This window comes from Thunnus maccoyii, chromosome 20 (assembly GCF_910596095.1).
Source record: "Thunnus maccoyii chromosome 20, fThuMac1.1, whole genome shotgun sequence".
Classification (NCBI taxonomy): domain Eukaryota; kingdom Metazoa; phylum Chordata; class Actinopteri; order Scombriformes; family Scombridae; genus Thunnus; species Thunnus maccoyii.
Window position 1 is genome coordinate 1,279,951 of NC_056552.1, and position 71,694 is coordinate 1,351,644.

The following is a 71,694-nucleotide window of genomic DNA, read 5'->3' on the forward strand; positions in this document are numbered from 1 at the left end:
GCCCTTCTCTGTCATGTCTCACTCTGACATTCAGGAGAAACACATTTATCTTCAGCTAACATGCAAATATTTCCGTCTGTTCACACGTCATTACAGCAAGAATGCACCGATCTAAGTTCACATCATATTGCATAATTTAATTAGACTTTGGATAAAAATAAATTCCCTTTTTAACATAAAGTGCTGTGATATAAATACTTATGCATGTTTGCACATCAGTCCATGTTTTTTCTTTTCAAGAACATCTTCACATACAGTATGTTAATAATTTGCACATTGCATTTCTGTACCACACATTTCCACTTTATACATACATTTCTACGGTGGCCTCTGAGGACAAAACACATTCAAAAGCATTCAAATGTTAAGAAAAATTCTACAAACTTGAACAAACATAAAGAGAAATGCAGCAAATACTCGTCCCACCCTTTGTCCAACAAGGCTCCTGTACCTTTGTCACTCTGAGGTCAAAGAGCGCATCACTCCCCCCAGTGGTCAGGAGCACGTCCTGTTTATCGAGTCTTTTTGCAGGTGTTTTTTCTGCTTTTTGTGGCTAAACATGGACAAAGTTACAAAACTTGAGCTGAATGTATGTAGAAATGCTGCCTGCAAGTCGAAAGTCAGGGCTTCAACCTGCTCTGAATGGTTCGTTTGCAACTTTTTTCTACCTTGCTGATGAGCTGACGTCGACTCATTGCTCATGCTCATATACAGCCATCCGTTCTGAAGCCTTGGTTGCTAAGGCTGTTGCTAAGGTTGTTGCTAAGGTGGTTGTTAAGGTGTTTCCATGTGTTGTTGTAGAACAGGGTGGGTTCATCGGGAGGCGGGCCTTAAAGAGACAGGAGCTAAAACGGCCTGAACAGAGGCTGAACTGAGGGGCTGCATAAAGGACCGGTAGAGGATGAATAAGGAGTTTTTAACTGTAAATCATGCAAAGATATTCCAGTAGAGCCCAAGAATTTAAATATAGAGCTGGAAATGTGCAGAATATGTGTCCTTTAAGGTCTGTGTTTAGCTTTTGTATGTGTTTTGGTTTTTGTTGCATTCCTCTTGCGTGTTTCTCGTGTTTCCTCTTGATAAACTTGGTGTGTTTTCCCCTTTGTTCAGTTTTTTTTTCACACAGAGAAAAATCCAAGCAAACTAAAAAGCATCACTAAAGCCAGATGAGAACGTTCTCTTCTCTCATTGGTCAGATGTGTCTGGGGGAGGAGGTGCTACTTTATCAGTCCAGATCAGACCTCGATTCATCCTGTGACTAAAACTCAAACTTGCAGGTCAGATGGAGGTCGGATCACGTTCCCACCACAAACAGACTGAGACCACTTCCTCTAAAGGGTCTCTGCGATCTGTCCAATCAAATCCAACTGAGGAGGAAAACCAACCAGAATCCCATTAAGCCAGACTAAACTACACAGGTCTGAAACACGCTTAATCTTTGTGTTTTCACTTTTGTAGCATCTTTTGATTTGAAGCACATTTCTCTTAATGTTTGTGCTTTTGTATGTCCAGTATTTTGTCCTTAGGGGCCACCGTATGTTTCATTCTCAATCCTCAGACGCCACGCTGCAGTTTTTGGTCTGTTTGTAGAATTAAAGTTCAGCTAGTTTTCCATTCGAAACACTGCAGAGTCCAAACATGCGGGGAGCCGTTGATAAAGCTCTGGGCTTTGTCCTCCACGACCACAGCGACAGATTAAAGTGCTTTCAGTTTCACACATACACACACACACATACACACACACTGAGTCCCATAGAAAAACATGTGTTGGTCCGCTGAATCAAACACGTGTCCAAGAGTGAAAGAAAACATGTTCAGATTTAACTCTGGAGTTTAACCCTTAAAAACACCCTCGTCCCTCCAGACTGGAATAATAAATGCATTTGTACAAAAAATAATTCAGACCCGAAGATGCAGGAAGATAAATACACACTGCAGGACGCTGGTTACAGACGGTTCAGAGGGGAGTCTGGTCTCTTTTTTAAGACTCATAAAACTCTGCAGGAGTATTTACAGTTTTCTACAAATGTTCACTTCAGAGATGGAGACAGTTTCTCTGAGGAGGCCAGTGTTCACAGAAACATTAAAAACAGGCTGGAGGAGATTTTGTGAGGAATCTGGTTCCTCTCACATGGTTTTGGTGACTTCCTGTTTGCTGAGGAGGACTTCCAGCAGGCGGAGTTTGGCCTTGAGCTGCTTGTATTCCTGGTATTCCTCCTTCATGGGAGTTCGATCCTCTTTTTGGCAGATTCTGTTGGGAAATAAGAACATCTCAGTGTAAATCAACAAACTAGAAGTTCAGAAAAACTGTAATGTCACTTTATAACTCAGAGTGCAGCAGAGTGAAAACTGTGACAAAAAATATTGATTTACCTTTTTTCACAACGAAAACAAGTCAAACAAAAACTATGACATTTTTCATTTTTGAATAAAAACTAATGTGAAAGACGGACAAATGAATTAATTACAGTTTAGCAGCTGCAGCGTCTGTGAAATCACTCACTGTCGCTCCTGGCTGTGTGGACACAAATGTTAACTCTGATAAAGATTAAAGATAAAGACCTTTCTGTTATGACTGTTTGTCTTTATTCTTGAAATTACCTTTTTTTCTCTCGAAAAATTATCTAGTCATAAAATATTGCAACTCTTTCCCTGAAAAAATACATCTTTATCCTCAAAAATTACAACTCTCTTCTCTAAACATTACGACTGTTTTCCGGTAATATTATGTCTTCTCAGTGATGCTCAGTTTCTTCCTCAGGTCTGTCTCTCACCTTCCAGTCTGACGGAAAAACTCATCCTCAAACTCTCTCAGAGCTTTACGTCGCGTCTTCTTCTCTGCTCTTGTCTCCCGCAGACACTCCAGCAGCTGAGACCTGGTTTGATAGAGTAGAGCGGCGATGTTGAGGTTAAAACAAAGTATTTTTCCAGTACAGTGGTGATTGAGGTTTAGGTTAAAGACCATTAGAACCTGGATGCTTCGTGCAGGTTGGCCGTAGTGAGAGCAGGCTGTTGACGGACGGCCTTCACCTCATCTAGCGGGGACACGAAGGCGGGGTCGCTGTCCCGGTCGCTGTCCTCCTCACCGGCGGTGGGCCGGGTCACTCTGCGAGGAGGTGGAACGGGACGTTCGTCGACTGTCATCAAGTTCATCGGGTCTTCATCAGAACCGTCCTCTTCTTCCTGTGAGACAAAATCAGCCATGACATGTGAGAAACAACCTCTTTTCTTTCATCTTCAGCAGCGGTGCAGATAAAAATGAAAAGTTTGTCCAGACGGTGGCGCTACAGGAAAGGTTGTTTTAGAAAACATGGGGTTTTATCTTCAGAGCTTGAAGTGCTTAAGTTTGGTTTCAGAAAAATGTGGGGAAGCAAGAGGTCTGGGATTCTTCAAGACAAAACGTGAATGTTATTTATTTACAGATATTTATATTAATGTGACAATTAGTCTTTGTGCCTTCATAACAGAAGAATTAATAATGCTCCTAAAAACAAATACAAATAAAATAAATTAAGCAAAAGCCTTCAGCCTGAAATGTAGTTTAAATCAACAGTGTTGGGTCTCACTAGCTGACCACATGTTTCAAGACTAGGAAACAGCAGGAATCCTCAAGAAACTCCACCCATGGATCCAGGTTATCAAAACTAGAGATTTTCCTCTTTCTCCTCCAGCTCCTTGCTCTTTTTCACCTCCAGCTGCTATCTTTGCTGATAGCCAAACTTGAAGCCAGGACCCAACAAAATGGTGCCCCGTGTGAGGCAGAGTATTGTTGGCAATCATTCATAATTGTGCAACATTAATTTCAGCATAATTTTGGCCAGTACCAAAATTTTGGAATCTAAAACCTTTAGACTATCCAAAAGCCTTTATATTCAAAACAACTAGTCTTCCACAGGAGTAGATATCCAGCTGTACTTACAAACAAGTGAAGTGTTGTGAGATTTGATTTTTTCAAATCAATTTTAGCTAAAGCAATTGGTAACCCAAATCTTATTCTAGTTATTGATAACTAGCACTTTAAGCACTTTTAGTGTTAAACTAAGACATTGCTGTTGCTGTTAGCCACTCAGGTTGAACCTACTCTGTAGGAAGTGTAAGAATTTTGGTTCAGCATTCGAATACCACATATTCAATACAATCTAGTGAAGCTGTCAGAATTGGCTGTTAATTCAAGTGCTCCCCTTGTTATTAAAACACAGTGTGCCACTGGCCCTGCGACACATAGAGAGCTTGTACCTGGCTATTACTGCCATGCATTCCAGCCCAAGTAAGATATAGAGATAGAGCCACAGCCCTGTGAAACTTAGACGTTATCCTCTAGCTGTTACTGCCATGCATTCCAGCCTGAGTCAACTTTAAGAAACAATCCTCTGACTGTTACTCAGTTAGTGCATGTTAAAATCTGTTGTGCCCACTAGAGCCACTAGACAGTGCCGTAGCTACCCCTCTTAGCCACCCCATTGTTTGATTAGGGTAGTGTACTGCCAAAACTACACTACAAAGTGTCTGCCACGCAACACCATAGCCAACCACATTGTTTTGTTGTACTAGTCAACTGTTAATCTAACCCTCCGTTCCAGAGACAACAATGGAGAACCCCTGTGTAGAGCATTTATTTCTTCCCTAGCACAGACCCTAGAACCTGGCTACCCAGAATTCATCAGCAGGTTGAATTTCAGTGAGTGCAGGAAAGAGATGGACTCACTACTCAAGGACAGGTATGATGCACAGACCGCATCCAAAGACCCATTGTTATGCTTGCTTCTGACCTTCCACAGACAAACCAGCCTCGCCTGTCAGAGCAAACCAGCCCTAGAAAAGGAGATAGATTCCCTTAGAGCGCAAAATGCTTGCCTCCTCCATGAGGCTCAGACGGCCAATAAGAAAGCCATGCGCTATTTAGAAGACCTGCACTCAGCAGAGTTAGATCTCTGCTCACACAAGGAGGAATTGTTAAGGCTTAGGTCAGAACGTCCTGCCCCACTACAGTCATTCAGCCAATGTGATTCCGGTTATTCCAATTCACACTCCTCCCATAATGAAAGGTTAACTCCCTCTCCACTCAGAAGATTGGAACAATTCCCAACTGACCCTAAGTTCTTGGGAATGAAGTCAGCTTCTCAACCTCCACTGAGAGACAGAGCTAACCGCTACCTGACTTCCCATCTCTCTAAAACAGAAAATGAAGAGACATGTAGTTTATCTTTGATAATCATTACTTATTGCTGATAGCCAAACTTGTAGCCAAGGCCCAACAACAGGAATCAGTCATTGTCTCAGGAACACTTTGATTAATGTTCAAATGTCTTTTTATTTAAATATTTGTTAAACATTATTGAAATTTAAACATTCACATTATTGTCTGCAGAGCTTTCTGTCAGGCGTCACCAATCAGAGGCTTAGGGCAACCTCCATTTGGCCTGAGAGGCAAAACCCAGGGCAAAAAAGTCCAACAAGGACTCACCATTGTCTGTGTATGTGTGTGTGTGTGTGTGTGTGTGTGTCTCACTATGGTAGTGATAGTCGGGCTGGCACACAGTAAACGTTTGATCAGCTGGTATCTGTCGTACAGCGGCTTCACCAGGTTCTTCTCCTGTTTGGTGCCCTGAGATACAAACGGACAGAAACACAGGAGACAGTCATTTAGCTGTGGAGTTACCATGGCAACATCTCGGTGTCCATTAAGAACTGAAAAAGCACCCTGAACACCACAAGAAACACCTAGCAACACCCTAGCAACCATATGTGTTCATTTTCGATCGCTGTAATAATGATAGTAGTAAAAGCTTAAACTATAATAAAAAACATTCTTTTGTTTAAATCTGGATGTTTATGTGTAAGTAAACATTACATTCATATGTTAATAACTAGTTTGTGTTTAATTATATTACAAGCATTTTTACACAGATTTAAGGACTCTGCTGTGTTTTATATATCGTAGTAACTCTTTTTCTATATTACAGTGTGGGAGGACTAAAGATAATAATCATGATAATAAATTTCACCATCATTTAAAGCCAGAATGAATCGGATCTTGAGGCCAGTATTATTATTAATATTTGAGCATTTAAAAAATTGGATACTGTTATATACTTTTCCTCACACAACCCACAGCATAAATACATATTTATTTATCAGATTCCCCTTAATTTGTTTGTTTTTTAACAGTTGTGGGGAGTAAATGCACTAAGCAGGATGATGTAAGACTGTTTCTTTCATTTATCAGCTGATATTATTCATGAGGTTTTACAAATACAAATCTGTCTTTTGTTGTATTTTTGAAGGATAATATTACCAGCTAACACTCCTAAATAAAAAGAAACATTTAAAACCATTTTGTATCTTATGACATCTTTACCTAAATTTATCCAGTGGTGGAAAGTAACTAAGTACATTTACTCAAATATTGTACTTAAGTACAGTTTTGAGGTACTTGTACTTGTACTTACTTGAGTATTTCCAAGTGATGCTACTTCCACTCAATATTGTTCTTTCTACTCAACTACATTTATTTGACAGTTTTAGTTACTTTTCATGTGAACATTTTACATGAAATAATACAACAAATTGTTAAAGATTAAATCAGTAGTACTCAGTAGTAGGCGTGTAATCCCTGTGTGTAGTTGTGGCTACTTGTCATGTTACAGATGTTTGAGTTGTTGAGCAAATAAATAATTGTTTGATGCCCAAAGACATAAAACTTTCCAATATTTCAAAAAGAGCAAAGATTAGAAAAAAGACTGAAAAATGAAGCAAAATTTGTGGCAGAACTTTGTTTTTTCTTCTTTCCTTTACTCGACTGATATCACAGAACTTTTACTTTAAGCACATTTTGCTGCTAATACTTATGTACCTTCATGCAGGATTTTTACTTGTAATGGAGTATTTTTACATTGTGGTTTTGGTACTTTTACTTAAGTAAAGGATTTGAATACTTCTTCCACCACTGTATTAAGCAATAAATTCTGTCTCTTCCTGTTATGTGGTCACTAGGTGGCGCTGTGTCTTCATTCACACGATGAAGTCTGCGGTAAAAACAGTCGGACTCACCGGTCGGCCATGCAGACTCTCAAAGTAGAGCAAACATTTCTGTAGAGTGATCTTCTCCATCACCATCTGAGCCTGAGTCATCTCCTGCACACACACACACACACACACACACACACACACACACACACACACACACACACACACACACACACACAGCCTCAGTGATGATGTAATAATAATGCTGACAACTGTTTTGTTAAATGACCACCAGAGGGCGCCATGTGCACTCAGAGAACTGAAGAGAGAAAGCAAATCAATATTTATTTGACCTCAAAGTTATCAATGATCAGATTTATTCTTTTCCAGGACTCTGTGGTTTACCAGGAAGTTATGTAAGATCAGAATTTGTTGTTTTCTGTGGAGATTTCTCCAGTTTTCTCATTCTGTGTTACCCTGATCAATAATGTAAAGAGTTCAGATTATTTTTGTGGCTGATAAAAATAATCAGTTACTATTTGTTGATTGATTTGTTGATTTACTTTACACTTAAATTAGATTTCTTTTTAGCAAAGGATGACGGCTTTGTGTTATTTTTATATTCTAAATCATGTATTATGCTGAACGTATTGCAGCTTCTGCACCATTTGTGTTAGAAACATAATATGATAGTATAGTATAGTAACAGGAAGTGCAAGATCCTCTCATTAATTCTGCAAACAGTAAAATTTGATTAAACTGTACTATGTGTACTAAGAGGTTTACAGATTATTTGTTTTATGCAGAACTGCAACTAACGATCTTCATCATCAATTAATCTGTCAATTATTTTCTCCATTGATCGATTAGTTGTTTGGTCCATAAAATGATGAAACATGTTGATCAGTGTTTCTCAAAGTCTAAGATGACGTCATCACATGTTTTGTTTTGTCCACAACACAAAGATATTCAGTTTACTGTCATAGAGACGAAAGAAACCAGAAAATATTCATATTTAAGAAGCTGGAATCAAAGAATTTTGTCTTTTTTTCTTTAAAAATTAAACAAAACGATGAATTGATTTTCAAAATAGTTGCAGATTAATTTTCTTTCGATCAACTAATCAATTAATTGACTAATCATTGCAGCTCTAGTTTTATAAATCATAGGATTTAAACTGTTTTCTTGTAGTTAAAGATTTAAATGTTTGACTTGTTTTTTTGTAAAGAACAATGATTGTTATTGTTACTTTTGTTCATGTTTTACTTGGTCTCATCCTTATAAAAGCAGCTTTTCTTAAACAGAGTTGTACATCACTGGTTACCATGACTACAGAGCAGCAGCAGCGTCACTTCTATACACACACCGACCTTCATGTTGTCGGGCAGACCCAGAGCTTGTCTCTTCTCTCTCAGTCGTCTGAACAGAGACTCCACCGTTTCCTCCAGCGAAGCTTTGTGCTCTGATGCCGCCTGCTGGCCGGAGGCCAACCTGCAGGAAACATTTACACTGACTGATGCACCTGATGTGTGCAGACATTTGATTTGTAAAGCTCAGCGGAAAAAAGGAGAATAAGATAACCACAAAAATGTTTGGATAAATAAATCACAAATTGTTGGAAGACTGATTCATATCGATGTCGTTGATGCAGGATCTGTTTCATTCTCACGTTTCAATACAAACATGTTATAACAGTTTATTTAATACTTCTTTGTGCTGTTTACATCATAAAACCTGTTTTCATTTTTGGATACATAACTGAAAACAATGAATAATACCTAACTAAATGCACCTTTTTTATTTTCCAAACTTTGGTTTGTTCAAGAAAGTTTTATCGATTAAAAACAAAGTGTCTGTTTCATCAGATGACTGAAAAACACGGCTGAATGCTTTCTGTGGCAGTGAAGAAGAAGCAGACTGCTAACAAGTAAACACAGATGTAAACTATGCAGGTTTCAAAATGTTTTAAAAAACTGTTGCAAATGTTTTATGAGGAATTAAATGTATTCGTCACGTTTATTAGACCTCGAGGATGCAGTTTCAGTGCAAAACACTGAACAACCTTATCTCATCTTCCTTTGACCTGACTTTAATGTATAAAGATCATTCTTCTTCTTCCGGATGTAATGTGATGTGACGTATTGTGAGTGATCTGTAGCAGACGTGTCGGTGTTACCTGCAGATCTCTGAGTTCTCCGGACCGTCCGGCTCCTTCGACTCAAACAGCGACTGTCTGAGTCTGAGCTCTGCAGAGGAGACACACCAACACATAAACCTGCAAACATCTACCAAGGCTGCAAAATCCTTCAAATTGTTTATGTCTTTTAACTTCCTTGCAGCAGTTTGCCAACATGATCTTAAAAAGCAATTACAGAAATGAGACAATAAACTAACAGAAAACAACAACCTAGAAAAGGGCAGGTTAAAAAAGGAGGGAAAAAGATAAAATAAAAAAGTCTAGAGAGAAATACAGTCTGCTAAATATTATTATTTATTTTCTTTAAAATATTTCACATCCAGGATCCAGAACTGTTGGTATTTTGTTCATCTAGAACCTACATTTCTTCTGTTGACGGTTTAATAACTGGCTTTGTTGAGGTGACAGTCAGTGTTTTGGGTTTCACATATTGACTTGTAGACAGTAACATCAGTGTGATGGTTTTATTTTTTACCTTTGAGCTGTTTGCGAGCTTTGGCCAGTTCATTCATCACTCTGACCATCTCTGGGTTTGAGTATTTATCGTTGTGTGACGGCTGAGACACAAAGAGACAAACACAACATGATACCATCATCATCATCATCTGCACACAATAATCAAAAGAACTGAACAAAAGTTATATAAACCAATTTTTCAATCAGAAAAGATGGTTTAAACACCATTAACAATATTTAACTCGTTTGAGATTAATTTAAGATTGTGTGTAAAATGTTTCCAGGTAAAACTTTATGATACTTTGAGGGATTTATATTCCGATTCTGAGATTGAATTACTGTGTAAATTAATAGGTTTTAACACATTAAAGAATATTAAGGTATTATCTGTGGGTTTATGTGCTTTTGGGAGATAAAAACCCCTTAAAATCTGCCAAGTAACATTTAATATACCACTTAATTAATACATTTTGAAAATATATATATATATATATATATATTTATGAGTTTTCTGGATGAAGACTGAGACTCAGCTCAGGGCAAATGAACTGGCCACTTGTTGCCTTTCCTGGACTTGAATGCGTCTCAGTTTGGTTTTGGTCTGAACCTTCTTTGGACTGAAGTTCTGCTCGCGGCTGTTTTTACCTTGTAGTTCATGTCCTGCTCGAACTGATCCTCAAACCTGCGGACTTTCTTCTTCAGGGTCTGAATCTGTCTGGTGAGGAACGAGACGGAGGATGGACACTCGTCCTCTGATCCCTCCGTCCTGTCCCGACCCCGAGACCTAGACGCAGACAGGAAGACAGACGATGTTCAGACTCACTCCATGTTCAACATTAAACTTTTGTAACTGAGAGAAAAAAACATGTGATGTTCTCTGTAAGGACATTCTGACATGAATCACTTCTTTGTATTTCAGCTTCAAAAAAACAGCTTTTGTTGTTTTTACTAAGAAAGACAAAGAAAATTTAAAACTCCACTGAATGGAAGTGGAGCGGAAATAACTTAAAGTGCCACCAACTGACTCCCATCCAAAAAGCCTCAACTTCTCTCTAGAAATATGAAATCAATCATTGTTTTCAACGAGTCATTCTGGTCTCTAAATTCAAGCTCTCTAATAAAAGTCCTGGTGGTCAATTTGGAAATTATTGCAAAGTTAATAAGATTTGAAGACGTTATATTACAGGTCCTTCATGTTTATACCTGTAATTTGCAGGTATTTAAGGGTTTATTTTTAGGACATTTTACTGAAACAGTGGTGCAATTTAAAAATTACAAATTATAAAACAAACATTACAAACAGAAGAAGGTGAAGTTGGATTAGTTATTAAGTGTTTAGTGTGTTCACATATTAGCAATTATCAGGTTGTTTCTTAAAAACTCTGTAATGAGCACAATCTAATCTACCAGATTATACAACCATTTCAAAGAAATACAGTTACACAGCAGCTATTTTTAGGAACCGATCAAAAAACCTAATATGTTAATATATATCGTTTGACACATAAAACTACACACTAAAAACTGAGTATTAACTATCAGTTAAAGAATTGTTAAGAGTCACAAGTATGAACCCAAATATAATGAGTGGGAATTTACCAACTAAATCAACTTAACACCTTTTTCTCCTTTTTTGTTAAAATTTGTGCCAAATTGCACCATCCTCTTTGTAAAACGTCCTAAAATGAACCGTTAAATACCTGCAAATTTCTCACAAAATATCCTGGAAGTTAGTATAAAATGAAGACACCTGTAAAATAAAGTGTTACCATAAATGTTAATTGTGAGTGGATTTACAATAGAAGCACAAGTCTGACTGCTGTTAGTCTGTCTTTGAATACTGTCTGACGCCCACTGGTTCCTATAGGGCATAAATCTTTAAAAACATCTCACAAATATAAATTTTCATTTTTAAACTAAACCTGTAAGCAGTTATAACAGGGTCCAAACACCCAACACAACCCTGAACCAAAGGCTCACTGATCTGGCTGCAGCATTTGTAGTTTTGGGACATTTTTATATAAATCAGTCAGTTTAAATAATTACTGTATGTAAAGTTTAGTTGGGAGTCGATTTTAAAGCTCCAAGCTCATTGGTTTCTACTGAAGAGCTCTAAAAACAGCTCACATATATATATTATATATAGTGTAGTATAGGTTCAGTCATTTCAGCTGATCACTAGTTTTTAACAAACAAACAGCGGAAGTGGTTCATTTGCTGGGGACTATTTTTATCGGCAGATTAAACATTTGGTGTTAGTGAGTTGGGATGTGCAGAGATCCCAGTATCTGTATTTGTATCTGTATTTGTGTTCGAATAAAAGTGGAAAGAGGCTTAAAAATCCTGTTTTTGTTTTTATGACACTTTTAATTTTAGAAAATTATTACGATTACTGAGCTAAAACTTTACTCATCGCCTCATTGCAGCCAGACCTATCTATTTGTACACCCATAACACAGAGACAGCATACCGTGGGAGGAACTTCAAAGGTGATTCTTGCGTTACACTTTTCATTTATTGCCTATTTTTTACAACCTAACTTTGTGGAAAGTAGAAGGGGAACAACAGTTCATGGAGACTTTGCTTGTGTCAGTAGCTCAACTTTATCTCTGGGGAATACCCCCAACAAATAATTTTTAAAATATTTGTATGAAACAAATATTCGTATAAAACCCACTGTTTGTGCTTTGCCGAATAATGTATATGTATTCAGGCACACCCCTACTAGTGAGTATTTCTGGCTGCAGGACGGTGTGTGTGTGCTCATGAAATGAGATTTATCAATAACAATACTTGTTAGTAGATGAATTCATTGTTGGTTTTTCATGAGATTTTTTGACAAGAAGAGAGGTATAGAACATCACCAGAGTTCTACTTCAAAAAACATAAAAACAAACATTAGATAAAGAAAAAGAGACAGAGACAGGAAGTAGATCATTTCTTTCCTTCAGTAAACATTAAAGACAGTGGAGAGGAAGCAGGAAGACAATAAACTGGGTCACAAACACATTTTAACCATCAGCTTCAGGCTGTGGGCCAGAAAACAGAAGACAAGATGATGAAGGATGGATTATATAAGATGTATTAATGCAGCAGACAGATAGAGGTCAAACAGAGACGGTTTCATCTTCAGAGCTGCACTCTGACAGGATTTAACAAACTGTTTTTAAAAATACTTTAATTTTACCCAGAAATCATGTAACAGGATGTTTGTGGAGCTGATTTACTTTGGTGGAGGCGGAGAAGAGATTCAACCAGACTTCACACCATACAGACACCAGAGCTGACCTGAGTCAAGCAGGGTGATCACCAGGTTTCCCTTTAAATCCTTTTCACTGATTATAAAATTATATGGGACTATATGGAGATTTACTTCATGTGAACTGTGTGTTCTCTCTCCCGTCTGACTCACATTCACAACAAAGTGCAAACAACAAACTGCTGCAGGGACACAAAACACAAGTGTCACACAATCTGATCCTGAGGCTGCTGACAAGACAGGAGACTGTTCAGTGTTGCCATGGCGACGAGCGAATCTGATGTCATTCATCTGAAAGTCCGGAGTCAAGACCGACAAGATGTACGATAATTATCATATTTGTACGATAATTTTGCCTACTGCATGATGTACGATCAATAATTCCAAAGTTTCCATAATGTACGATAATTAGATCATTTTGTGACACTCAGTATTATTAAAACTCACATCTACAGCGGAGAGGAAAGACACAACAAATTGGACAGTAGCCCAGATGTCCAGAGCAACGTCTAAACATCACACTGTCTACATAGCTTCTAACATGCATGTTTTTTACATTAGTAATTTAGAGATGTTTTCATATTGGTGAATCTTCACAGTGGGACCTTATAGTGTGTCTGTGAATGTAGCAGGTGTTGCAGCAGCAGACTGTTCTCTGATATTACACATTTACACCTATTTGTTCTCTTGGTTATGACTCACGTACGATAATTTTCCCTCAAAATATGATAATTTTAAGCCTCTGTTGGGATATTTTAACATTTTCCATCTGGCAATGCTGTTAATGACCAACTAGTTCTGAGTCAAGACCAACTGGTCCCAAGTCTAGACCCACTTTAAGACTAACAAGCCCTAATTTAAGTTCCAAGACAAGGTCATAGAGTCAAGATCAACAAGTATTAAGTCAAGACAGTTGAGTCTTAAGTTTTGTCGTAAGTGAAAGCCAACAAATTCATGGTCTAGTTCCAATTCAGGGGTCCTGAGTTCAAAGTCTAGGCCCAACAAGACCATTAAACAGGTCGACAGACAGTTGAACAGACATGTTAACAGACAGGTGGACTCACAGTATGTACTGCTGGCTGCATGGCGGTGATGGCGCGGTATCGGGGTCGGTGTTGAATCTCAGGCTGTGGCTGAGGCTGGAGCAGCGGGGGGAGGGCAGAGGGCTGGGACCGCCCGCCAGTAGCTGGAGAAGAGCTCCCTCTCCTCCTGCTCCTCCCTCTCCTCCACCCTCCCCCCCGGGGCTGCTCCTCTGGGGGGAGTAAGGGGAGTGGTGAGGGCTGGGGGACAGCGGTCCATCGGGGGTCAGGGGCTGCTGGCCGGGGTGGATGGCGGTTAAAGGCTGGTGTCTGGGAGACTGTGGAGGTCTGGTCAACACTGTCAGCAGCTCTGCAAACACAAGTTATTTTCCATTAAATAAAATAAATATACCATAATTATTTTAATTAAAGTATAAAATGCACATGATAACAAGCGGATGGAAACATTTCAACATGAAGTCACAGACATGTTTGAATGTTAATTTTAGCTTGACAAACAGCTGATCTGGGATTTTCCAGTGCTTTCAACCACGTGTTATGGCCTTCCTTGGCAGATGGAGTATCTCAGTCGTCATGGAGATTGTTTAGTTGCAATCACATGAGCTAAATTTGGACATTTGGGTCACATGATAAGAGGTGGTTATGTATGGTGGGACATCTTAACCACTGTTCAGTGATAACTGAGGAAGGTCATGGGATGTGGTTGAAAGTTTTGGAAACAACAAGTAAGTTGGACCTTTTTATGAGAACTTTCTTATTAAGCTAATCCAGTTCTCGATCATTATAGCAGAAATGTGACATGTAATGCAAACAGAGAAAGTGCAATTATGTGAAGTATAAATTGTTTAAACAGTCTGAATCTCTGCGTCGAGCTGCTGTTGAAACCGAGTCTTCGAAAGCAGACGTCAGTTTGTTTTTCTGTTCTCACAAACAGCTCAGAGCTTATGAGTCAGCGAGGACAGGAAGCAGCAAGGCTCAAAACTGTCAATGAATCATGCAAAGTGATGAAACTGATGAAAACTGATGCAACTATTTCACACAAATAGTCCTTATCAACGTCTCTGCTTTAAAGATGTCCCCTCATTTGGGGTTTTGATGATAATTGAAAAAAAATCTCCCAAAAGTGTTCAACCAGGATCCCTAAAATCTCCTTAATGGCCACTAGAAGTCCCCTAGAACATCCTCAGTAACTTCTATAACATCTTAATAGACCTCCAAAACCTGCTAGAACCTCATTAGGGACCACTAGAACCAAAAGAAAGACCCCTAGAACATCCTCAGTGACTACTCCAACGTCTTAATAGACCCCCAGAACCTACTAAAACCTTCTAAAAAAAAACATTTATCACCACATTAGGAACCACTAAAACCACCAGAATGTCCCCTATAACTTTCTCAGTGAACACTTCAACATCTTAATAGACCCCAAGAACCTTCTAGCATCTCTTAAAGTATCACCAGAAACTACTCAATGGCCGCTAGAACCATCAAAAGGACATTTAGAACCTCCTCAAAGATCAGTAGAACCCCCTAAAATACAACTAGAACACGACCAATGACCAATACAACATCTTAATACAGCTGACAGAACTTCCTCAATGGCCACCAGAACTACCTACAGGTCCACTAAAACCTCCTCAATGACATCTAGAATCACTTAAATTATCACTACAACCTTCACTATAACCTCTAACACCACCTAAAGAACCACTACAACCACCAGAAAGACCCCTAGGACATTCTCAGTGACTACTCCAACATCTAGACTCCCAAAACCTGCTGATGGTCCGATAGAACGTCCTAAAGGTCCACTACAGTGACCTGAAGAACCTCTAGAACCTTCACAGCAACCTCTAGATCCACCTTAAGGAACTATAACAAAAGACATTCCCATCAGCTCAGCTGATACCTGCTAAACATTAGCATGTTAGCATGCTAATGTTAGCATTTAGCTTCAGTCTCACAGAGCTGTTAGCATGACTGCAGACTCTCAGTCTCAGTGATTATTACAATTGTTGTTGATCATTTCATTTCTAAAGAATATATAAAAAAGTTAATTATTTGACAAATTAAAAATTTGTAGCATTGTTATTTCAAATACTGTCAGTTTTTTGGTCGAAGCTCTGAGAAGACGTAAAATCCAATATGAGACCTGCGTGAAGAAATCTAAAATCTGAGGATGCATCAACAGAGAAGCAGCCGAGTGTAACTCAGTGTGTCTCACTTGTTTTACCTCTGCACTCGTGCTATAAATAACAACACGCACGGGGAAACAACAAGGTGGCGTGCCATCACGCTCACACTGCATGGCGGGTGGCGTGCTGTGCACAGTAAACAGACTCTACAGACACACTGATGCCATACGGCCCACAGCACATATACTTACTGTGTGGGTTAATAAGACCTCAAACAGCAAACTGTTGGGATCTGAATAAAGAAAGTGAACCAGCAGCTGCATCTCACATAACATGACTCCTCTGTTTCTGAATGAAATGTGTAAAGAATTATATTGCAAATACTGAAATACAGTAAATTTCCTTCAGAGTTGGAACTTTAAAGTACAACATAGTTTGTATCGTCACACTCAGGCTCACATGATCGATTGATCACTTGGCACTAAATGATATGATAGAATGAAACATGAGGCTTTAATGGAGATTTAAAACTGGACTGAATTCCATTGGAAAGTTAAGTTTTGTAAATTATTTTATTATTATTTTATTTTAATGTCACTCAAACTAACTATAGCTCGTTTTTGGGCGACTGACATTACGACCTGTTGTGTCGACAGTCTCAAATGTGTTCAGGTATCAAGTCATTTGATACGTACTTCTTCGTAACCATGGAAAAGTATTTACACAACCAGCATGTGACCACAACGTCTGCAATCGTTGGATCCTATCAGACCAGACTACAATAGGGGTTGATCCTTGTAGGCTATTAGCAGCCAATGATATTGAGGGTTTACTATACGTGTTAATGCACACGCCAGGTGAGGATTAGATTTGACCAGCAGTGACACACAGACAGGTATAGACAGACAGACAGACAGACAGGTGTATCTACCTGGTGGGCTGTTCTCATCGGCAGGGATGCTGTGGCAGAGAGCCAGCGTCTTCCCCTCCCTCCCTCCGAGCTCAGCCGGGCTGCAGGGGCTCTTCTGTTCCTTACTGCCCAGGGCAGGGGGGCTCTCCTCCGGGGACGGACCCAGTGAGGGACCCCCCTCCACCTCCAGCGCCTGGAGCTTCAGCAGGGAACTCTGCAGGCAGAAGCAGAACATGCCAAACAGGCTGATCCAGAGATTAACCAGGTCCCAGGAGGAGGTTACAGACTTCTAACACAGAAGACTGTCCAGTTACTGAAGCAGTGAGCTGCTGTTATGGATCAAGGATGCCAGATATTAGCCAGGTCCCAGCCTCTGAAACACCCCATGTGGAAGAAATAGCTGGTTTGTTAGGAAGACATAGGATGGATATTTCAGGGAGTAGTCTGCTCTCACAATCCAAACGAAGAGTCAAACAGTCTCCTGTTCAAGCATTAGCCTGGCACCATCCACTGACACCAGCCATGATGTCGCCTTCTTTTCCAGCTATTCCAAAAATTAGTCAGTTATTTTTCTCAATCCCTCGGCAATCCAGGAATTAGCCAGCTCCAGTGTGTTGTACCTGTGCTTTTCTAGAAATATTAATTCTCCCTTCTCATGTTTTTAGTCCAGGAATTAGCCTGCTCCTGTATGACTGAGTGAAAGGAGAGCAGGAGGGTTTCCTCTCGTCCTGCACACTCTGCGATGATGATGATGATGATGATGCACACTGCTCCCCTCCACCCCCCTTGTTGGATTACTCATCCTCTGGCTCTGAGGAGGAGGAGGAGGAGGAGGAGGAGGAGGAGGAGAGAGGGGGGTGATGGGAGAGAGACATGTGGGGAACATGAGGACGCCTCTCTCTCTCTTTCTCATCGTGAGGTTTTTCCCGCATCAGTGGGGGAGGGGCCTGTTGCTGACATCACTGTACGTGTGTGTGTGTGTGTGTGTGTGTGTGTGTGTGTGTGTGTGTATGGTTACATCTCATTCATAAAAACGGGAGCAGCAGGAGGAGGAGGAGGAGGAGGAGAGAGGAGGACGAGGAGGAGGAGGAGGGAGAAGGAGAAGAAAGAGGGAGGAGGAGGAGCAGCTACATGCTTCTCCTCACACACCCTCAGGCAGGTTAACCCCTTCACATCCTTTCAGGTTTCCGTGTGTGTCGGTGTGACATGAGTTTCGGGTTGAGGTCATGTTCCTCCTCCAAACTGGGAAGTCATCTTTTCTTACTGGCAGTTTATTTATTTATTGATGGAGCTGAAGTTTGTGACGTCATGTGGCTACTACAGAGTACTACACACTAACTATAACAGATACAGTTTTTAATTATTTTACAATAATAATAATATTCAACACTCTGATGTGACTGATAGACAGAAGTCTGGAAAACTCAAAGAACTGAATGAAATATTATAAATAAAATAAGAAAACATCTCTAACAGCTGGCTAACATCTAGCAGTGTGCCACTATTCGGCAAAGCACAAATAGTGGGTTTTTTTTACAAACATTTATTTTGTACAAATTTAAAAAAAAAAAAAAAATGTTTTCAAGAAGAAAAAATCATGTAAAATAGCAGCACGCAGGTCGGTTACATCGCTATCTCAGTGTCTCTCCTCTGCTCCGCTGTTACGTCTATCAGCAGGTGTTGACGAGACCTTCCGGTATCCTAAAATTAAAAGCATAATAAAAACAAAAACTGGATTTTTACACCTATTTCCACCTTTATTCAAATACAAATACAAATATAAATATAAATAATTTTGCTGCCTCAACAAATATAGATACAAATACAGATACTGGGTTCACTGCACATCCCCTCTGACATCCCAAAGATCTAGCTAACATCTCTAACAGCTAGATAAAAACTGACAGCATTTGATGAAATGCTCTGTATTGTCAGACTTGGTTGTGCCCAGCCCATCCTCTCACATCTTCTCAAGAAGCAGCAGTAACTGCCGGGCAAACACCAAATACAATATTTGGTCAGTTATTTGGGGTCTTTGGATGAATTCAGTATGAAAATAATCTTAACGCAACACAGTACAGTACAACCTGCCACTGGTCATGTTTATGAAATATGTCTGATATCAAGATTAAAACAGTGTTAACCTTAAAATCTCAGAACAGAAGTGGATGTTTTGGGATTAAATTCCTGAGTCATATTTAAAATCTTGTCAGTTTATTTTGTTGTGTATTTATTCACTGCATAAAACAAATAAACAATTCTTTTCTTTTTTTTCTCCCGTGTTCGTCTTCAAATCGGCAACTGGAATAGAAATTAAACCAAAACACAACTTGTTTTTCGCTTGTCTGTCTAAAAAAATGTTATTTCAGAAGCTAAAAGTTTAATTGTGTTTCCTCTGTCCTGTTTATAACTACAACTGTTAGTTTTGTCTGCTGGTATTTACTGACAGCAGCCTCTCTAAACTTTACAGTAAATCTTTAAGATGATGGCGCTCAGGATTTATCAGGAAGAACCTGGACTGTGTGTGAAACCTTTCGATGTGTAGAAGAGCACAGAACATCAATTAACATCAGATCCTGTCGGTGAGTCAGAGATTTAAATAATCAATGAAGTTACGCTGCCGAGACACAGTTCTCTCAGTGGGGAGACACACTTATCGTTTCTGCTGCGGATGATCCATCCATCCATCCATCCATCCATCCATCCAACCATCCATCCATTCATCCATCCATCCATCCATCCATCCATCCATCCAACCATCCATCCATTCATCTAACCATCCATCCATCCATCCATCCATCCATCCATCCATCCATCCATCCATCCAACCATCCATCCATCCATCCATCCATCCAACCATCCATCCATCCATCCATCCATCCAACCATCCATCCATCCATCCATCCATCCATCCATCCAACCATCCATCTAACCATCCATCCATCCATCCATCCATCCATCCATCCATCCATCCATCCATCCATCTAACCATCCATCCATCTAACCATCCATCCATCCATCCATCCATCCATCCATCCATCCATCCATCCATCTAACCATCCATCCATCTAACCATCCATCCATCCATCTAACCATCCATCCATCCATCCATCCATCCATCTAACCATCCATCTAACCATCCATCCATCCATCCATCCATCCATCCATCTAACCATCCATCCATCCATCCATCCATCTAACCATCCATCCATCTAACCATCCATCCATCCATCTAACCATCCATCCATCCATCCATCCATCCATCTAACCATCCATCTAACCATCCATCCATCCATCCATCCATCCATCCATCCATCCAACCATCCAACCATCCATGCATCCATCCATCCATCCATCCATCCATCCATCCATCCATCCATCCATCTAACCATCCATCCATCTAACCATCCATCCATCCATCTAACCATCCATCCATCCATCCATCCATCCATCCATCTAACCATCCATCTAACCATCCATCCATCCATCCATCCATCCATCCATCCATCCAACCATCCATCCATCCATCCATCCAACCATCCATCCATCCATCCAACCATCCATCCATCCATCCATCCATCCATCCATCCATCCATCCATACACTGACTATTATCACTGCAGGTCGGTGTCTGGCAGCGGTTTGGGATGTGGCTCCTCGTTTATCTTCCTACAACGACATAGAAATTCCGAATCAGTTTGGATCTTTAGATAAATTCATCATACTTAATTATCAAGCAGGACTTTCATTTAATATAACCTGTACGTTTATGGTTAGTTTGCATTGTCCTCTATTCTTTCTGGGTAGGTGACGTATTTTTTTTCATGGTCTGAATGTTTGCCGAAAAGTAAACACATTAAGTGTTAAAATCTCTGTATATAAAACCGAGCCTGATGTTTCGGGGCTGTATTATGATCATTTTAATCAGATTCAAATCCTTTATGTTTATTTTTGCTGTATATTAGACTGTACTGGTTGGGCTTTAGGCTCACCAGACTCCCATTAAAATTAAGTCAAATTAATAGTTAATTAATAGTTTCTGTAATGGCCGACAAGCTAAACAGAAAAAAACTGCACTTTAATCAGCTTATTGTAGCTTATTGTGTGCTGTATGTAACAAGAATTTCTCAGTGTACCATGTAGATTTAATAACAGGCCGTCATATGTTGACGAGGTTTCCGTATCTAAGGAAAGATAAATAAACTTTTACTATTTGAAAAGTTTTAACACGTTTGGTATAAAAATCTCCACATATGAAACAGAACAGGTTGTTTTGGTCGCTAAATTCTTGCTATAAAAATATCTCATTACATGAATGACATCTATAAAGTTATCAAAGATGCTTTTAGTGAGAATCATACCTGTCCTTCCTTGTACAGGTGAACACTGACACCTGGTGGCCTGTTTCATGAAATACACGTTAATTTTAAATAGCAGAAGGATTCACTTCCGGCTGCAAACAACAGCTCACACAACGTTTACATGACGTTCAGACAGAAGCAAGAATGTGTTTTCTGTTATTTCATAATTTTGCATATTATATATCTGCACATATCTGAACTCTGAAAGTACAGTCTACTGTTATAGTTTTATAAAATTATATGTTTACTAGAATCAAAATTATTGCAGTTTAATCTGCTCATAAATGTGGATAAAGTTCATTTCAACACCTTTATAAAACTGAATAGACTTAAAATCAGGAAAATATCACATTTACTGCCTTGCACATTAAAAACTACAGTTCATGTACAAAAAGACACTCACATGTGTAATGAATTTAAGGTAAAGCAACGCGTGTGCAGGAGAGACAGGAAGGTCAACACTGACACAAAGACCTGCCAACAACAGAGTTACATTCAAACACCACAGAAACAAAGAGACAGAAACTGTAGAACAAGACGTGAGCCGATAAACAGCTTTATTCCTTTTTTATTTTATTTTTAGCAGGAAATAACAGCAGAGCATGTAGAACATTACCAGCCGTGGGCCTGACTCAGTTTAATAACAATATAAAACAATACAGCCAGGTAATAAAAGATAACAAGTTAGATAAAGAATATTCTTCATATATGGGCTGAAACAAACCTATTTTTAAGATTGTCAGTAAAAGAACAGGCTGCAGCTTTTACCAAAATAACAAGAGTAAACTAATATTACATGTATACAGACAAGTTACACAGAATTCAGAGGGAACAATGAGGTTGATTATTGAGACTCTCATAATACCTCTGTACTTTTATTGTAGTAGGATTTTACATGCAGGACTTCTACTTGTAATGGAGTATTTTTACTGAAGTAAAGGATCAGAATAGTTCTTCCACCTCTGCTATTATTATATATACTCTATATGCTCAGTGATGCTTTCATGTGCATATAATAGTTTAGTACTGTAGCTGGTTGAGTTGGTGCTAATATTAACTTCTTTTATCACAAATGTTTCACAGCAAGTCATAAAATGAAGACATTACAACATTTTTATCTTTACAGTTTGTCTTCCAGCCTGAAAACATCTCAGTGTTTGTGGTTGCGGCTTTCTGCTGTTTGATAGCAGCAGAGTCTGTTTCTTTTACTGCCAACATGACAGAAGAAGAAGAAGATCAGTTTTAATTGGACAGTAGAGAATCAAGTCAATGAGATAAGAACAGCTGATAAAATGTCAAGCCCCAATGTGTCCCACCATAGAAGAAGTAAGAGTCGATTTAAACCTGTTAATGAAGGAAAAAGGAAAAAATACAGTCAAAAATGAAGTCAGTAAATACATCGAAGGAAATTATACAGAATATGTGAAGTATACAGATGCATCTAAAACATTGGGCAATAGAGTACACTGTAAAAAAAAAAAAATTGTAAAAAAAATGGTAAAAAGTCTGGCTGGCTGCAAAAGTTGCCAAACACTTACTGTCAAATAACAGTAAAAAATCTTTGGTTATTCTACAGAGATTTATTTTAAAAATACAGATATTTACTTTGGACATTGTCTACATTTTTACAGTCCAACCATTATAAAATAAAAAGAAAATCTCATATCTATAAAACATTGCTAGAATGTTAAACAAGTGTATAAATCTGCACAAAAAATGAAAAAGATTGCAGAAATACCTTAAAATGACCTAATTTAAATGAAGACTCTTGTTTTCATACAGTGATCTTTGGTAAATTCATAGGATTATCCAATCCATCCACAAGAACTCCCCATCAAAGTACAGATTTCTGGATGTAAAACACACAAAAATTACGTAAAATTAGTTCATAGAAATATGAACGTATATTCAGACTATACAATATATATCTAAAAAACACAGCAGTAGAGTCGACAAAAGAATCATTAAGTTTCATTCAGCGTATTCTGCTCATTCATCATTCACCACAGTTGGATCACTCATTCAGTATACAGCAGGTTTAAATGTTTAGTGTGTTCATGATGGAAAAGGGACAAAATTGATTTTTGATTTATTTTTGTGAGTGCTATTGATGGATAATATTCTCCCACAATGCAATGCACAAAACAAACTGAGGGAGCTACAAAAAATATCCCTCTGAAGAAGAGTATCAGATGGATATATTGGATAGTTGCTTGTAATTACTGTCAAATACTGTTTATATACAGTAAATCTCATACATTAATTGGAAAAGTCTGTAGATCTATTGGGTAGTTGCTTGTAATTACTTTCAGATAATGTTTATATAAGGTAATGATTATTAAAATTATGTTTTTGTAAGCCATTTTCGCATGATCCTATTTTTTTGTACAGTATCAAACCAATATTTTTACCATGAATCTACTGTAAATAGATGAGATAATCACATACAATTAAAGCCTAAAGCTCTCAAGATACCATTAATGGGTGTTAAAGGAGGATAATTTGAATATAATTTTACATAATTTTTTTGTGTTTTACATCCATAAATTTGTGCTTTGATGGGGCAGTCTTAAGGATAAATTGGATAATTCTATGAATTTACAAAAGAATACTGTATAAAACAATCCATTATATAAATTAGGTAATTTTAAGGTATTTCTGCAATGGTTTTCATTCTTTGTGCACATTTATACATTTATTTAGCATTCTAGCAATATTTTATATTTTCTATTATATTAAGAAGACGTTATTTACAGAACTCATCGCGGAACATGTGAAACTATACAAACTGTAATTCATTTTCTCCATCACACTGGGTTTAAGGATGTAGTTGTAGAGATGACCTGTGGAGGGCAACAGTCCGCCTCGGCTGCGTCTAGTCTGCTGCAAATATCAGCAGAAGAAGAAGAAGTTGTGTTTATTTCTCGCTGCTAGCTTGACTTCCTGCTGCAGCTGAAGAGGAATTTGGGGTTTTTTGGGAGAATTTGTGGACTCGGTTTCAAACTGACGCGTGATTTCCTGTTTTCACGGATCGACTCGGGAGTAAATACGGTAAAAAACAATAAACAGAACACCTCTGTCATGGCTTGTTTGGGCTCGTTTTGGTAAAAAAAAAAAAAAAAGTGCAGGAAATAAAGCCGAAACTGTGTCTATGGCTCATAATAACTGAGCGACAGTTTGAGTTTTATCTAGAAATTTCCTGCTGCAGGATTCATTTAAAGCGTTTGCTTCTCATTTACAGCTTTATATGAAGCTTTTTCGGTGACACATTATGAGAAGGACTCATATACTTAAACAATGCTTCATTAAAGCCTGAGTCATGATGATTTCCTGCATGAATTAATGCGGAATGTGTCATGAATTCCTGTTGTTCACCATTAACAAACGATAAAGTCACTGTGACTTTTATGTGATTAGTTAACACACATAGGTGAACGGAAACAGTGACTTCATACATTAATTGATATGCGACCTAAGTGGCTGAATTTCAGTGATAATAAAGGACATTTTATAACCATTTGATCAGCTTCTATAAAGCTGCTTTTCTCTCTCTTATAAGCTGGTAGTCAGATTCAAACAGTCTTTATGTCCTGTTTGCGTGAGATAGATGAACCTGACGAACCGATAGATGAACCGTTACTGATATATGAAGTAACGGAAATTTTAACTTCCGTAACTTTCCTTAACTGATGATCTGTTGTGTAAACTGATCACATAAAGTCACAGTGACTACATGACACATCATGCAGGAAGTCATCCTGACTCAGGCTTTAGTGAAGTATTATTTAAGTATGTTTTTACCTGATTATAAAGTGTGACTGCTTGTTCTGCCTCTGGCGTCTTTAAAGCTTTAAAGACATTCCTGGTCCAGGTCAGCAGGTCACGTGAGGTCACGGCTCAGTTTTCTGTCTGTGTGTGTGTGTGTGTGTGTTTCCGGGTTTAGGAGCGCTGGTCCAGTTTAATGTCAGTGATCTTCAAACTGTTTCAGATCTGAAGCTCAGTAAAAGACAGCGGAGACAGATTCATGGTGACGTTTATAAAGAGAGATTTCATCTATAATGTGGAATAATGTTAAAACTCCTCAGCATCGGCATCCTGAACTGCTAGTCATGCAGTGACTTTGCATCTTTTGTGGAACATCATGAGTCAAAAAATGTGAAAAATTTCCCCCAAATATCAGTATGATCACAAGTTAAACTTTTCCTGATCGTTTCTTAAGTCTGACTCACAAGTATTTATTTATTGATGTATTTAGTCATCCTTAACATTCATCTGTGAGTTAACTTTCATATTAGACCAGAAACAACTAATGATTAAATTCATCATTGATTCATTTTTTTATGTACAGACGTCATTGACTGATGGAAATCTCTTCTATCAGCAACAACCAACAAACCCAAAATTGCTTGAATGAGTTAAATGTTTAGTTGATTATCAAAAATTTTTGCTCACTAATCTATTTGATTGATTAGCTCATTATTGGATACGAGGACTTTTACTGTCATCGCACTGCAGTTACATTTATACAGTATGACGACATGAAAGAAGTATTTCAGTGTAAGAATTCAAAATATAAGGTTTAAAAATGATCAAATAAATAGGGTGCAAGGTGGAGGTCAGTAGTAGTTCATCCTCTGTACAGGTGTGTGATCGTCCTGGTGGACGGGGGGGGGGGGGTCACGTCCCCCCAATATTAATAATTGACACAACATCAGATTCCTTCAGAAGCTGAATCTGTTAGATGTGTATCATTCACAGAAAACCTGCTGCGTCTCGTTCATGTTCAGTGAACAGTGAACACAGCAGCTGTGAGCGCGGTGCCAAAGCTTTGGCTCCATCCTGTAGGTCCCTGTAGGGCCGCCGCTGCATATTTCTGCTCCTCAAAGCTGCTGTTTTAATGTAACAGAGTGGAAGTTAACGTGGAGCGACAGGGAGAGAAATACGCTGCTGTGGATGTTTTACAGGCAGTAAAGTTAGTTTGTTGTATTTTGCTTCTTTTATTTCTCTGATATTTCACATCTGTAACATAATCGACTGAACCAGGATACAGATGTTAATGTGACTCATGCAGGTCTGAGACGTGTCGTTCAGGTGAATGTATCCAGAAATACATCTGATCTGTCTGACTGACTGTCTGTCTGTGTGTGTGTGTGTCTGTCTGACTGTCTGTGTGTGTGTGTGTCTGACTGTCTGTGTGTGTGTGTGTGTGTGTGTGTGTCTGTCTGACTGTCTGTGTGTGTGTGTGTGTCTGACTGTCTGTGTGTGTGTGTGTGTGTGTGTGTGTGTGTGTGTGTGTGTGTCTGCAGGCTGGATGGCTGCCTGCTGGTGGTTGTTGATCCTCTTCACTTCCTCCTCGGCTCACAATGACTTCTTCACCTCCATCGGTCAGTAAATCCAGTTTTCACTTCTCCTTCTGTTGATTCACACGTTCATTCACTCTGCTGAGTCAACATGTCAGACTGAAGTTTCACAAACATGAGAGATTAAAGGGTCACTTCCCATAAATTAGAAAAAGCTGCTCTATTCACCTTCATTCAGACGTCTAATTATAGAAAAGTAACGATGGATTTGGATATTTCAGATATGGAGACGTGTTATTAATGAAAACCTCTGGACATAAAGTCAAAGAATTACAACATTTATGTTTACATTTTTAGTTTATAATATTATTGATATATACAACATGATGACATGTCTGCAGAGCCTTTTATTCAACTCGTCCTGGGAAAAAAACATTATATACACACATAATGATTTAAACGAAGTCAATTTAAAACGAGCAAAAACACCCAGAGGTCAAAGGGTCAAATAAGAAAATAATCTTGAAAGTAACCAATAATAAAACTAATCATTAGTAGCAGCATTAGAGGAGAGAATGATTATTGTAATTTGGGTGAACTGAACCTTTAATGAGTCTTTTGAAGTCAACAGCTCAGTGTGTGTGTGTGTGTGTGCGTGTGTGTGTGTGCGTGTGTGTGTGTGTCTCCAGGTCACATGACTGACCTGCTGTTCACAGAGAAGGACCTGGTCTCCTCCCTGAAGGACTACATCCGAGCAGAGGAGCGCAAACTGGAGCAGATCAAAAAGTACGAAACCAGTCAGACGTCATACAACAGGACCAGTAAAAGACCAGTAAAAGAAGCTTCAAACCAGTGAAGAAATATTCAAATGATTCACGTCGTCACAGGAGAAACGTTTATTCAGTTTATTCTGACTTCAGGATGTTTTACTATTAGATGCAAATAAAATCAACGACCTCAAACCCTCACACCGCAACAAACCCATGTGGCGTAGGTTGCTATGGCAACAGGCACACGTGTCACACAGTGTAAAGGTTAAAAAATGTGGAGGGAAAAATACGCAGCTATCCCAGTGAGGTTCAGCTGCAGCAGAACTCAACCAGAAGCAGATGGATGATCTTTCTTGTGTGTGTGTGTGTGTGTGTGTGTGTGTGTGTGTGTGTGCGCGTGTGTGTGTGTGTGTGTGTGTGCGTGTGTGTGTGTCCAGGTGGGCTGATAAACTGGACGTCCTCTCGGCGGCTGCCACTCAGGACCCGGAGGGTTTCCTGGGACACCCGGTGAACGCCTTCAAACTGATGAAGAGACTCAACACAGAGTGGGGGGAGCTGGAGAGCCTGGTGCTCACCGACATGTCTGATGGTACACACACACACGCACACACACGCGTACGCGCACACACACACACACACACAGTTTGATTACGATATTTATAAAAATGACAGATTGAGTAGGACGAAGGCTGAAGGTGAGGAAGACTCAGAGATCCTCCTCCTCCTCCTTGGAGTCGTAACTCAAAGGTGAACGCAGACATTCAGTGTGATTTTCACCTCTGATGTCATCATCAATAAACCTCCGTCACCCTGCAGGAGCTGCCTGAGAGGTTTCCATCAGTTACCAGGTGGAAGAACTCTGATCCTTTACATCAGTGTTTACACACACTAACACAGTCTGAACGGCCATGTTCTTCTTCTTCTGTGGTGTTTCAGTGTTCATCTCCAACCTCACCGTCCAGAGGCAGCACTTCCCCAACGACGACGACCAGACCGGAGCCGCCAAAGCGCTGATGAGGCTGCAGGACACGTACCAGCTGGACACCGGCGTCATGTCCAGCGGACAGCTGCCGGGTCAGCAGCACGTCTCTCTCTCTGCCTTCTTTACATTAGTCAGGAAGTGACTTTATTTACTACATATGTTTAGTTCTCTCAGATAAAACTCTGCTGTTCATGCTTTCTTTTTTTTGTTGCTCGTCCGCTCAGGCACTTCCTCGGCCGCCTCCCTCCACAGCGCCATGACGGTGGACGACTGCTACGACCTCGGGAAGGTGGCGTACTCGGAGGCCGACTACTACCACACGGAGCTGTGGATGACTCAGGCCCTGAAGCAGCTGGACCAGGGGGAGACGTCCGGCAGCGTGGACGCCGTCACCGTCCTGGACTATCTGAGCTACTCCGTCTACCAGCAGGGGGAGCTGGAGAGAGCGCTGGACTTCACCAGGAGGCTGCTGGAGCTCGGTGGGTCAGATCGTCGCTACGGGATCCTGACTGGGACAAAAGTCCTGAGTAGAGAGCCGCCGTACATTAAACCTGTCCAGTTAAATCAACTTACAGAAAATGTCAGAAAATGGTGAAAAATGTTGATCAGTGTTTCCAAGGCGACGTGTTCACGTCTTGTTTTGTCCTCCAGTCAAAGATCTTCAGTTTATTGTCATAAAGAAACCAGAAGCTGCTTCTTCTTCTTAAAATTGACCCAAAATGATTCATCAATTATCAGAATAGTCGGCCGATAATCGATTGATCCACCTGAAGCTGCAGCTGTAAGTCAAATTAATTGATCGAGCACGTTTAACAACAAAAGCAGTCGACCGAAGAGCTTCACAGAGAAATTTAAGATACATTTAAATAATAAAAACATAACAAAAATACTGTTCTTCAACAATGATAAGATTAGAAAACGATGCTCTCAGTAAATTATAAATAAATAATAATAAGATATAAAAGACCCTGTAGAAACATTTGACCTGTTGTGATGAAGTTCAGTTTTAGTCCTCTCTCTCTCTCTCTCTCTCTCTCTCTCTCTCTCTCTCTCTCTCTCTCTCTCTGCGGGCGTCCTAACGTTTATCTCTGAACCTGAACCGGTCGCGACTCTGCAGCTCCTAAATATCAAAAAAGTTCATAAGATGCTTTTTACTCCTCGTGTCACTCTGAGGATGTTTTAGCCAGTTAGAAGCTTTGATATCAGGATGAATTTACTCCCCTCGACCTTCCCGCCTCGCTGACCTGGCGTTCTGCTTGTGTGTTGGCGGTCAGACCCGGCCCACCAGCGAGCCAACGGGAACCTGAAGTACTTCGAGTACCAGCTGGAGAAACAGAAGAAGGCGGAGGAGACGGAGGAGGAGGAGGAGGCCGGCGGGAGGAAGAAGAGGGAAACCCGAGATCAACCTGACGATTACCTGCCGGAGAGGAAGAAATACGAGCGTCTGTGTCGAGGCGAAGGCATCAGGATGGTGAGCAGAGAGGAACACACACACACACACACACACACACACACACACACACACACACACACACACGCGCATGCATGCACACACGCGCGCACACACGCGCTCATACACACACACACACACACGCGCACATACACACACACACACATGCGCACATACACACACACACACATGCGCACACACACACATACACATACACACACACACACACATGCGCACACACACACATACACATACACACACACACACATGCGCACACATACACATACACACACACACACACACACACACACACACGCGCGCACACACGCGCTCATACACACACACACACGCATGCGCACACACACACACACACATGCGCACGCACGCGCACGCACGCGCACACATGCACATGCGCACACACGCATGCGCACACACGCGCGCGCACACACACACACACACACACACACACACACACCTGTTAGATAAACATCTCTGCTGCGTCTCTCTATCAGACTCCTCGCAGGCAGAGCCGCCTCTTCTGCCGTTACTACGACAACAACCGCCACCCGAGGTACGTGATCGGTCCGGTGAGGCAGGAGGACGAGTGGGACCGCCCCCGCATCGTCCGCTATCACGACATCGTGACGGACAGAGAGATGGAGAAGGTCAAAGAGCTCGCCAAACCCAGGGTGAGTCTGCTGTCTGCCGCGCTCCGCTCGCACTCTGACAAACACACCAAACATCTTCAGATTTCACTCACAGTTTAGTGCAAACTGTAAAAAACTGTTTCCATTCACCAGTTTTTATTTATTTTTCAACGTGGACATAAAAAAAACTTGGTGGAAAGACTGAAAATTGAAAAAAAAACATCTTTTAAAAAGTGTTTCCTGTTGTCTGAGGTGTAAACGATGACGTCATCAATCATGTGACCTAAGAGCTGAAAACATCAGATCTGTGTGGAGCGACGATGATGATGAGGAGACTGTAACCTTCCTCACATCAATACATGAAACTAACAGAAACGTCATATTTCCATCATGTTTGACTCTTTTAATGACGTCGTTTCTTCTTCTGCGACGGTTTAACGTTTACTACACTTCCACCTGCAGCTCAACAAGGAAACACTGAAACACAAAGAGACTGTAAATGTGTCAGATATCCACCTGATATGACGAACTCAGACTGATGAAGCTGAATAGAAGCTTCACACAGACTTTAATATGCATTGAAAACACATTTGAAGGATCTTTTTAATATCCAGTATGACCAGCAGGAATGATTACAGACACCTGACTGCTGGTGATAAAACGGTGAACTCGTCCTTTAAGGCTGGAATTATGTTTCTTCAAAAAGGTGAACGTCTCTGCGCAGAGGGGTGTTATGGGTAATCTCAACAATCCACTGTGTCCTTTTATGTCAAACGATCTGATTTATGATCCAACTTCCTGTTTTGAAGGCGGCTTCACAACACAAAATATAAAAAGTAAATCGTGTTCATGTCGAGCGACGCCGCCGCCGCCTGGAGAAACATGTTCCAGCCTTGAGAATGTTTACTGAGATAAACTGTAAAACAACAACAACAACAACAACAACAACAGAAAAACAAAAGGTTGAGATGTCTTCAGGCTCTGCAGACACAGTTGACCACAGGTTTGTGCCTCTCATGTTGTCTTCTAACAGCTGGACGGATGCTCCTCTTCTTCACATTCATGTATGAGAAACTAGTGAAATAGAAAATGACATAAATATTATTAGATACACTGCTAATTAAACCGTTTCCATCAAGCATCAGGATAAAATACATTTATCTTCTTTGTATTTTGCTAAATTATGTCGTATTAATTAGTTTAGTTTTGTTTCCTTTTTGTTTCTGATGAATCTAAAATTGACCAAGTTTAATTTTTTACTGCATTCAAAACTTTCTTTACTTTCTTTTAAGGCGGAAAAACCAGCGATTCATTTCTCGGTCGATGAAATGTTCAAAAATGTTAAGATATTGAACTGAAAAGTCATTTATGACAAAATAAAACAACAAATCTTCACAGCTGAGAAGCTGGAACCATCAAATATTTGGTCTTTTTCCTTAAAAAAAACGACTGAAACTCTTCATCGATTATCAGAATCGTTGCTTCTTTTTAAAGGGAAGCTGTTGTAACACGACCGTCTGAGTTTCAAAGATCAGCAGGCGTTTATCTCTCAGGAAAACAATAAAGTCTGACCTGAGAGGCACAAACCGTGGCGACAGCTTGACGTCTGTGAGTGTTGATGCGTGTGGGAGCGTCGGGGAGTCGTGTGTGTCTCCCTGTAACTGTCGGCCGATTGGCTCCACAGCTGCGTCGAGCCACCATCTCCAACCCCGTAACCGGTGTACTGGAGACGGCCCACTACCGCATCAGCAAGAGGTAAGAGCTGTCCGAGCAGGGAGACAGCCGTCTCACCCTCCTGCTCTCCCCCCGTCTGCATCCCCTCCTCCTCCTCCTCCTCCTCCTCCTCTTCCTCCTCCTCCTCCAGCAGCGGCTGCTGTCCTGACAAGAGCAGAAACATCAACAGCAGCGAATAATAAACTACCAGTCAGCAGTTTTATTGTCATAGAAAAGCTTTTTTTTTTTTACACATTAGTTAACAGATTTCTTTCTTTCAACTTTTAAAAACACTTTATGCTTTTTCTCACAATTTAGAGAAGCAGTTTGGGAGATCTGGTTCTGTCCTAAGTTTAAAAATGCATCATGTTTGCTCAGTTTTTCTACTGCAGGAAACCTAAACTGGCTGCTAAAAATTAAAAACTACATCTACCAGCTCCGCTAAAGCTCACTGATCAACACGCGGAGTTACGACCTGCATTACAGACAAACCTGCAGCTGGTTGATGTGTTCCTGTGCTGTCAGAGACGTTTGTGTCTTTAAACACGACTGTTAAATTATTGAGGAAAACTAACATGAACGTATCTCCTGTCTGATGTGAAAGTGTCTCCAGCTGCCGGTCAGCCGTCTGTCGTCGCGCCGCTCAAGAGCGAAACATCAGGATTTAACGGATGTTTATGAAAATAGATGTGATGCAGCAGATTATGGCGTCAGTTTGTTGTTGGAGCAACTGATAAAAAAGTTCAAACTGGAACATGTTTAGTTTGTAGATTCAAACGTATCTTAATGACATTTGATGACTGCTACAGGACAGATTTCTTGTCTAAAACTAGAAACGCAGAAGTAGTCGGCGGATGGATACGCTGTTTATCAAGAAATAGTTCCAGCACATAACTTGAGTTTTTACATTCAGTTTGTAAACAGATGAAAGAATCAAGATACAACATGTGAATTAGTGATCTTCACAGGTGCTGGCAGGTATATTATTTAATTTGAGGCCAGCAGGCTAGCAGTTTCCCCCCGCTTCTAGTCTGCATGCTAAACTAAGCTAAACTAAGCTAAGCTAAGCTAACCACATCCTCAAACTCACTCTGGGAAAGAAGCAAAGAAGGGAATATTTCCCAAAACATTTAACTATTCCTATGATGTTTTTTTTACTTAATTAAAATGAATTCAATGCAGATTTAATTGTTCAAGGAGTCAAAATTCAAAGATTGTTTATCCTCGACTGACCTGCGATCACAATCCGTCCATCTTCTAGTTTTTATTAGACAGAAGCAGCAAAACATTTTGAGATTGAATGAAATAATCAGTTAAAGAAGGATTATTGCCGCTGCAGACACTCACTGACTTTTATTAGAGAAAGAAAACAGCTTATTTATTGCTAAAGAACATTCAACAGATTAAAGGTTATTTTATTAATCACATCGATGTCTTTATCATAGACTGTATAAAAATATGGACGTAGTTACCGTGACGTCACCCGTTGGTTTCTGAAGAGCGGTTTTGAAGCTCAAAGTGAGTCGCTCCGGCCGTCGCCATCTTGGCAGTGCGTGACGCTGCCTAACTCCCAGCCAATCAAAAATGGGCAAAGAGGCGGGGCCGAACGGCTGAAACAAGCCACCTATTGGCTGGCGGAGCTGTCACTCAAAGCAGCCATGTCCTTCATTATGCAGAACTTTACGGCTTAATAAAATGTAAACATGTCAGTTATAAAAAAAAATTCACCCCCCGTACAGTTGTCATGAAAGAGGAAATTAGCTACAGAGACCAAAACCGTTGTTTGTACCAGACTGTAAACATGTTAATTTCTGCTGTAAAGTTGGACATTTTAACATGGGGGTCTATGGGGATTGACTCGCTTTAGAGCCTCAAGTGGTCATTCAAGGAACTGCAGTTTTTGGCTTCATTTTACAGCCATTATGAACCATTATTGATAAATCTATGAGCAGTCCCGACCTTAGTCAGCAATCTGTTGCATTTAATTATATATTTTACACATTTCTGTTCATGCTGATGCTTGAAGGGAAACACTAAACAAAGCTGCTGTCAGCACTTCTGCTCCTGTCAAGAATAAAGCAGCTTCTGTTCTCTGTACGAGGGAGGAAAAAGGATGTGACTTCGTTATCTCTTCTTTACTTTTGTCGCGGAGGCAGCAGGAGAATCCAGCGTGTTCAGCTTCATGTCTCTGCTGGATCAGATTTAACACCTGAGATCTTTTTTTTAAATTTTTTTATTTAAGACAAGATGTCGATGCAGAGTTTGAACTTCCTGTCGTGAAAGCTCCTGCTGCTTCTGTGACTGCAGCGTCTCTGTGTCATCTGGTGACATGCTCTCTCTCTCTCTCCTCTCTCTCTCTCTCTCTCTCTGTAATATAATGTGATTGGTGAGCTAGCTAAGACGTGCCACGGTGCATGACCCTCAGACAGGCAAACTGACCACGGCGCATTACAGAGTCTCCAAGAGGTAAGAGCTGGACGCAGCGTCACACTGCGGCAGTGCGTCACTTGACCTCCGCTCACTGCTTTATTTACTGATAACTTTATTTTTGTTCAAGTTTCTTTATTGTTACATCTCGTTAAGTATGAGAGAGTAAAAATCTCAAGTTGACATACATGTGTTAACTTTGTATTTAATTATCAGGTAAAACTAATAGATAAATAGTAAAAATAGATGGATAAACTGTCTGAATAGAGATCTAAAAGTAATGATAATTGTTCAGAAAGAGAAACCACTCAAAGCAGGAACAGTAAGAAGCTTAAACTAAATCCATCCACCTTCATATCATTAATATTTAATTAGTAAAATCAGATCAGATGAAGACATTTGGAGCATGTTGGTGTGCTGTGTGGATGTTTAGGAACCACTAATGACAGACTTGTATCATCATGTGAACCACATGTAGCCTCAGTCTGACTTCTTATGAAGATGAGTTGAGGTTTTGACTCTGTGTTGATTTGAGGAAGCTGCTGTTGAACTGAAGTGATTTATAATGAGTCTTATAGTCAGCCTGCATCTTTCTCTCTGCTCCCCGCCGCTCGTCCCGCTCTGCTCTTCAATGACTCGACTCTCCAGCGTTAATGTGTTTGTAGATGTTCAGACACTCAGTGAAACCGTCTCCTCTTCCTCTTCCTCTTCCTCTTCCTCTTCCTCTCAGCGCCTGGCTCGGAGCGTATGAACATCCAGTGGTGGATCAGATCAACCAGAGGATCGAGGACATCACCGGCCTGGACGTCGCCACCGCCGAAGACCTGCAGGTGTTAAACCTCATGTCCTCGTCTGAGACGCTTCGGTTTCCTCGTTTACGAAATGATGAAACTGAGACTTGATGAACATTTAGATTTTAACAAAAACTTGAGTAGAGAAGAAGAAACAAAGTTGTTACATGATGATTTCACATTGAATCATTTTCTAAAGAATCTGCGAGTGTCAACGTAAATGTTAACTGGTTATTGTGTGTTTGTTTGTATGTAATGAACTGTGTGTGTGTGTGTCTGTGTGTGCAGGTGGCTAACTATGGCGTCGGAGGACAGTACGAACCACACTTTGATTTCGGACGGGTAAATAAACGCATCAGTTAGAGAAACTTTAGCAGCAGCAGGTTGTTTGTATCTCTGCTTTATTAACTCACATAGTTTTAAACATAATAAACGTGATTATTATTACAAACGTGAACAGAATCAAGGAACTTTTAATTAACAAGCATTTTATAATAGAAAAAAAACACTAATTTAACTATAAGATGAAACAGTTTTACTGTGGCTTTATATTTATTGATTGACAGCAACATGATATTTAATATAACATTTAAACCTTCAGTGTGGAACTTAACCTGGACGTGACTCCAGGTCTATGAGGACGTGTGAGAGTCGATCCTCGTCGCTGCTGCTGGATTAATAGTTCTGAGCGTCACAACCGCTGTGAAATGTACGGTGGCCCTGAAGTGCACAACAGCAAAAGCTGCTTTGTGTTTGTGTTTTGTTATTTGTCGTTGTGATGTGCACTTCAGGGCCACCGTAGAAATGACTCCTCTCACTATTACAATTAGTGTGTGAACTCGTTATCGTTAGAAAGTGAAAGTAACAGACGTTCATTTATATGTAAACGTCACAAACTCTGAACTCAGACCGAACACTGTCCACATACTTTTGGCCACATGATGTAAATCACTGACATAGGTTTGTTTTTATTTTCCCGCCTCATCAGCATGTTCAACCTAAAGCACTTCCTGTTTATTGTAACCTTCACTCTGTTGTTGTTGTTGCAGAAAGACGAACCGGACGCGTTTGAAGAGTTGGGGACAGGAAACAGAATCGCCACCTGGCTGCTTTACGTCAGTAATCAGCAGTAATTTATGTAATTATGTAATTAATCACTCAGCTGGACTCAGGAGGGTTAAACTGTGTCCTTCATGCTGCAGATGAGCGACGTGCAGGCAGGCGGCGCCACAGTCTTCACTGATATAGGAGCGTCTGTCTGGCCCAAAAAGGTACAGTTCACCTATTTTAAAAAGTCGTCTGTTTATTGTTTGTATGGAATTAATACACATGGTGGTATTGATCACGTAAGATCACGTGATCAAACTCGGAGGAATGTTTTTGCTTGCAGGTGATAGACTGATCCTTCCTGTGGTTTAGTTTAAAACAGTCAAATGCAGTAAAAGAGTCTCGTTCAACAGCACTAAAATACCCGACAAACGTCTGGTCACCCTCAAATAATATCATCATAATAATAATAATAATAATAATATCATAATAATCCTGTTTAACTGGTTTACATACAAACTACTATCAGCACTAAAAACCAGTCCAACCAGCAGCTGTGGACCACTGGTGTCCAGTCCAGTGTCAGTAGTCAGTAAATCGCTGCCTACAGACAGAAACAGTCATCATCACGTCTTACATCATGAAATGAACAAAATGAAACAAATTGATGTTTGTTTTTGTTCACAATTAAACTTTTTATAAATCCATAAAATCTTATTTATTATTTACTCAACTTTTCTTTCTTTATGAATTTTCTTTCTATTTATTATTTATTTATAGTTTTTTGTTTGTTTGTTTTCTCTCATTTGTAAAGATCAGTTGTAAATAAAATGAAAATATTAAATTCAGTCAAATCAATGTTGAGTCATAAACTTTCTACTAAAGTTATAAAAATCAGCTGTTCTGTTTATTAATGTTTGTTAACTTCTTATTGAAACATGTGTAATGTTTTTATATTTGCTTGATATGAATAAAATGTAAAAGTATTTAAGAAGATAAACAATAGTTCATTTATTAAAAAGATGCGAAATGATTAAAAATAATCACATAAATAAATAGAACAAACTCATTTTTCACTAATTTAACTTAATTTAAAATACGTTTAATTAATATTATTCATATCTAACCCTAACAACGCATAAAAAACAATAAAAATAATCATATAAATAAATATAACAAGTTTTTTCTTTTTTGATATTAATAAGTATATTAATTAATTAGTATAAAACAAATAAAAGTTTTATTTATTATTTGTTATTTGATCTGTGGTGTCGAGTGAAAGCTTTGTGACGTTGTTGTGAACAGACTGTAGTTTCAGTGTTGTGTGTCTGTGCGTCACCAGGGGACGGCGGTGTTCTGGTACAACCTGTTCCCCAGCGGAGACGGAGACTACCGGACCCGACACGCCGCCTGTCCCGTTCTAGTCGGCAACAAGTGGGGTGAGTCCAGAAACACGACAGTCAGACCGGATCAGTTGTAGGACATCAAATGAACTGGATGGAAATAAAATGACGGCGTCATGTAGAATCAGGACATCGACCCAAACTAGTAAAGATAGAAAAAAAATTCTGCCCGTCGATCGCGGTTTTTAGGGGCGTTTTTGCCCCCCCGCTGATTCCCAACACTGCACTGGATCCATTAAAGCAGGAATCAAATCACCAGTTCTGATTGTTGGTGGAGTTTAATGTCTGATTCATTTGTCTGAGAGACTGTCCACAGACTGACTAACTCATTAACTAACTAATAACTATTACTAACTAGATATTTCAGTAACTCAAACTAAATAAATATATATAATAATAAATAACTCATTCATTAACTGACTCAAGCTCTTTGCACAACAAGTCAGATTTTTTCGTCCGAAATCGTCGCACGTTAAAAAACAAACACGTTGATCACGTTTACACACCGACTCTGGAAGTTTCGTCCGTCGTTAAAGTTCTCGCAGCAGGTTCGAGCCTGTACAGAGCAGTTTGACCACTCAGATCCACCGTACACGCAAACAACAGCCTGATACCATCAGCTGTTATACACACTGATCACCTGTGATCAGCCTCAAAACGCTGCAACATACAGACCAGATGATGATCAATAGTTGTGATCAGTGTGTATAACAGCTGATAGTATCAGGCTGTTGTTTGCGTGTTTGTTTTTTAACGTGCGACAATTTCGGACGAAAAACACGGACTTGGTGTGCAAAGAGTCTGTAACTCACTAACCCTGAACTCAGATGATGTTGATAATGAACTCCTGTGTGTCTCTGCAGTATCTAATAAGTGGCTCCATGAACGAGGGCAGGAGTTCAGGAGACGCTGCGGCCTCCAGGAGTCTGACTGACCTCCTCTTCCTCCTCCTTCATCCCAGACGTCTTCCTCCCTTTCTTCTCCAGCCGTCAGCCTCCCCGCAGGCTGCTGAGTCAGCACGTGTGTGTGTGTGTGTGTGTGTGTGTGTGTGTGAGTCTTTAGATCTGTAGCACAACTCTGACGCAGATACTTTCAAATATTTACATATTAATGTCACAACATAATTATTTAAACGCACACGTATCCGTCGATGTATCAGCTGATCTGACGTGTTGAAGTCTGTCGGTGGTTTCAAACACTCCGTTCTGTCACACTCTCAGTATATTTTGGGATTGTTACCATGACGACTGCTGCAGCGTCAACATAAAGCCGCCTCTTAACGTTTCTTGTAGCAGCTGCTCTTTACACTGTATCAGTCAACGCTTCGGTCCACACTGAAATATTTCAACAACTATGTGATCGGTTGCTGTGAAACTTTGTGCAGACGTTGATGAAGATGAATCCTACTGACTTCCTCCTCTGTCGCCACCAGCAGGTCAAAACCTTCATTACTGTTACCATAAATCTCAGCTTCTGTTTGACGGATCGGAACAAAGTTTGGTTCAGACGTTCATGAGTCTGAGCAGCATCAGCTGCTCGGATGTTTTTACACTGAATTCTTTGATAAAATGTGATTTTTTTATTTATGGATTACAAAACAAAATCCAGGAGGGAAAACATGTAAAAGTGCAAAACACTTATTTCCAACATGGTCCCGTGATGTGAAAAAACAAAGAAACATAAAAAAAACTAAAGAATAAAATCCTAAAAGACGCTGAACGCAGGAGCTGAATGTATGAAGTGAAAGTATAAATGTTGTTTGTTTTACTCTGAACTGTTTGTTTGCTGTGAACAGATGTGAATGAAGCTGCACTTTGTCCCTTTTAAATAAACAAATAAACAAACGAAGCCATTTGTATGTAGAGCTGCAGAAATCAGACGATGACTCATAAAGAAGTGAATTCTTTGATCTTTGGGTTTTGAGTCGGACGTTTTTAACAGTTTTTACATTTTTTTTTATAAACCAAAATGATTTTTCTATGAATAAAAAAGTGATCAGAAGATGAATCGATATTGACATCAGAGATATTAACCTTCAGCTGTGAGATCATATTATTATTAATGGCTCTGTGTGTGAAACATCTTTATCATCTTATATCAGCAGATGTTCAAACATTCAGTTTACTGTTTCATTCTGTTTAACATCAAACACGTCAAACGAAACCACCTGAGAAACACAGCAGCCAAATCTCCCAGTTTAAGAAGCTGCTTGAAAACTGATCTATAAATGTATTGATGATGGATTATTAGTCACTGGTGTTGTTGTTGTTGTTGTTGTTGTTGTTGTTGTTGCTGCTCCTCACAGCACCAGCTGGACCAGCGTGATGGTTTTAATGTTACACTGCTTGTTGTGTCACCTGACTTAAGATCAGAGGTCACACTCCAACTACTGCCCCCCCCCCCCCCCCTCCCAGTCTGACTGCTCACACCCCTCCAATCCACCAATACACTCCGTCTGTGTGTGTGTGTGTGTGTGTTCAGGCTATTTCAGCCTGGAGGTCATTCCCTCCCTGCAGGGACGAGCAGATAAACAAACTGACATTTAAAGGAGGTGCATCATGTTCACCTCCTCATGTTTCCTTTATTCAAACAGTCCAGCAGCGATCCGGTGAAACGTGAACGAGAAGCACGAGAGCAGATATCTTTAAATCAGCTTCGATGAATCTCTCCGACTGATTCACTCGTGATCAGTGTGAAAACGTGTCGCTCATCATAATTACTGCTGCGGTGACATTTAATCACTGAAAGCTCTTCAATAAAAATTAAAATGATTTATCCAACCAGGGAGCAGATATGATGAGACAGAATATAAATATATAATAATACAAATTCTGTGATCAATAAAATTCATTCACAAACAAGCAAACAACAACAACAACAACAAACAAACATGAAGTTGTGAACCAGCAGCTCTGATGTGTCGACACATTGATTTGTAAGATAATAATCAAAGGAACATTTATATTGATTCATCGCTCTTTTAAATCACACAGGAAGTATTATTTTATATTTCTGGTGAAACGTTTTTATTTTATTCTTCACTGTGACTCGAGCTGCGTTTCCTGCTGCTGACGGTTTTCAGCTCCATGTGATTTATTATTTATATGGATGCTATAAATAGCTGCAGAGCTGCGTGTGTGTGTGTGTGTGTGTGTGTGTGTGTGTGTGTGTGTGTGTGTGTGTGTGTGATGACAGCTGATCTGCTGTAACACAAACAGTGACTCTGCATTTCTTCCCTCCGAGCAGGCAGCAGGTTGAAAACAGCTGATCGAGGTCGTCTTTGTACGTTTATGTTTAATTATGGGAGCGAAAAGATTAAAGATAAAACAGATCCGTGTGAGCTTTATGAACCTGACGAGGAGAACGTGTCACATATGCATCAAATACAAAAAAGACTGAACTAATGAGACAAAATCAATGAATAAGAAACCAGGAATGAACAAAAATGAAGAAGCTTTAAGTTATTACAGACAGTCTGTAATTGTGTGTTTATGTTTTTATATGAATGAGGATAAATGGATCATCTGACATCAGTTTTATGCGTCTCCTCACGTCAGCGTTTACAGGATCAAGAAACAGCAGCGAGAAAAGCCTTAAAAGTAACCAATCAGATGTAAAAACAGTAAAGAAAACAGTCAAATATAGAAATGACGTCACCGAACCTGCTTCTCAACATCTAAAACCGAAGCTGTTAAAGTAAAGTAACGATCCGTTCGTGGTGTAACTGCTGGTTCGTCCTCTGAGCTGCTGCTGCTGCAGTTTGCTGCTTGTAACATTTGTTTTATTGCAAAGAAATGTGTGAGCCGTAACAATAAATGTAACGACGTTTTAAAGACATTTGATGATGTGAAACGTGATTCTAATCAGAGTAAATAAAGAATTAAACGCTGCTGCAACAGAAAGCTGGTGTGTTGATCCAGGTCTCACTGCTCTGTCGTGATGGAATAAACTGTCATTTAGTTTCATTCCTGTTTTTAATGGCTGGTGTTGCTTTGTGTAGTTTGTTTGCGAGTCATGAACAGGCTGCCAGTATGAAGACGTTAACTTTCGATGACGTCGAACCAGACGTCGGATGATTCAGAGTTCGTGAGTTTTTCTGTAACAACAACAGAGAAACTTAATCAGCTGTTAAACTCCACAGATGCTCACTAAGGTATAAAGTCATTTGATACGTAACCATGGAAACATGTTTCGAGGTTGATCCCCGTGTTACCAGCTGATGGTGCTGAAGCTTTACTGTTGGACCAGCGACCGGGCAGCCTGCGTAACTCTTGTTTTGAATATTGAATTTAAAATAAAATGATGCTGACCACAGATTTATAATGTGTATCAATCTAATGATCTGTTTTTATTTCATCTATCTTTTGTCACACTGTGAAGCTTTGGTCCTAAATTTCTGTCTGAATCTTGACGCAGGCCGACTTTCGTCCTCAAAGCTTTAATTTATTAGTGGATTTATAATCAGTTGAGCCATTTAAGGATATTTTTTTAGATTTCTCAGAGACAAAAGCTGAAATAACTCAAACTGGTGATGAGAACATAAACATTAACGATCCGTTGCTTTTACGCTTCAGTTCGTTCAGATTAAACAACAAGATGTAACGTGTTAATATTTGCACAGAGCCAGGCTAGCTGTTTCCACCTGTTTCCAGTCTTTATGCTAAGCTAAGCTAACCAGTTTTACCTTCATGTTTACCGTAAAAACATGAGAGTTGTATCGATCTTCAAATGTCAAACAGATCTTTTTAAAGCAGTTTCACTGAGGACGCGACTAACTCCACACACAGGAAACTATTAAATAATCGTCACAGTAAACACGAGGAAATGTTCTGCTTTGTCTTTATTTCATTGTGTCAAACAGTGAAGTTTATAAATGACATTTGACATGCGGGACTGACGTCAGCAGGCTGTTAGTTTAATTATAAAACACTTTTCATTTGATGTAGGAAAAACTCCACAACCTCAACACGAGGTACATTTCTCTTTTTGATTTTAAAAGGAAATCTGATCATCTACAATTTAATGATTTAATGGTTTAATCTGGAAAAATGATCATAAGCTCCAGTAAAGTGACTAAATGGACTTTGTGATGTGATGTATTTATCTTGTATTGAAACACTTCATTCATGCATTTATGTATCTCCCAAATGCTAAATATACTTTTCCCACCCGTCTGTCGAACTCTAGCTGGGTGCATTTGATTTGCAGCTCTTGTTTTCCACAAATAGCCACGAATCAAACGCACCCAGACAGGAAGTCACCGAGGAGCGAGTGAAGCGTTAAAATAATTTCTGCTGTTTTTCTTTAGATTTAAACTTCAGACTGAGTCCTGAGCAGCAGCAGACATTCAGTCTTTTGTTTCTTTGGTTTAAAGCGTCACAGACAGTTTGGTAAACAAGCGTGTGCAGTTCACTGACCTCACCTGACGGGATTTCTGAGTATTAAAGTTCAAATTTGGAAGTTTCTGACCTGAGGCTCATGGGTATTGTAGTATTTTTTAGTAAACAAAACGTGATTTCTCAGAAACAAAGTTGAAATAATTCAAACTGGTGATCGTAATCATGTTATAATCCGATCGTCCGTTAAGCACCTGTTGGTGATCAGAGAGGCGTTCAGGTGTCCGTCAGTGCAGTCAGAGAGGCCGGCGTCGGGGCCCGTCACGGCTCAGGCATGCGGTAGTCGGCCGGGTGGTTTCCCTCGCGGAGGCGTCCGAAACAACTGAGTAACAGGTCGACGGCCGTCTTCACCGTGGACTGGACCTCCTCCTCGTTCTGACCCCTCAGAGGGTTCACCTCCACCAGATCCACCGCCGACAGAAGACCTGCAGGACAGCAGTAACGGTTAGATCACTTTACACAATCAAGAGAGAAATGTTGTCAAATCTGCAGTTTGTGGTCTTAGATGTAAAAAGTGTTTTTCCTCATTCTGTAGGATGATGTGACGAATCTACTGGTTTATATTCTGACACCAGTTTACATTATTTACACTTTGCTTCTGAGAAATCATGTTTCGTCCCCAGATTTTGGTGGAAGAATACTACAATACCCATGAGCCTCGGCTGCTGTCGGTATGAAAAAGAAGTTGTGATGAATTCAAAACGCTTCATCGCTGACGTTGTGAACAAAACGTGGCGCCATAGTCGCTGAATTCACTGAAAAGTGACACAGAACTTTAGAATGAACTGAACCACGCTGCACATGTGGTGCATGTCACTCTGTGATTGGATGTTTCTGGGTTTTGGGAGTCCTGATGTTTTTATGTCCACAGGCTTGTTGTCATTTCAACCTTTTTTTTTTATCAAAGAAGCACATTTTTTTCTAACACAGATGATTTAAGCAGGAGAGTTTCATGTTGATCCAAACTGTAGCAGAGAGAACTGAGGTCCTGTTCACACCTGGTACTAACATCCGTCTCTCTAAATACAGGCGTAAACGCACCCAAGACGCGTTGAGGACGGGTTGAGATCTGATCACACAGACAACATTCAGAGGTGGTCTGGGCCGCATGTGGCCACATTCATTTAGTAGTGTAAACGCAATGCATCCTGGGACACATTGAATGACGCCTACTCAACCAACGTCCTCTATTTCCCGGCAGACTAAACACACGACCCTCCGTCCAAAGATGTTCAACTTGTCTGATAACAGGATGAACTAATTATTTTGTTTTTCATGTGAATTAAAAATGTAATCCACCTCCCAGTGGTCACTCAGGACGTGTGTGGAGACGGATGTTAATACCTGGTGTAAACAGGGCCTGAGAGTCACGAACGCCGTCTGTGTGAAACATGAATGGAGTTGTGAAGAGTGAGGAACGTTTTCAGGTGCTGCTGGTTCCTGCAGTAAAAGTCTCTCTGCTACAGTTTGGATCAACATTAAACTCCCCTTGTTAACTACAACTCCCAAGGTGCATTTCAGCAAGAAACATCCAATTACAGAGATTAAAATGAACGCGTCAGGAATGCGGAAAAACACACAGGCTGGTAAGCATAATGCTGTTGCTATAAACACATTTAACTCAAACTCACTTTGCAATAACAGCTGTCAGCACTGCGGCCGAAGCTTCATCATCGTTTTTTATAAATCTTCAAAACATGATTGAAGGTCTGAATTGATGAAATGTCTGGTTTTGTTTCTCTGTTTTCATCGCAGCGCTACGATTCATCAGATAATCATCACCTGATCATCTGACACAGATCTTTTGTGTCGTACCTGTCTGGCACAGGTGTTCAGTGATGTACACGCCCTCTCTGTAGGTGAGCCCTCCGACTACAGGTGTCCCGGTCGCCGGGGTAACAGAGGGGTCGATAGCATCGATGTCGTAGCTCAGGTGAATCGGCTTCTTTACTCTGTTAAAACACATTTATCATCATTGCTGATATCTGACACGATAACTTCATTTATACACCTTCATACAAACAGGATTAAAGCAGAACAGACAAACAATAAAAACAAACATTGACAACAATAAATCAAATTTTGATTTAAACAAAACATTAAAATGTTGAAAATAGATAAATAAAAGTCAGATAAAATGATTAAAACTTAAAAACTAAAGCTAAAATTGAAAGCCAGATTAAATAGATAGGTCTTTAATTTCCCTTTAAAAGCTCAGAAAGCCACTCTAATATCAGAGGTAGTGTGTTTGTTCCACAGGCAGCCTCATCACTACTTTTATGGGACACATAAGGAACATTTAAAAGAACCTCAGTGATCTCGCTGGAACATCAAATGACGGAATATCTCTGATGTAGGGAGGAGCGAGGATATTTAAAGGGCACCTATTACGTTGATTTCCAGCTCTGTATTTTTATTCTGGGACTCCACTAGAGTAGCTTTGCATGATTCACAGTTAAAAACTGTATTTATGCAGCCCCTCAGTTCAGCCTCCGTCTCTAACAGGCAGACTTAGTTCCTGTCTCTTTAAGGCCCCGCCTCCTGATGAGCCCACTCTGTTCTGATTGGTCAGCTTCAGGAAGCCTGCTGAGGGGCAGCTGTATCAGGGTCGTGTTAAGTTACCGCCAATGCAAACCCAACATTTCCTGCTTTACTGCTTCATATTAAAAGCTTTTAAAAGACTAAACAATAGGATGGGACTTTTAATTGTGAAGAATTTACAGGAGGTGAAACGTGTTCCTCACTGAATTAGCAGAGCTTCGTAAGCGGTGCAAAAAAAAACGGTTGAAATAATGTAGAGAGGAATATCACAAGCAGAAACAGCCACAGTGATGATGATGTTTGATGAAGAGCTGCAGACCTCCAACAGAGTCATGGTTCAGTGTGGAAAAACAGCATAATGTTAGCGTAGCGGAGCAGTAAACTGGTGCGCTGTGTGTGGAGCAGACGACCATATAAAGAAATCCGTCGCCATCCGACGTCGACTCACAGGGATTACTGCTACATCTATCTATCTAATGACACATGGGCCACTTTTAACATCAATATCTGACATTGAAACATATATACGTATGACTGAAAATAAGGAAAAGCATTATAAGTCCCCTTTAAAGCTTTATAAACCAGTAAAAGAACTTTAAAATCCATTCTGATGTTTTAATGACCTTGTTAAAATGAGAATTAAAATTGAATCTGTTTGCATTGAGTGCAGTTTTTTTTCTCTTGGTGTTTTAGTTCCTATTAAAAGCATCTCAGTTTTTTCCTCATTTAGTTTTAAAAAGTTTTTACTCATCCAAATATTAACGTCAGTGAGACAGGAGAGTTTGCAGTGCATTGGGGTCATTTGGCGAGACAGAGATGTACGATTGTGTGTCATCAGCAAAAAACGGTAATTGACATGGTGACAGTTAATAATGTTTCCATATAATGTAATATATAACCAAACAATCTCAACACAAGAGCCATTTAGTAGCTGTTGTGGAGCTTTTGTTCACAAAATTTTCACCTCACCTCACTGACAACTGGAAAAACTATCTGCTGATGAAGATTGTGATACGATCGAAAGCTCCAGAACAGCTGCTAAATGGACCTTCTGATACTGTTTTGTCAATGATTGTTTCCTGAACTTTTCACCTCAAATCATACCGATGGTTTTGCATATTTATGCTACAAAACATGAATCATTCATCAGTTTTTAGATCGCTTTCCTTCTGTCCATCCAGCTGCTGGTTTCTGTTCATTTCTGTAGAAACCGACCTGAAACACATCGTCCATTAGAGTCGATGTTTAGCTTCCTTTGTCCAGAAGTAGATTAATGATCTACTGTCGTTGTGACGATAATGAAATCATCAAGTCGGACAACCTCAAACATCTGCAGCTGGTGTTGTGAGACGGCTGTCATAAACATAATAAATGTAAAGTACTGAGGTCAGAACAGTGACGCCGGAGATCTGGAGATGGAGCTTACTTGGCAGACAGGTAGTCACATGTCTCCTCCATGACTCGGGCCACACCGAGCCGATCCACCTCTGACATGGAAAACACCTTCACACCCAGAAGCTTCAGGATGTAACTGTGAAAATAAAATAAACCAAATACTGTTTGTACCAAACAATCATTAAGTTATTTTGTTGTGTTTAACTTGAGGAAATTGAGCCAAATATCCATATTTGAAATTCCTTAAAAATGATTCTGTGTCTTTCTGGAAGATCTGATACTGAAGCTCATTTGCATCATCTGCTCTCTGGCCTTTATATGATATTATTTCTATTGTCTGCTGTTTTACAAATCCTTTTTAAAAACCTGATGAACCAGGTCTGAAATGTGGATCTTCTTCAGATAAACTCAGATACGTACTGCTCCTCCGGGTCCACGTCTCTCAGACCGATGTAGACGAGATCTCTGGCCGATACGCACGGTTTGATCCACGAGAAGTTTGGCAGGACGGGAATCTGGCAGCGTTTTAAGGACACAGACAGAAACGGGATACAGTTTGCTGTCAGTGCTGACGTTTGGCAATGAAACATTTTCTCACATTCTATCAAAATCTAAACTTTCAGTCAACATACTGCAGGGCGTTTCCTGTGCGTCGATTATCAAAATATATTATCAAAACATATTTGTATATGTATTTCTGGTATCTTGTTGCCAAATATATAATTTCTGGTATAATTTGTGGTAAAATCCACAAAAAGCAACTTTCATTCAGTGATTAAAGGTCAATCACTTGTACTTATACTAGTAAACCCCCGACCTTCACACAGATGGTACATCCCAATAAACCATACGTCACATGACTGCGCTGTGTAGCCAATTAAATCAGGTAATTAATAGGTAACACATCTAGAAATATAGACATTATTGCTTATTTTGATTGTAATTCCTGTAATATAAGTAATAAGATAAGATTCATTAAGTTATGCTGTTCACCTAATTTCATAAATAAATAAATCCAAATTTTCCAAATCTACCTCAAACTTAAAGGTTTTACATTTGAATTATCTCATCATTAAGATACATTGAAATTAATTGACAGTAAAAAGGTTAAATGTTTTTGAAGCACAAAAAGTATCTTATTAATTAATTTATTGTATCTTTTTTTGACAAAAAATACATTTATGATGTATTATTGTGTTTATTTCTTTGTTTTCATGCTGTGATGTCTGAGTTTTTGTAATTCAGTCTGTTAAAGCTTTAAAAATAAAGAAATCAGGTGTGAATCTGAACAGTTTTCTGTAAACGTGGTCACACAGCAGGCGTCCCTGATAAACTGCTAACTGACTGAACCGACCTTGGAGTGCAGCTCATGGAGCAGGAAAGACATCGGCTGTCCGTGGATGTTCCCGGTGGTTGACGTCAACGGCGTGTTGATGTCGGCGTGGGCGTCGACCCAAACGACGCTCAGTTCACCGACCGCCGCCGAGTGACCGTGAATCGAGCCGATCGCCAGACTGAAGAAGAAAAACAGAGATCGAGACGTCTGAGCAGTCGAAAGAAGAAGTACTGAGACTTTTTATGAAGTAAAAGTCAAAATCTTCAGTGGTGGAAAGTAACGAAGTACATTTACTCAAGTATTTAAGTACAGTTTTGAGGTACTTGTACTTTACTTGAGTATTTCCATGTGATGCTACTTTCTACATTTCAGAGGGAAATATTGTACTTTCTACTCCACTACATTTATTTGACAGCTTTAGTTACTTTTCAGATGAAGATTTGACACAATGGATAATATAACAAGCTTTTAAAATACAACACATTGTTAAAGATGAAACCAGTGGTTTCCAACCTTTTTGTCTTTTGACGTCTTACAAAAAGCAGTGTGTAGTCGGGGTCACATTTCACATGTCTATGAGTTGTTAACAGCTCCACCAAATAGTGATTTTTCCCTCTAAACTTCTCACATGCTTTCATTTCAATAAATGTTCAAATGATCCAATATTTCAGCAAAAATCAAAGATTAGAGAAAAAGTCCAAAAACTGAAAACAGATTTGTGTATCAGAACTTTGTTTTTTCTTCTTTCCTCTCCCATTAATCATCTCACCACCCCTCAGATTTATCTGCTGACCCTTTGGAGGGGCCCCACCCCTAGGTTGGGAACCACTGGACTAAACTAGCTAACTGTATATAAAGTAGTGTAAACTAGCTCCACCTCCAGCAGCTACAACAGTAACATGCTGCTCTAACACTGATGCTTCACTATTAATAATCTAATGATGTCATATATAATAATATATCAGTCAGAGGGACCAAACCACTACTTTTACTGCAATACTTTAACTACATCAAGCTCATAATACTTATGTACTTTTACTGCAATACTTCAACTACATCAAGCTCATAATACTTATGTACTTTTACTGCAATACTTTAACTACATCAAGCTCATAATACTTATGTACTTTTACTGCAGTAAAGGATGTGTTGAAGGAGACTCACCTGTGATCTCCTCCCAGCATCACTGAGGTGTGTCCGTCCTTCTTCACAGCCTGCACCGCCGCTGACAGCCTCTGGTTGGCGCTGCCCACCGCCCGCACGCCCTTCACCCGCCCGACCGGCTCGTCGGAGGCCACCTCCTCGAACGTCAGGTTCCCATAATCCTTCACTGCACAGCCTGCAGAGACACACACACACAGAAATGACAAATAATTTAAAAAGCTATCTGTCACTCAGCAGATCCTTCGTTTCTTTATTTCCAGCCAACAGGAGAGTTGAGGAAATATAACCTTTGTTACAGGTTAATTTTCCCATGATGCTCTCTGTGTGAACATCAACAGTCAGAGGATCGTTCGCTCTGTTTGGTTTTCTGTCTGATGCCGCTGCAGCTGCTGCTCTGTGTGGAAATCTGTACATTTTGCAATGCAAAGTAAACAGGTTCATGGTGAAATGAGTCACTTATGAAATGTCTGTTACTGTGTAGCACACTGTCCTCTGAAGTGACACCAGGAACACATCAGAGCAGACGTCTCCTGGTCTCACTCTGCACAATACGATAGATTGTTTCAGATGTTATCAAGTGTCCATAATAAGACTCAGCAGCTTCACTGTAACATCTGAAACTATTCCTCCAAGGCCAGTATTTCCACTCAGGTTCTTTTATGTGCAAACTGAAAATAAAAAACACAAGAGGTTGTGATATGAAACTGTAAACAGAACCACATTCCTGCACATGCTCAGTGGCGTCTGTCTTACACTGAACTACTCTCCAGAGACTGAAAACATGATGCTGTTATTTTGTGTGTTTGTTTGTTTCTTTGTTTCTTTCTTTATTATTACGCCACTTAAATCCTAAATTTGACCTCCTAAACAGGCTCAAAAACTCACCAAATTTGGCACACATATCAGGTCTGGTGAAATGTTTGATGAAATGTAAAAATTAACCCCTAAAGTGCTAAAATGTGCTCTCTAGCGCCACCTATGTCACTAAAATGGCAGCCACGGCCCGTAGGAATGTTGTAGAGAAACCAAAACTCAATTATTCGTCTCAACAAGACCTATAAATCATACACTGACACCCCTGACCTAAATCCAACAGGAAGTCTGCAATTAGTCTTTCAAAATAAGACTTTGCCCCAATTTTGGCCCCCGAACAAACGTTATCTCCTCCGAGGGTGTTAATGATATCAGCTTCAAACTTTAATAGGTGACTTATGACACTGTGCTGAAAAAAATGTTGTTAAAAACTTTGTAATAACTCTATAACTAAAACTATGTGGAAGCAGTAAAGATGTGGGTTCACTCACACTCTCCATTCAAATATATGAGTATTTTTCTGTGTCCAGCTGCAGTTACTTATTGTCTCTACACACCTGACAGTACACATGTCAATCAAACTTTGACCAGGTCATGTGGGTTAAAAGTCTTTACTTTTCTAAAAATAGACTTGATGAAAATTAGGAAAATAATTTGTTTTACACACAAACTCATCAAGAGTTTTCACTTTACTAATTGAAATTCAAGTGAATGGGCCCAAAACTTGCATGATTTTGATGACACAGGTGTGAGCGAGACAGACAAAAACTCTCATCCTGTCAATCAAACTTTCAAAATAAAAGCACACCACACTTGTAAGAAACATCCCTCATTTTTAAAAAGCAAAATGATCTGATCCCGACGGGCCAGAGCGCGAAGTCCCGACCGACGCTGCTCGCAGCTTTAATTAGTGTTTGGATCCGTTTCTAAACAAACAACCAAACTCTTCATGATGAAGGATCATGTGACCCAGTGCAGCGGTGAGACTCACTGACCTGTTTTTAATAGTTTCTGGACGACAACGGAGAAATAAGATATATCAGGCTTTGATACACACACAATACTTGTTAGTAGATCAGTATCAACACACACACACACACACACACACACACACACACACATCTATTACTGTGTGTGTGTGTGTGTGTGTGTGTGTGGAGGATGAAGGTCAGATACCTCTTCAATGTCTTCTATAGTGTTCCATTAATAAAACTGAGTGTGCAGCATGACTCAGATCACACACACACACACACACACACACACACATACACACACACACACACACACACAGGTCTTATCCTGCTCAGCGCTGTAAGTCTCTGAAGATTTAAATCGTCTCCCAGTCGAACAGTCTGTCTGTTGTCACTGTGACAATAACTAATAAAGTTGAGTCAAACATTTCAACCTGCTGCTCTGTTCTGTTGACCGACTGTTTTATCAGTTTGTAAACATACAAATCTGATGTTTTCAATTAAATCTTGTATTTTTTTGTTAAGTTTTCAAATCAGAAATCATCACGTTAAAAAGTGTTCGATGTTAGTTTGAACATGTTGAACAAGCTGAATATGCCCCCTTTAAAAAGTGAAATGCTTATATTTACTTATAACATTACAGTATTATTTGCTGTTTACATGTGAGGTGTCACCACAGAGATGGAGGCTTGTTTACGTCAACTCAGATGAATCAATAAAGCACAAACACCTTCCAGCACGAGGAGACGGCAGCGTGTACGTCGCTCGAGAGGCAAAACTCAGGGCAAAAAAAAAACCCCTTTAATCATTTACTGCAGCTTTACACTTTAACAGCTGGAGACTCAGATGAACATTTAACAAACTCAGTTTCTCACCTCTGGATTCTGGCAGTCGGTCGGTGTGAGATTTTAGTGAATTTCATCAAATTAAAACTGTCCAAATTACTGCTGGTGGAAAGTAACTTAGTACATTTACTCAAGTACTATAACAGAACTTTTTCTTCTTTCCTCTCTCGTTAATCATCTCACGACCCCTCAGATTTATCTGCTGACCCTTTGGAGGGGCCCGACCCCTAGGTTGGTTTACTGCGATACTTCAACTATACCAAGCTCATAATACTTTTGTACTTTTACTGTAGGAGGATTTTTCATGCAGTACTTTTACTTGTAATGGAGTATTTTTTACACTGTATGAATACTGATACTCTGTTCTTATTTCATTTTTAATCAGTAAAGATTAACTGACTGAATGTTTTTATTTCAATGATGATCAGAGTTTGTTATTGACAGTTTTCAGGTCACCTTGTGCCTGCAGTTTGTCCCGCAGTCCTGCAGCTCTGATCAGATCCGGTCCTCTCTCCACGCCGCCTCTGCGCTGCGCAACGACACAAGAAGCAGATTTACAGCCGGACCGCAGCTCACGGTGTTCACGTTTCCGCTTGTCCTCACCTGTCCCTTGGAGAAAGGTGCTCCGATGATCCCCGCCGACCGCTCATGACGATGATGATGATGATGATGATGATGAAGACTCCGCTTGGAGACAGTCAGCACGAGCTGCCGCAGCGTCCTCGCGCTCCACATGTTAACGATCCGCAGACAGACACAGACTGTCACCGACCGACCGGAGCCTCGTAAAAGACTCCCCGCAGGACACCGCCTCTGACGTCACCGCGCGACCCGGGTGCGGCAGCGGCAGGGATGATGATGATGATGATGGTGGTGGTGGTGGTGGTGATGATGATGAGGTGTGACGTCATTACTGAGTTAAGTAGCGGGTTGTTTATCCGACTGATCGTTAATTTAACTCTTTGATGGCTTTAATTTCTCAATAAAATTAACATTTATTAATTAAAACAGCAGAAACTTGAGAGGATTTATTCATCAAAACAGCTGTATGGAAGCCCACAAGAGCCAAAAAAATTAAGCTTAAAGGAAACTGAATTCTTAATTATATTAAGAGATGAGAGGCAAAAGGGAGATCAAAATATAAAAGAGAATATTTGGTTGAAATAAACCATTACCAAATCTCAGCATTATTTATAAAGTATTTTTTATCTCTTCTTTGGAAAAAATCATAGACTGTATAAAAATATGGACGTATTTACCATGACGTCACTCGTCGGTCGCCATCTTGGGGCAGTGTGTGAAGTGGTGGTGGGGGGGGGGGGTTCATGCTAGATTTCATGCTAATCTGTGATTGGCCATGACACGTAAAATGACGCTCCAAGGGAGGACGTCCTCTCTAACCAATCAACAACCAGAATGCATATATATACATATGTATATATATATATATATATATATATATATATATATGTACATATATATATATATATATATATATATATGATCTGATCCGTGACTCAAATCCATGATATGATCCGAACCCCTAGTGTTAACATGTCAGCTTTGTAGACTATATTTTGTATGTCGTGCACATAGATAAGAGAGTGTACGTCATGTATTTGATACGTGCATTAATACTTTCTGATGTGAACCTACACTTTTAGATCTGTGAATGTTTTTAGTGTATCACATTATAAGCTTTGTGCTACTTTATATATTTCTGTATATTTAGAAAATACACAGGAAACACGTGTAAATCATATGTTTGTTGGTAAAATGACACATTTGATCCACTCCATGGCTAAAATGAGCTCTTCTTTGTTCTTCTTTAAAGAAGCAGCCTTTTCACTACTCAAGCAAATTGTTTTATTGGCATATAAAATTGCCCCCCACCTCTCCGATTTCATCAGGTGGAACAATGATATAGTTTGATGCGGTTTGTTGTAAGATTTCATGTTGATTTTCCTCCCCAATTTTATGAGTCTCCAGCCGGCACTGATATATATATATATATATATATATATATATACATATATATATATATATATAGAGAGAGAGAGAGAGAGAGAGAGAGAGACATACATACATACATGTAGAAACATTCACATGCACTTGCATATATATACTGTATATATACACTCAGCAGGAACAACTGTACAATCCAATACAACAGCTATGCCGTAAATTCTTCTTTTACAAAGTTTATACATTTTCAGTTTTTGTTTACTTTTTGTTGAACATTCAAGTGTTCCTAATATTTTGTCCATCCCTTTAATATAGATGAGTGTGGCAAAAATATTAGTGTACTTTACTTATATTATATATATATATATATATATATATATATATATATATATATATATATGCTTTGTAAAAAGTAGAATTTATGGTAGAACTGTTGTATAAATACATACATAGAGAATACATACATCCAATATATATATATGGAATAAATATAACTGCTAGAATATTTATAAATACAAATATTAGATAAATAAATATGAAATTAATATATATGGAGAGTTCCTCATTTCCTGCAGCACACCTGTCACACATTCAGGTGAGCGGAGACTTTTTACATTTTTTGAGAATACTGCATGTTGAAATTTTAATTTGCAGTATTGCACTGAAATATTTTATAGTAAAAACATACATCTGAATTTATGTAGCTTAAAATCCTCTTTTGGAAATCTCCATGAGGTCGTTTAATGTTGTGCAATTTCAAACAGGTTATTTTTTTTTAGGGTTTTAGGGTTGTGTTCAGCAACTCGTTAATAAAATTATATGTTAAAAAAAAAATCCAGTTTTTCATTCTCACTCAAATTTGCTCAGTTTTATTAACACAAATTTTGATCTAAAAATAACATTCACATTAAAAAAAATCCAGCTGCTCATTAGTGAAATTTAGATTTCAATCAAGCCTGAAAAGAATCAATCAGACCTCTGACCTATCAGGATACATTTTGTCAAGCATCAAATTTGCATAAAATAAAATAAGAAGTATCTATGGTAACCTGGATGGTCTAATATGAATTCATAGAGTGATTATTTAGATGATACGGCAGCCTGGATGTGCCTCGCAAAAATAAAATAACTTCTTTCTTTGGAGCATTGAAACATGAAACAGATGTTTTCAGGTGAGAGACTCCACCTGCTGTCTCACACTGAGGATTATAAGTTATCATCCTTCAAATTCTTGTGAAAATTAGCAATTTAGTATTTTACCTCCATAAAGTTGAGCGTCTCAAAAGAGGTGGAGACATCCTACGATGGGTCAAACTCCCAAAACACTGGATCCTACATTTCCCATGATGCAACAGTTATTTTTATTATTATAAGTTTGCTGTCTCACTGCCAATGCTGAGATCACCCTGATAATGTTAATTCACTTTTATTATTTATGATCTGGAAGTATGCTCATCCTGGTTAAATATTGACAAAGTCAACAGTAACTTGAAGTTTACTTTGTTATCATTTAACCGAAATTACAGCCTGAGTTCAACCACACACACAGCACTCAAAATGTAAACCTGAAGTCCTGAACTTTGTATGTCCATCATCCACCTGACCTTTTTGACCTGCGACAGAAACGTCTGAACATAACCGAGGCAGCCATTACATTTCCCTTCAAAAAATAATTAGCAAAACTAATTGGTTGAATAAAAAAACGTAATTTGTAGGAGACAGGGTTGTGCCTTCAGTGGCTGTTTCAAATAAAACTGGTACCTGCAAAAAAAGTTGTAATATCACAAGAATTAAGTCATAATTTAATGAGAAAAATTTGCAATATCATAATAAAGTCATAACTGTAGCCTTTTGCTTTACTGCCAGGTAATCAAACATACACATGTAGTCCAATAAACCAATAAGCATCGACTTTTTTCTCTAAGAATTGACTTTTTCATGATTTTTTTTAAATCACTTTTTGTGAATTGTCTTTTTTTGACTTTTCTCTCGGATAATTACAGCTTTTGTTGCTAAAATATTCAGACTTTTTTATTGAAATGCTGTGAATTAATTCTCAAAATCTCAGATTTGTTTTCTGACAGTGGCCCTAAAACCTGGTGAGTTATCTCACTACATTATCTCCATTATGCTTTTAATTTTAGAAAACTAGTGTGTGTGTTACAATAAGTGTTCATGCATAAACTACTTTATGAAGGAGGTCCACACACCGGGTCTCAAACTGGAGTCTCTCAGATCACAGACGACTGCGCTGACTACTGAACTAAAACTTTACTCATCACCTCATTGCAGACAGACCTCTACCTATTTATACACCCATAACACAGAGACAGCACAGCGTGTAACATGTAGTAGAACTTCGAAGGTGATTCTTGCTTTGCACTTTTCATTTATTGCCTATTTTTACAACCTAACTTTGTGGAGAGAAGAAGGGGAACAACAGGTTATGGAGAATTCCTTGAGAGCACTTTGCTTGTGTCGGTAGGTCGGCTTTATCTCTGGGGAACACTCCCAACTCCGAGAGTCATGTCCAAACTGTGATGCCCCGGCTGGATGGCTGAGTTATCTTTTTGTTTCTGCCAGTGTTCTTTGTCTTGTACTTCTTGTTTTATTTTGATACTCACCTTTTGTCTCGTTTCAGGTCCTTCACTTCCTGCCCTCGTGTGTCTCCCTCCTGTGTGATTACCTGCCGTACCCTGATGTGTTGCACCTGTGTCTCATTGTCTCCTCTCACCCAGAGTATTTAATCTCAGTGTTCCTGTCCTTCTGTGCCAGTTCGTCTTGTTTCCTGTGTGACGGCATTCCAGCCTTTTTTCCTTGTGAGTCTTATCGTTTCCTGACCTGTTTTTGCCTTTGACCTTGCCTTTAGCCTACTGATTTGGATATCTTGTTTTGCTGACTGATCACCTGTGTACCGACCCAGCTGTGATTAAAGGACTGATTTTTGAATTTGCCAACTGAATCTGTCTGTATTTGAGTCCAAGCCGTTGTTCAGTTCTTGACAGTACGAACTGGCCATAACATGGACTCAGCAGACTCAGATACAATACGCTCTGTGCTCCAGGCACAGGTCCGTAAAATCCACAGTCAAGATGAACAAACTAGTCTTCTTCGCCGTGAAGTGAAGGAGCTGACAAATCGTCAGGAGTCCCTCCTAGCAGCTTTCGGAACCCAGATCAACCACCTCATTGACCAAATGCAGAAGATGCAGAACCCGCCTGTCTCTGCCGGATCATCACCAGCGGCACCATCGGGATCTGGGTCTGATGCTGCTTCTCTTGCGCCTGCCACTCCATCCCTGCCTCTCTACCTTTCCAGACCAGGGCGTTTCTCCGGAGACTCAGGTGACTGCAGAACTTTTCTGACCCAGTGTGATTTGCATTTTGAGCTTCAGACTGCCGCCTTTCCCTCTGACCGCTCGAAGATTGCATACATTATTTCTTACCTGACTGGGAGAGCGGAGGCCTGGGCAACGGCAGAGTGGAGCTGGAAATCACCTGTCTGCAGATCACTGCTGCTGTTCTCCAAGACCTTCACCCAGATCTTCCAGCAGACAGCCCCTGGACGGGAGGCAGCCCGAGCCCTGGTTAAATTGCGACAAGGTAAGAAGAGGGTCTCTGATTACGCCATAGAGTTTCGCACTCTAGCAGCAGAGAGTGATTGGAACCAGCCAGCCTTGTTTGATGTATTTCTTGATGGACTTTCTGACACTATTAAAGACCAGTTACCCCCTCTGGACCTACCTGCAGAGCTGGATTTACTTATAGCCCTGGCAATAAAGATTGACAAGTGCCTGTATGAGAGAGAGAGAGGCAGAACCAGACCCTGCAGTTCCCCGCTGCTCTAGCGGAGGCAACAGGCTGGCAGTTCTTCCTTTTCTCCCTGGCGACGCACTGCTGACTCTACCACAGCATCTTCCCCCACCACGGAGGAGCCTATGCAGCTTGGCCGTACCCACCTGACTCCAGAGGAGAGCCAGCGACGAGTGTCAGAGGGTCACTGCATCTACTGTGGTCAACTGGGCCACTTCATCGCCTTCTGCCCGTTAAAAGATCGGGCTCGCCAGTGAAGGTGAGGGCACTGGTGAGCCATACTTTGACTGTTTCTAATCCCTCTCATTTGCAACCTTTAGTGTCTCTGTGTTTTCTCTCAAGCATCCAGTTCTAGTTGATTCCGGCTCAGATGCTAACCTTATGGACTTTAGTCTTGTCAGGAAGCTGGGCCGCAAAACCTTCCGCCTCAACCAGCCCTTGGATGCCAGTGCCCTGGATGGCAGGCTATTATGTCAGGTCACCCATTGCACTCAGTCACTGCACCTGTCTTTTCCTGACTCTCACACCGAAAGAATCAGCTTTCACATCTTTAGAGCTCCTCAGCACCTACTATCCTGGGATACCCCTGGCTCACACTGCACAGTCCCCATATAGACTGGAAAACTGGCCAGGTAATTTCATGGGGGGAAACTTGTAAAAAGAAATGTTTCTCACCCTCTCCAGTCAGAGCTTCAACCTCCTAACACCTCCCAGACCTCCCCCAGCCTGGACCCAGAGTTTCCCGACCTTTCCCGGGTTCCCGTCTGCTACCATGACCTTAAGGAGGTTTTCAGCAAGGCCCGTGCCACGTCCTTGCCCCCGCCGGGCCTATGACTGCGCCATTGACCTGCTCCCCGGTACTTCTCCACCCAAGGGTCGGCTGTATTCCTTGTCAGCTCCTGAAACCCAGGCCATGAAAAGGTACATTGAGGAATCCCTTGCTGCAGGGATTATTCGGCCTTCCTCCTCTCCCACTGGCGCCGGATTCTTCTTTGTAGATAAGAAGGATAAAACCCTGCGGCCCTGCATTGACTACAGAGGACTCAATGAGATCACCATTCACAACAGGTACCCCCTCCCTTTAATTTCCACTGTTTTTGAACAACTAAAGGGTGCTAAGGTTTTCACCAAACTGGACTTAAGAAATGCCTATCACCTCGTTAGAATAAGGGAGGGGGATGAATGGAAGGCAGCATTTAACACTCCCATTGGTCATTACGAGTACCTTGTCATGCCTTTTGGACTTACCAATGCCCCAGCTGTCTTTCAGGCCCTGGTGAATGACGTCCTCCGGGACATGCTCAATGAGTTTGTTTTTGTTTACCTGGATGACATCTTAATCATTTCCCCCGATGAGCAAACTCATATTCAGCACATCCAGCAGGTCCTCCAGCGCCTCCTCCACCACCAACTCTTTGTCAAAGCTGAGAAGTGTGAGTTTCATGTTCCCTCCTTGTCCTTCCTGGGGTTCATAGTGTCTGAGGGGGAGGTCACGATGGACCCCATAAAGGTTAGTGCTGTTGTTGATTGGCCCACTCCCACTGGGAGTGGGCCAATCAAGGTGGCATTGGTGGCAAGGTGGCCACAAGGTGGCATTGGGGGAGTGGAGGCACTGGTTGGAGGGGGCTGAGCAGCCTTTTCTCATCTGGATGGATCATAAGAACCTTGAGTACTTGAGGACGGCAAAGAGGCTCAACTCTCGGCAGGCAAGGTGGGCTCTCTTTTTCAACCGGTTCCATTTCATCCTGTCCTGTCGCCCTGGCTCCAAGAACTTAAAATCTGATACTCTCTCTCGTTTGTTTCCCTCTGAAAAGTCTTGTAAAGATCCTACTCCCATTCTTCCCCTCTCGTGCATTGTGGGCTCTGTCACTTGGGACATTGAGAGAAGGGTTAATGAGGCCAATGTGAACTGTCAATTCTGTTTAGTTCTTGACACAAACAAGGAAATGTGCGTCATGTAGCAGGTGGATGTGACTCCCCTCGTTGAAACCTGCAGATTAACGTAACAGCGGAGCAGAAGAGAGACACTGAGATAGTGATGTAACCAACCTGCGTGCTGGTATTTGACATAATTTTTTTCTTCCTGAAAACAAATAATTTAAAAAATATTTGTATGATACAAATATTCGTTAAAAAAAAACAACACTATTTGTGCTTCGCTGAATAACGTATTTGTATTCAGGCACACTCCTAGTGTGTATATATACTGTATATGTGTGCACTTACTGTATATGTGTGTTAGAAGTAGCTCTGTAGCGGTTCTCTCAGAATGTGAAAACACCTCCTCACACTCATCTGAAAGACAAAGAGCAGAGTGTCGGTTACAGTGATGAGCTTCACTTTGTTAACATGCAAACAGAGAGACGCCTGCAGCTCCGTCACAGCTCACCGCTGCTTCTTGAACGTCTCATTTTAAAAAGGAACAGGTGAGTCTCTGCTGACTCTGACACCTGCAGCAACATGTTGAGATGTTCTAGCAAAGTTCATAGGTGTCCAGTTAAACTGTCTGGTTACTAAAAGTTGATCTAACACCTTCCAACCAATCAGAATCCAGGATTTACAGTGGCCATAGTACTGACTCAATTTCCTTTTTTTTCTACTACGACTTCCAATGCTGCAGGAGAAAGTCTCTCATGTTCTTTCAGCTCCATCAGTCCCTCATGCTGGAGGTTATTTTATTAAACTGATCACATATTTGCTCTGTTTGATATTTGCTTCCTGTGTAGACAGTAAGTTGAAAGACAAATTATAGAGTTGGAAGACTTCCCTGTTGCTCACAGTTAACAAAATCATCTTTGGGGAAAAGGAGTAGGGATGAGTCATGCAATTTTGCATATGTGTGCAGGTGTGTGCAGGTGTGTGTAGTGTGTGCAGGTGTGCGTAGTGTGTGCAGGTGTGTGTAGTGTGTGTAGGTATGTGTAGTGTGTGCAGGTGTGTGTAGTGTGTGTAGGTGTGTGCAGGTATGTGTAGTGTGTGCAGGTGTGTGTAGTGTGTGTAGGTGTGTGCAGGTGTGTGCAGGTGTGTGCAGGTGTGTGTAGGTGTGTGTAGTGTGTATGTAGTGTGTGTAGGCGTGTGTAGTGTGTGTAGGTGTGTGTAGTGTGTATGTAGTGTGTGCAGGTGTGTGTAGTGTGTGTAGGTGTGTGTAGTGTGTGTAGGTGTGCAGGTGTGTGTAGGTATGTGCAGGTGTGTGTAGGTGTGTGCAGGTGTGTGTGGTGTGTGCAGGTGTGTGTAGTGTGTGCAGGTGTGTGTGGTGTGTGCAGGTGTGTGTAGTGTGTGCAGGTGTGTGTAGGTGTGTGCAGGTGTGTGTAGGCGTGTGCAGGTATGTGTAGTGTGTGCAGATCCTCTCCAGCTGTACATATATATGTGTGTGTGTGTGTGTGTGTGTATACTGTATGTGTGTGTTAGAAGTAGCTCTGTAGCGGCTCTCCCAGGATGTTCTCCATCTCCTGAACGACCTTCTGAACCTGATGCTCCACCTCCTCACACTCATTTGAAAGACAAACAGCAGAGTGTCGGTTACAGTGATGAGCTTCACTTTGTTAACATGCAAACAGAGAGACGCCTGCAGCTCCGTCACAGCTCACTGCTGCATGAGTGAGTGAGTGAAAGTAAGTACAGGCTATAGCAGATGATAAAAACCTAAGCTGCCCAGCTGACAGCCATCTTTGTACAACACGCTCAGCATTGTAATTGGAAACTGCCCCTCAATGCTAATGTTTAGCAGTTTCCACAGCATTTCAAATGAAAGGTTACTCCACCAATCCATTTTAATGTGCTTCGTGGCACTGAAGCCACGCTCGCAGTCAGCAGTGGATAGAGGGAGCATGAGGATCAGCTCAACCACCATCTGAAGACTGAGGAAGCTCTGCAGCCTTGCAGGGTCTGTTAAAAACTCTGCCCATACCTTGCTTTGTTGGACCTGGGTCAGCACTTTGATCACCTCCTGGTGCCTTTCATGACCCCTGTCACAGCCCACCCTATCCAGTATGTCAGCAAAGTGGTCTGTGATGACACAGAGATGGTCTGCTCCATAACTGGCTAGTTCTGCCTCCTCTGTGGACCACTTCATCGAGTCCACCAACCTCACAGTCAACTGAAGAATCTTGTCACTCTCCAGGTCCTTGAAAGAGCTCCTCACACTTTTGATGACGATATCAAAGAGTTCAACACATCATATCATCATAAAATGGAATTTTAGTTTGTTTTAAAGGAAGGGAAAATGTGAAATTAAAACATGTCACACAGTGAATACAATTTGGTGAACCCTTTTATGAGCAGGCTAATTGAATTATAACATAACTACCATATACAAGATAATCCTAATTCCTTTTGGGGTCTAACCTTCAAAATGAAAGCAGCAAAGTGTAAAAGTGTTATTGGTACATTAGAAACTGATTTATTAGCATGAAACTAACTCGCATACAATAAATGAGTCAACATTCAGCAGAATTTTCCTAAAAACAGCAAAACAAAGATAAATCATTTGATTTCACTTGATAACTTTTTCTTTTATTCAGTTTTTTTTTTAACTCAGAAAGCAAATATATTCGAAAAAGCAATAACAAATTTCAGCTGAACAAGTAGTATATAATATATAAAAGGCAGTGAAGAAAAAAGATATAAACTCTCAAACAACTGGATGAATTTTTAAATGATTTATTGACTTTGGCACTGAGTGTTGGTGCTGGATGTAAATCAGAAGCTGTGGAATCAACCAGTATGGACGTCATACTGGGCTTCAAAAACCTGGCTGAGACTGAGAGGAGAGATGAAACCAAAGATGATTTTCTTCTTCAGTGGGTTTGTGGCTCCTTGGAGGTCCTACTCTGCTCCCTGAGCTCCTTCCTCTTCAGCCGGCTCTCCTTCAGCTCTGGAAACACCGAGGTTATAAGAATCCAGCTCAGTGTTCTCCTGGAGAGACATGACAACACAGATCTAAGTTACTGCATCACTCCTCTCTTCAGTTCAATATAAACAGGCTGAGTGCTTCATTTCAACCAGTCCTCTAAACAACATGTTCATCCTTTAGGATGAAAAAGACGACAGTGACGACCAACAGCAGAGTCACCGGCAGGACGACCAGTCTGATGATAAGAACTGTTGGATCTGACGAGAAACATTCAGTCATCACATTAGATCACATGACATCATGAGAACAACAGCTCCCATCAAACAGAAACTTTAGTGACGTTAAATCTCCTAAAATCACTGAAGTGTGAAGCAGCTTGTTGATTATAAGTTCATCTGATCTCCTCTGTATGCTGATGATGTTGGACAAAAACAACTCATGTGTTTACAGCCGGTTTGAAAGAATGAATGAAAGTCTGCTGATTGTCTCCTTAAAGCTCCTGTCTGGTTGAAATGATTCAACTGATTGTTAACAATCAACATCTTCACATGCAGTTAAATCAAATGTTTCATCTTTAGGATGCCGTCGTCCTGGATAAGTTTACAGTTCAGTCCAATGAAAACTACCAACTATCACTGTGACAGAGGAAGGAAGATATTACTGTCATAGATGATGTCATTGATGAACTTACCTGAGCAGGTGACATCCACGATATAGGAAGAGGAAACTGATGATAAACACTTCCTCAGTTCAGATCCAGAGCGAACACATTCAGGCTTGATCCTCCAAACAGATCTGGAAATGCGCTCCTCTCTTTTTCCAGTTGAAACAGCAGAGCCACAGTCCAAATATCTACAAACAACAGCTGCTTCTTTCAGGGTCCATCCATGGTCAGTCACTGGATTCCACTCTCCCTGTTTTATCTCCAGTGTACCTGCACAGCGATTGGCTCCTCCCACCAACCTGACAGGCTCTGAACAGAAACAAGAGAGTCATCAGTAAAAGAATAAAGTGAGTTTCATTAGAACAGAAATGAAGCCAAATCAAAGCTGCAGCTCCTCTTCTACCTGAGCAGGTGAGTCCAACAGCTTTGCCAGGTGAGCAGGTGCTTCTAGCTGAGTCTGATCTTCCACAGTCCAGGAGAGCAGACTCATGGCCTCCACACTGGAACTCTTTGGTCCACATTGGAGCCTCCACTTCTCCATAGAGCCCCCCCTGGAGGACTGAAGGATCCCCACAGCCGAGCTCCCTACAGACCACCTCTGCATCCTGCTGGTCAAAGTCAGCTTCACACATTGAGGACCACGACTGCTCAGACTTCACCTCCAGTCTGCCTGAACACAGACTAGTCCCATTCACCAGCCTGACAGCGTCTGGAGAGAGAGAAGATTTACAATTTAAAACTGATCTTTATGAACCATCTTATAACAAATATAATACTCTCATTATAAATAGAAATATAATACATCTCAGGAGGTCCCCTCCTGGAGTCTGGCCAGGGAGTCTCTGGTGGCCGGGCCTTGGCCCATGGGGCCTGGTCAGGAACAAACCAAAGAAGCAACTTTTCATGCTAATCTCACAGTCGTTAGTGACTTTAGTTCAGCAGTTAGCTTAGCAGTTAACTTAGCTGAGCAATTTGTGATGGCTTCTCTCTCTCTCTCACTCTCCTGCTCGGTGTGTCAGGAGAGTGAATGTTTAGTGTTGGAGGTGAGGCTCAGTGAATTGGAAGTGTGGCTCTGCACCATGAACAATCTATCATTATCTACTGTATTTAGGCAGCTCCCAGTAGCTGGCACGAACCAACCTAACGTAGCTCCTACTGCTCCAGTAGTTCCTGAGCAGCGGGGAAGCCAGGGTGGCTGGGTGATTGTCCGAAAGAAGCATAGCCCTAAGCAGAAGCCGACAATTCACCACCAACCACTTCTTCACGTTTCTAATAGGTTCTCTCCAGTCAGTGACACACCTGCTGAGAAACCGACTGTGATTATCGGCAGCACCATTATGAATGTTGAGTCGATGTGTACATATGCAAAGACAATGTCGGACGTCTCTGGGCCCCTGCCAAAAAAGGATGTCCAGAGGCCCCAATATTTGTATTTGTATTTGTATTTGTTGAGGCAGCAAAATTGTTTGTATTTGTATTCAAATAAAAGTGGAAAGAGGCATAAAAATCCTGTTTTTGTTTTTATTACACTTTTCATTTTTAAAAAATTAAAGTGTTACAATAAGTGTTCATGAATAAACTACCTTACGAAGGAGGTCCCCACATCGGGTCTCAAACTGGAGTCTCCCAGATCAGAGACGACTGCGCTGATTACTGAGCTAAAACTTTACTCATCGCCTCATTGCAGACAGACACCTACCTATTTATACATCCATAACACAGAGACAGTACGGTCTTGACCTGCTCTGTGTGAAAAGTGCCTTGAGATGACTTTTGTTGTGATATGGCGCTAAATAAATAAAAATTGATTGATTGATTGATTGAAAAGTTTGGACCCTGAATACAAGACGTCCTCACTTTTTTCAGATGTATTTCCAGGGAAAAAAAACGTCTTATACTTGGACCAACGCGGTAACACTCACACTCCTCGAGACACCAGCTGAAGAGGTGGAATTGCAACCATTTTCAACTGAAGCCTAATAATCAACTCTAGACTTAAACCTAATTATAACTCATTTGAAAGTCTTATTCTTAGTCTCTCACACCGAACTTGGAAAACTTTACAGCCATTCCATTTGTTATGGTGTATTGTTGTTATTGTTCTTATTATGCTTCTCTGTGTCTCTCTCCCCCTCCCTCCTTCTCTCTCTCAACCTAACTGGTCAAGGTAGATGGCGCCCAGCTAGAGCCGGGTTCTGCTTGAGGTTTCTTCCCGTTAAAGGGGAGTTTTTCCTTACTGCTGTCGCCAAGTGCTGCTCATGGGGGAATGTTGGATCTCTGTAAATTAAAGAGTACGGTCTAGACCTGCTCTATGTGAAAACTGCCCTGAGATGACTTCTGTTATGGTTTGGCACGATAAAACTGAAATGAACTGAACTGAATCAAAGGTGGACAGGATTGAGATCATATTGGCATTCAATTATTAAAAAATGTTGACATGGTGTTAGCTTTAGCTAACTTGTCTTGATTTGAAGCTCCCTCAATGTAGCGTAACCTACAGACATATTTATTTTAACAAGGAGAGATTTGTGAGATTGCGGTCCAATGATGGATTGTGGTCAGATGCTCTGACTGTTGTTTGGGCCTTTGCAACCAAAGGAAGTTCATAAAGCAGCTTTTGTCCTGTTTTACTGGAGTTACCTCTTGTTGCTGGCCAGAAGAGTGCTGCAGGAAATGGACTGTCTGAGACTTTGAATGAAGGAAATGGAGATGTGGATGATTCCACCTCTGCAGAACAGGTAGACTACAAATAGCAGGCTCTCTGAAACATTAATTACTTTTAATTTCTAATGTAATAGTTTCTTATAAGGTGGATGTGACTGAGTTGCTCAGGAGAACTGCAGGGTGTGTGAGTGAACCACAGCAGGTTGCTTAAAGCTGCAGATTGTCTCAGTTTGAAGCAATGAGCCTCCAGGAGCAAGCTAACTTCTCTACCCTTTACGATGCCGTTGTCCTGGATAAGTTCACAGTTCAGTCCAATGGAAACCACTGACTATCACTGTGACAGAGGAAGGAAAATATCACTGTCATAGATGATGTCACTGATGGACTTACCTGAGCAGGTGAGCCCCACGATGGAGGCAGAGGACCCTGATGATGCACAGTCCCTCAGTGTGGATCCAGACTGAACACAGTCAGATCCGATATTCCATACGGGTCTGTCTAAGGGCTCATATGTTCTTCTCGTTGAAACAGCAGAGCCACAGTCCAGATCTCGACAGGCTGCAGCTGCTTCTTTCAGGGTCCAATCAGAGTAAAACACTGGTCTCCACTCTTCTCGTTTCATCTCCAGTGTACCTGCACAGCGACTGGCTCCTCCCACCAACCTGACAGGCTCTGAACAGAAACAAGAGAGTCATCAGTAAAAGAATAAAGTGAGTTTCATTAGAACAGATGTGAAGCCAAATCAAAGCTGCAGCTCCTCTTCTACCTGAGCAGGTGAGTCCAACAGCTTTGCCAGGTGAGCAGGTGCTTCTAGCTGAGTCTGATCTTCCACAGTCCAGGAGAGCAGACTCATGGCCTCCACACTGGAACTCTTTGGTCCACATCGGAGCCTCCACTTCTCCATAGAGCGCCCCCTGGAGGACTGAAGGAGCCCCACAGCCGAGCTCCCTACAGACCACCTCTGCATCCTGCTGGTCAAAGTCAGCTTCACACACTGAGGACCACGACTGCTCAGACTTCACCTCCAGTCTGCCTGAACACAGACTATTCCCATTCACCAGCCTGACAGCGTCTGGAGAGAGAGATAATGTACAATTTAATACTGATTTTATTGACCACTTTATATACTATAACAAATATAACAAGTAATAGATCTCTTTACCTAATTTAGCTGGAGCTAAAACTGAAGTCACACACCCCCTTCAGCTGCTGTCGTCAACATCTTAAATGCTAGTGAGTTTATATATTTTAAAGTTAATCAGTATGTAGATATCTATGTGTATAATCATGTCACTGCTGTATTTATGCCTTTAGATTATGTTAATTTGAGTGTCCATGGAGCAGCTAATGTTTACAAAGAATAGTTCTGATTGAACTCCATTCAGAAACAAGCATTTTAAGTTATTTGCTTGTCATCTTGCAGAAGACCTAATGAAGCATGAATTCATACTTTTTTTTACAAATCAGCATCATGATGTAGTTATTTCAGTACCATTTATTGCAATTAAATCAGCAAAATCTAAGTTTATTTTGGGTTCATACTGCTTTAAGGTCTGTAGTGCAGTAAATCGGCAGATTTTTGGGGGGAGTTTTCTTGTGACGGATTAATGCAGTTTATCACAGCAATAAGATCAGAGAAGAGTTGATAATGTATCTCTCAGTGTTTACAGATAAGTAGCAGTATTATTGTTGTTAGCGAGAGGACTGAGCCGTCATGATGGCACACAGGCTGAGCTTCAGTAACATCACTGTGCTGGCTCCCATGGTGCAGATGGGGAGTAGTCAGTGCCTGCTGTTGCTCATTGGCTGTTTGGGGTGAATAAACACAAATGATCCCGCGGTCAAACTCACACAAGTAATGCAAGGTGAAAATTCACTCTGCGTTTGGTGAATACAACATAAGTGTATAGGAGAACCTATGGTGGGCACAAAACTTTGTGTTGTAGTGTTTGGTTAGTCCATTCTGGGCTACTGTAGTAACATGGCGGTACAAGATGGCGGACTACATGGAAGAGGACCTGCTCTCTATGTAGATATAAAGGGCTCATTCTAATGTAACGAAAACACAATCATTTTTTTTACCAGGTGATTATACACTAATGAAAATGTACTTGTGAATATTATATTCCATTTCTGCCAAGTCCATACCATTAAATGCTCATAAATTCTGTACACTGCACCTTTAACGTAGTGTAACCGAAAGGCATATCGACTTTTACAAAGATTTTTTTGTGAGGTTGTGGTCCAAACACTACATATTTGACTTGTATCATGCTCATATTTATTCTGTATGAGCGATCTTAATGTTTTTCTGCTTCACACTCTGCTTATCAGCTAATGATAGTCTGTGGCTGCACTGCAGCCCCTCGCTAGGAAGTTTACAGTTCAGTCCAATGGAAACCATTGACTATCACTGTGACAGAGGAAGGAAAATATTACCGTCATAGATGATGTCACTGATGGACTTACCTGCGCAGGTGAGCTCGACGGTACTTGAGAGTACCGAAGGAAGTTGCAATGCACATTCCCTCAGTGCAGAGCCAGACTGAACACACTTAGATCTGATCGACCATACAGATCTGTCTGAGGGCTCATTCCTCTTTCTCATTGAAAGAGCAGAGCCACAATCCAGATCTCTACAAACTGAAGCCGCTTCCTTCAGGTTCCAGAATATTTCTACTGGTTTCCACTCTCCCTGTTTCACCTCCAGTGTACCTGCACAGCGACTGTCTCCTCCCACCAACCTGACAGGCTCTGAACAGAAACAAGAGAGTCATCAGTAAAAGAATAAAGTGAGTTTCATTAGAACAGAAATGAAGCCAAATCAAAGCTGCAGCTCCTCTTCTACCTGAGCAGGTGAGTCCAACAGCTTTGCCAGGTGAGCAGGTGCTTCTAGCTGAGTCTGATCTTCCACAGTCCAGGAGAGCAGACTCATGGCCTCCACACTGGAACTCTTTGGTCCACATCGGAGCCTCCACTTCTCCATAGAGCGCCCCCTGGAGGACTGAAGGAGCCCCACAGCCGAGCTCCCTACAGACCACCTCTGCATCCTGCTGGTCAAAGTCAGCTTCACACACTGAGGACCACGACTGCTCAGACTTCAACTCCAGTCTGCCTGAACACAGACTAGTCCCATTCACCAGCCTGACAGCGTCTGGAGAGAGAGGATTTCCATGTTATACTGATCTTTAATTACCACCTTATATATTATAACAAATATAATACATCTCAGGAGGTCTCCTCCTGGAGCCCGGTTGGGGAGTCTCTGGTGGCAGGACCCTGGCCCATGGGGCCTCGTTAGGCTCAGCACAAAGAAGCAACATGAAACTGCTCTGTGGACCCACCACACAGTGATTATGGAATATTAGATCATCTAAAAAGGTGTGATTGAGAACATAGTTTTGTACCTGTAATATTAGTTTTATAAACTTTAAGGTTTCTGCCCGTAAACTTCGTATTTAGAGTCTGAGCATCCAGTTGAAGGTTTGCAAACTCACTTTCACACACAATGAGGCAAGAAGATTCACACAGGCGCGTTACAGCCGTGGTCACTAGGACCTCAAGGTTTTGAAGTAGATTTCTTCATGAACGTGTATTTCAAACCAAAATGAATCTTTTCTACTTGTCACAGACAGGTGTGAAGTGGCAGCTGATGTTTTGTCTCTGCTTGATCTTAGATGGGCTGAATCAAAGCTTGTAGTTAATGTTACTGTTGCTGCTGAACTTTGACATGATTTGTCATTAAAGTCACTATTCTACTCGTTAGTTCTTTGTATTACTTCACTTTACTCAGGTTGACTTCCATTTATTCAGACCTACCACATATTTACCCATCAAAATTAATATCTTGACAATAAGCATGCCATTTCCTCTTAAGCTTAAGCTTATTCTTTTAAGCTTTTCTTCTCTGGAGTTACTCAGGGGGACAGTTGTGGGACGAGTGTGGCGACACTCACAAGCTGCCCACTGAGCGCTGCTGTGTTGGAGTTCTCTGGAATTACCTCTTGTTGCTGGCCAGAAGAGAGCATTCTGCTGCACGAGATGGATGGTCTGGGATTTAAGCTCTTTGATGGCAAATTGACCAGGAGGGAAATGGAGATGTGGATGATTCCACCTCTAGTGATCAGGTGGACTACAACTAGCAGACTCTCGGATACACTGACTATTTTAATTTATAATGTAGTTGTTGCTTGTAAGGTGGATGTGACTGAGCTGCTCAGGAGAACTGCAGGGTGTGTGAGTGAACCACACCGGTTGCTTAAAGCTGCAGATTGTCTCAGTTTGAAGCAATGAGCCTCCAGGAACCAACTAACTTCTCTACCATGTAGGATGCCGTTGTCCTGGATAAGTTTACAGTTCGGTCCAATGGAAACCAGCGACTATCACTGTGACAGAGGAAGGAAAATATTACTGTCATAGATGATTTCACTGATGGACTTACCAGAGCAGGTGACCTCCATGATGAAGGAAGAGGAATCTGATGATGCACAGTCCATTAGTGCAGATCCAGACTGAACACACTCAGATCTGATCCTCCATACAGATCTGTCTGAGGCTTCACTTACGCTTCCTGTTGAAACAGCAGAGCCACAGTCCAGATGTCTACACACTGCAGCTGCTTCCTTCAGGGTCCAGTCATAGTAAAACACTGGTCTCCACTCTCCTCGTTTCACCTCCAGTGTACCTGCACAGCGACTGGCTCCTCCCACCAACCTGACAGGCTCTGAACAGAAACAAGAGAGTCATCAGTAAAAGAATAAAGTGAGTTTCATTAGAACAGAAATGAAACCAAATCAAAGCTGCAGCTCCTCTTCTACCTGAGCAGGTGAGTCCAACAGCTTTGCCAGGTGAGCAGGTGCTTCTAGCTGAGTCTGATCTTCCACAGTCCAGTAGAGCAGACTCATGGCCTCCACACTGGAACTCTTTGGTCCACATCGGAGCCTCCACTTCTCCATAGAGCGCCCCCTGGAGGACTGAAGGAGCCCCACAGCCGAGCTCCCTACAGACCACCTCTGCATCCTGCTGGTCAAAGTCAGCTTCACACACTGAGGACCACGACTGCTCAGACTTCACCTCCAGTCTGCCTGAACACAGACTATTCCCATCCACCAGCCTGACAGAGTCTGGAGAGAGAGGATTTCATATTTAATACTGATCTTTGTTTACCACCTTATATACTATAACAAATGTAATATATCTCAGGAGGTCTCCTCCTAGAGCCCGGTCAGGGAGTCACTGGTGGTCGGGCCTTGGCCTATGGGGCCTGGTCAGGCACAGCCTGAAGAAGGAACATGGACCTGCTCTGTGGACCCACCACCCACAGGGATTATGGAATCTTATATCATGTAAAATGGTGTGCTTGAGAACAGTGTTGTGTACCTGGATCATTTTAATTTTGAAAACATTTAGGTTTCTGCCTGCAAACTTTG

At 40.7% G+C, this 71,694-nt stretch overlaps 4 protein-coding genes and 1 long non-coding RNA gene across 6 annotated transcripts; 1 reads left to right on the forward strand and 4 right to left on the reverse strand.

The window, feature by feature from the left end:
* Positions 1–989: 989 nt before the first annotated feature.
* Positions 990–17,195, reverse strand: LOC121886786 (protein FAM13C-like). Its single transcript, XM_042397092.1, has 11 exons — positions 16,982–17,195; positions 13,940–14,264; positions 10,262–10,400; positions 9,636–9,717; positions 9,140–9,209; positions 8,334–8,454; positions 7,048–7,131; positions 5,507–5,602; positions 2,969–3,180; positions 2,772–2,873; positions 990–2,248 (listed from the first exon to the last, which is right to left on the reverse strand). The coding sequence occupies exons 1-11, from the start codon at positions 17,193–17,195 to the stop codon at positions 2,125–2,127; spliced, it is 1,569 nt and encodes a 522-aa protein (XP_042253026.1). The 3' UTR covers positions 990–2,124.
* A 7,005-nt stretch (positions 17,196–24,200) lies between these two features.
* Positions 24,201–39,759, forward strand: LOC121886785 (prolyl 4-hydroxylase subunit alpha-1-like). 2 transcript variants are annotated; one of them, XM_042397091.1, is made up of 15 exons: positions 24,201–24,371; positions 26,627–26,704; positions 27,310–27,406; positions 27,828–27,979; positions 28,327–28,464; positions 28,597–28,851; positions 29,647–29,843; positions 30,335–30,511; positions 32,154–32,224; positions 35,340–35,439; positions 35,689–35,742; positions 36,450–36,515; positions 36,603–36,671; positions 37,790–37,886; positions 38,714–39,759. In XM_042397091.1, the coding sequence occupies exons 2-15, from the start codon at positions 26,632–26,634 to the stop codon at positions 38,782–38,784; spliced, it is 1,617 nt and encodes a 538-aa protein (XP_042253025.1). In that variant the 5' UTR covers positions 24,201–24,371; positions 26,627–26,631; the 3' UTR covers positions 38,785–39,759. The 2 variants fall into 2 exon arrangements, with proteins under 2 accessions (XP_042253025.1, XP_042253024.1); XM_042397090.1 differs by lacking the exon at positions 32,154–32,224 and adding an exon at positions 34,578–34,648.
* On the reverse strand, positions 29,057–30,383 carry LOC121886806. The gene is made up of 3 exons (XR_006092848.1): positions 30,298–30,383; positions 29,358–29,789; positions 29,057–29,151 (listed from the first exon to the last, which is right to left on the reverse strand). It is a non-coding gene; the product is annotated as an uncharacterized LOC121886806 (long non-coding RNA).
* A 1,060-nt stretch (positions 39,760–40,819) lies between the features above and the next one.
* On the reverse strand, positions 40,820–53,315 carry arg1 (arginase 1). The gene is made up of 8 exons (XM_042397122.1): positions 52,915–53,315; positions 52,768–52,840; positions 49,683–49,857; positions 48,537–48,696; positions 47,603–47,697; positions 47,214–47,318; positions 45,062–45,198; positions 40,820–43,671 (listed from the first exon to the last, which is right to left on the reverse strand). The coding sequence occupies exons 1-8, from the start codon at positions 53,044–53,046 to the stop codon at positions 43,508–43,510; spliced, it is 1,041 nt and encodes a 346-aa protein (XP_042253056.1). The 5' UTR covers positions 53,047–53,315; the 3' UTR covers positions 40,820–43,507.
* Positions 53,316–62,625: 9,310 nt separating this feature from the next.
* Positions 62,626–70,761, reverse strand: LOC121887321 (scavenger receptor cysteine-rich type 1 protein M130-like). The gene is made up of 6 exons (XM_042398053.1): positions 70,707–70,761; positions 69,114–69,137; positions 66,830–66,937; positions 64,005–64,313; positions 63,629–63,910; positions 62,626–62,999 (listed from the first exon to the last, which is right to left on the reverse strand). Exons 1-6 carry the CDS (start codon positions 70,759–70,761, stop codon positions 62,989–62,991), a joined length of 789 nt encoding a protein of 262 aa, XP_042253987.1. The 3' UTR covers positions 62,626–62,988.
* Between the last annotated feature and the right edge of the window lie 933 nt (positions 70,762–71,694).

Bases quoted from the DNA above. Each gene is read 5' to 3' on its own strand.
- LOC121886786 (XM_042397092.1), bottom strand. From the start codon at position 17,195: ATGTTCTGCTTCTGCCTGCAGAGTTCCCTGCTGAAGCTCCAGGCGCTG. The intron at 7,132-8,333 runs GTCGGTGTGTGT...GTGTGTGTGCAG, and splicing joins GTCTGCCCGACAACATGAAG to GAGATGACTCAGGCTCAGAT. The intron at 5,603-7,047 runs GTGAGTCCGACT...TTTGTATCTCAG, and splicing joins AGAGTCTGCATGGCCGACCG to GGCACCAAACAGGAGAAGAA.
- LOC121886785 (XM_042397091.1), top strand. From the start codon at position 26,632: ATGGCTGCCTGCTGGTGGTTGTTGATCCTCTTCACTTCCTCCTCGGCT. The intron at 26,705-27,309 runs GTCAGTAAATCC...GTGTGTCTCCAG, and splicing joins TGACTTCTTCACCTCCATCG to GTCACATGACTGACCTGCTG. The intron at 35,743-36,449 runs GTAAATAAACGC...TTGTTGTTGCAG, and splicing joins CACACTTTGATTTCGGACGG to AAAGACGAACCGGACGCGTT.
- arg1 (XM_042397122.1), bottom strand. From the start codon at position 53,046: ATGTGGAGCGCGAGGACGCTGCGGCAGCTCGTGCTGACTGTCTCCAAG. The intron at 48,697-49,682 runs GTGAGTCTCCTT...TTTCTTCTTCAG, and splicing joins ATGCTGGGAGGAGATCACAG to TCTGGCGATCGGCTCGATTC. The intron at 47,698-48,536 runs GTCGGTTCAGTC...AAACGCTGCCAG, and splicing joins TCCATGAGCTGCACTCCAAG to ATTCCCGTCCTGCCAAACTT.
- LOC121887321 (XM_042398053.1), bottom strand. From the start codon at position 70,761: ATGGACTGTGCATCATCAGATTCCTCTTCCTTCATCATGGAGGTCACC. The intron at 69,138-70,706 runs GTAAGTCCATCA...GCTCACCTGGCA, and splicing joins CATGGAGGTCACCTGCTCTG to AAGCTGTTGGACTCACCTGC. The intron at 63,911-64,004 runs GTAGAAGAGGAG...GTTTCTGTTCAG, and splicing joins TGTTGGACTCACCTGCTCAG to AGCCTGTCAGGTTGGTGGGA.